The 72089-nt window shown below is 46.0% G+C and overlaps 1 protein-coding gene across 1 annotated transcript; it reads left to right on the top strand.

The window, feature by feature from the left end:
* Positions 1-21712: 21712 nt before the first annotated feature.
* Positions 21713-62140, top strand: LOC144105457 (uncharacterized). The gene is made up of 7 exons (XM_077638581.1): positions 21713-23548; positions 23614-23776; positions 58947-58994; positions 59488-59523; positions 59612-59647; positions 59998-60123; positions 61878-62140. Exons 1-7 carry the CDS (start codon positions 23392-23394, stop codon positions 62098-62100), a joined length of 789 nt encoding a protein of 262 aa, XP_077494707.1. The 5' UTR covers positions 21713-23391; the 3' UTR covers positions 62101-62140.
* Positions 62141-72089: the final 9949 nt, after the last annotated feature.

The raw sequence follows: 72089 nt of genomic DNA, 5'->3' as shown, positions 1-72089 counted from the left end.
GCGATCCGTTCTTACGTTTCTTAGTTTCGTCATAATAAACGGGATCATAGTTAGTTCATGGAAGCAGGAAATGAACGCTGCCTATACCTCCTCTAAGTAATGAAAAATTCAGTAGTTACAAAGATTTACGGATTCGAGGAGTGAAGGTCAAGCCATCGTTGACTTAAAGTTTATTGACAAGCAAAATTTGTATCCTTCGAATGTGCATTACCAGCAACGTTTTCGTAACAACAACACGTCTTCACTTCAAGGTCTCTTGGAGTCGAAAGCGGCTGTGCCAGATTATTCAATCCTGTGGAAAGTTTCGAGAATCTTCATACGCCCGCATTTCATCGGTGCCATAGGGGGTACAAACACCCTTGTTCGGACACCCGATTGCAGGCATGGCAGTTCGAGTGCACAGGACATTAGTTCTTACAAGGCATCTTCCCGCTTTACCGAAAGAAGATTTAAGCACTAATACTGGAGATTTTTTACTCCGTATTGAGAAACAGTTCAATTTTTCTCTGAATACGGGGGATGTAACGCGTGAGAAAATGTAAAGCAGCGTTATACAAAGTAACTTTAGAGATTTTAAAGTGCGTCATAAAAGCGCCCTTGTCTCAATACCTATTGTGCCTGTGATTGAGATGGGCACAATGATGGTTCATGGATTCTTAGTTTTTCAATTGTCAAATTTAGCCAGTAAGAAAATGACATGTAAACAGCGCAGTGGCTCATAAGAAGCGGTCGGCTGTATGAGATACTTAAAAAGTCTCCATTTAGCGCCTTCGTTCTGTCTGGCCACAAAGAGCAACCGTCATTGTATCATGCGTGATTTGTAAAATGGGACAAATTAGCATCCATCATAGCGCAGCATACAGATAGATAAAGAGGAGGAGGCAAAGGCAGGAATGTTAACTAGAAAGGGGTTCGGGTTGGCTACCCTGCACTGGAGAAGAGGAAAATAGGGGACTAAAAGGAGGAAGAGCGAAGAGGTAAAAGGCATAACACACACACACACAACGCTGTCACAATTTGTCACTCAAACCAGTCGCTCTCAAGTAGGCAAAGAGTGCCTTGTATGCCTTGAGGGCAGTCGACTGCTGTGGCTCCGGACCGAAGATCTTTTGCTCGGTTAATGGGCGAGGATCGAGGCGGTCCAGGGCAACAACACAGTGTATGTCTTGCACTCGCAAATGCAGGGCACTCACAGAGAAGATGAGCGATGATCTCCTCACAACCAAAGCTTTCACAGGCAGGGCTGTCGGCCGTCCCCATCCGGAAAGCATAGTGGTTGGTAAAAGCAACACCGACCCATAAACGGCATAACAATGTTGCTTCGCTATGTGCTAAGTTACGTGGAAGACGAAGGCGCAGTCCAGGGTCCAGTGCCTTGAGGCGGAGGTTGCAAAACTCTCCCGTGTTCCACGCTGAAAGTGTGAGCTCCAGCGCCAAAGGGCGAAGCCCACACGCAGCGTCAGGTCTTGATATTGGGATCATCACTGGAAGCCCGTCGTTGTGAGCAAAACGAGCAGCCGCATCGGCCTGGTCATTACCGTTAATACCAAAGTGTCCTGGCATCCATTGAAAAATGATGTCATGACCTTTGTATACGGTGCCATGGTACAGTAGACGGATCTCAGCAACAAGTTGTTCCTGCGACCCGCGTCGTAGCGCAGCTTGCAGGGCTCGAAGGGCGGCTCTAGAGTCGGTGAAAACCGTCCAGTCATGTGGAGGTTCTTGACTGAGGAACTCTACCGCAGCCCGTAAGGCTGCGAGTTCCGCACCAGTTGAAGATGTTGGATAGGTCGTCTTCACTTTTATGAAGATGGATCTGGCCGGTATCACCACCGACCCCGCAAAACTGGTCGAATGAACTGATCCATCTGTGTAAACATGTATGCGGTGACTGTGGTAAGAATGCAGGTGATTCAATGTCAGTTGCTTGAGAGCGGGCAGTGATACACCAGCTTTCTTTGTAATGTCAGGAATAAAGAGGTTAACCCGAGGTTCATGAAGACTCCATAAGGGTGAGCACGGTATTGACGCAGGGGTGTACTGCGATGGAAGATATGCGCGATGGGCTTCAATGACGTTAGCGAATGCAGTAGGCGGCCCAATTATTGAGTGTTGCGAGGTGATGACAGGGAACCCGTGTGAGGTGCCGAATATGTGTTCTCATGGTGTCAGCAGCAATGTATGTAGTAACAGGATGTTCCCGGGCAACAAGAACAGTTGCTGCTGTTGATGCACATTTAGGCAGTCCAAGACAGATACGGAGAGCTTGCGCTTGCACACTTTGAAGAGTCTTGATATTTGTTTTTCTAATGGAACTGAATATCGGAAGACTGCACTGCATGTAGCCCAGAAATAGGGAACGGTACAGTTGTAGCATCGAGCACACTGATGCGCCCCAGGACTTTCCCCCGTGGAAGGAGAGGACGTGGACAATCGAAACTAGTCTCTTTCTCATGTCGTAGATATGTGGACTCTACGAGAGGTTCCTGTCGATGACAACACCAAGGAATCTGTGGCTTCTCTCTTAGGGAATGGCTTCGCCATTGATGCGAATGGTGTAACGTTACATTATTTTGCGTGTGAACGCCACAAGTGAACACTTTTCGGTCGAAATGTTCAGGCCCTGCAAGCGAAGATAAGATGTCAATATCGATGCTGCTTTTTGAAGTCTTGCACGAACTTGAGGACGAGTCACCCCTGATGCCCAAATACAGATGTCGTCTGCATATACCGAGATCTGAGCAGAGTGTGGCAATACGTTAATCAGGCCTATGAGAGCAAGGTTGAAGAGAACTTGGCTAAGCACTCCACCCTGAGGGACTCCGCGCGAATTTCGGTGTAAGGGCGTTAGTCCGTCCGCAGTCAGGACAAGAAACGGCCTCTCTGATAAATAGCTGCTTATACAGCTGAACGTGTGGCCTCCGATCTCAGCAGCTTCCATTGCGTCCAAAATGGCCTGATGCGTTACGTTGTCGTACGCGCCCTTGATATCCAAAAACAATGCCCCGGTCAATCTTTTCAAACTTTTGCTGCGGTGCGCCGATGTTACAAGGTCAATCACGTTGTCGATAGAAGAGCGGCCCGTCGGAACCCAGACATGAAGGTTGAATAAATCTGATATCGCTTCAAGTACCATTCCACGCGTGTGAGCAGCATTCTTTCCATGACTCTGCCGACGCAGCTGACGAGTGCAATTGGAAGGTATGATGAAAGGTCGAGCGGTGATTTCCCCGGCTTTAGAAGTGGAACCAGACGTCTGGTCTTCCAATCATGAGGAACTATGCCAGCAGTCCATGAGTTGTTATAAGTGCCCAAAAGAGCCCGTCGAGCTTCTTGGCCAAGTTTGCCAAGTGCGGAGTACGTGACATCGTCGGGCCCTGGTGATGATGACCTTCTACAACAAGCCAGCGCAGCATCAATTTCTTCCATGGAGAATAGTGCATCCATCCGAGAATCCCGTGAGGGTGGAACATTGTTGCAGCGCAGCGTTGCGCCTGGATTCGGAGGGCCTGTTATTCATGCGCAAGAATCTTCGGCTACCTCGACCACACTGCGCCTTTGGTGGAGCGCTACGGATTTGAACGGGTAGCGCTGTTGAGGGTACGTGCGAAGACCCCGAATTACACTTCAAACGCGTGACAAAGGCTTCCGTGGATCAAGTGTTTAGCAAAATGTCGTCCATCGTTCTGTTTGCAGTGCCTGAATTCTGCGCTGAATCTTCTTCTGTATGCGCCTAGCATCTCTTAGGTCTAGCGCGACTTTGTGCGTCGGTATCGGCGCTCTGCCCTGCGCTGTTGTGATCGCAGTCGCTACAATCTAAGTCAAAATCGGTGTAGTTAGCGGCAGGGTTAAAGGGGCAGGTGGCGTTTTCCACGGCCTCCTTAATTTTTTGTTCAAGACCGGTAGTGAAGCCCTCTGCGCAAGCAGCCTCCATAAGTAATTTAAAAACTGTCCATTCAATGCGCCGCCTACACGTGGCTGGGGAAAATGTGGAATGGCCGGTAATAATCAGGTTGGGATATGGTCGCTGTCATGGGTTTCTACATTCGAAAACCACCGGACGCTGTTGTTAAGGCACTTTGAAACGAAAGTCAAGCCCAAGCAGCTGCTATAAGTCTCCCCTCGTATATAGGTCGGGCTTCCGTCATTCAGGCACTGGAGGTCATGGTCAGAGGCGAAGGACACAAGTTGTCTTCACCTAACGTCCATCCTAACGCCTCCCCACATGGTGTGATGAGCATGGAAGTCACCTATAAAAACCCACGGAGCAGGCGTAGCTGCCATCAAACCTCTTAACCTTCTGGCGTCGAACCGACTTGATGGCGCCAAGTACACCGCCAGTAGCGTAAACGTCAGGTCTCGGCTCTTCACTGTCAGGCAAACATACTGATTGTCTTTGTTCGGAGGAACTGAATGTTGCACATATGTAAGTTCACGTCGAATGTAGACGATGACTTTGCTGGATCTGTTGCACGTGGGTGATAAAAATTCCTCGTAACCGGATATTCGCAAAATTGCCGGGGTCTTCGGTTCACAAATCACAAAAATGGAGGAAGTGATTCTCGTAGACGTATTGCCGTAAATCGGAAATCCGGGACTGGAGCCCACGAGCATTCCATTGGAAAATGAAAGCTTGCTTGACTTTCTTTTGAAAAGACAGGTCCGAAGGAGCCATGATGCCGTCTACTGTAGAGCCGCAAGAACTGGATGTAGCGCGTCCAGCACTTGAAGTGCGCTATTTGCTGCTGGCGTGCGTAGGCTGGAAAGCAGAGCACGCATGGCATTCATTAGTGACGTTAGCATTGCAATCACTTGCATATCTGGGCCATGGCCTTGATCGTGCCTGTCGGCTGGATCAGTCGTAGGCGCTGCACACTGCCCTGAGTGCGCCAACATCCCTGACGCAGTAGGCGTAGAAGGCTTTGGCAGTGGTGGCCAAGTTGCATCTGAGGCAGCAGGTCCAGCCTCACCAAGCGCCGGGCTCCCTTGATTTGGTACGGTGTTTGGTGGAGGCGGACAAGCTGCAGTTGGGTTTGGGGCATTATTGTCAAATGTGACTGCTTTCTTTGACGACCTTCGGCGGCGCGAACGACGTCGTCGCACCTTTGCGGCGGCTTGTTTCTGCGTAGAATGGTCTCGCACCATTTTCTTCAGTACCGCCCGCTCGGTCTTTAGACGGGGGCAGTCTTTCGAGGAAGAGTCATGAGGGCCGTGGCAGTTGGCGCACTTCAAGGAAGTCGCGTGCAAACATCACCGCTGTGTGACTTGGAGCATCGCGGGCACACGATGGAGTTGATGCAGACGCCGCTCACGTGGCCGATCCTCATGCACTTCCTGCATTGAAGTGGCTTAAGCACAAAAGGTCGAACTGGATGACGAAAGTGCCCAACCTTCACGTACGATGGTATGCAGTCACCCTTGAAGGTCAGCTTGATGCATGTAGATCTTCCTAACCGCTGAACTTGAATGATGGAAATTCCGTTGGTTGCCGGCTGTCACGGAAGAGATTTTTTTCGCAACATAGTTGACATAAGTGTCCCAACTCAAAAGGCAAAAGAAATAGACACTGAGAATTTTGTGAGTTTCCACAAGGTCACTATTCTTATCTTGAATGATTAGAGAATTTTATAAAATGAATTTCTTATTTCTGGCTGAAAATATAATAGGTTTCGTCTTCTGGGCGTTTACTTTAATGCGATTTAATTGGAATCAGACAATTTTCCAAGTACATCATTACATGTAACACAAGGTCGTTAGGAATATTGCCAGAAGTAAGCACACACTGTCATCAGCATATATAATGAACTGAACACTTTTGTCAATATGAACTATCTCATTTATGTATAAGCTGAACAGAATCGGGCCTAATACACTTCCCTCTGGTATAACACAAAGTATTAGAAGTAAGCATGACTGTTGGTTGCCAATACAGACACATTGGCTTCTATTGCTGAGATAAAAGTTAAGGAAGGCATGAGATTTTCCACGGATGCCATAGGAAATGATTTCTTTTAAGAAATATGTTATGGTCGAGACAGTCAAAAGCTTTGTTGAAATCAACAAAAAGACCTAGCGTATATGTTTCGTTTCAATGCTCTGTAGTATATTTTGTTTTATTGCAACCAGCGCCGATTCCGTAGATTTGCATTTTCTGAATCCAAACTGGCAATCGCTAGCCGCCCTAGTTTTACCTACGAAATTTATTGGGCGTAATATTGATATTTTCTAGTCCTTCGGAGAAAACAGGTAATATAGAAGTCGGTCGATAATTAGTTGCTTCATTTCTGTTCCCACCTTTAAAAGTTACAGCGACTCTTCCTCGCTTCATGCTTTCAGGAAAGGTAGCCGATTCTATGGCTAGGTTAAATATATAAAACATTACTGGACTCAGAAATTCAATCGCATAATTTATTATCTTTATTTGTTGTCGTAACAATCAAGGGCCTTGCTGTTTTTTAAGCATAGAAATGATCTGTGTACTTCGGTTTCGTCCGTCGGGCGAAGGAAGAAGGTTTCAGGGGCACTGATGCTCATTGCAGGCAATGTTGTTAAGATGTAGCAGTATGATTTGAGACATTGATAAAGTGGTGACTAATATGGTCAGCAAGAGCTTTCCCAATTAGGTCTTCGCCGCTAACTGTTAAAGTTCCTGGAGACAAATCACCCTTACATCTGCCGAGTACATTATTTATTGTTTTCAAAATAATATTTGGTAGTTTTTGACCTATGTTGGAAAAAGATGCTCGCAATTATCTTTCTTTGCCTGCCTAAGCGCAGTATTTAGGGTATTTTTAAAGGTTTTAAATTCTTTAATATTTTCCTCCGTCCGTGTGCGAATAAATTGAAAGTACAGAGGTTTATCTGTTTGATTTGTTTCAGATGCCCGCATGTCACCCAAGGTTTCTTCGCTTTTTTAGAACGTTTTAGTGTTCTAAATGGAGAATGTGCTGTATACACTCTCGTAAATATTTACATGAATTTGGAGTATGCTCCGTCAACTTTAATTTCCTTATACACAGGGCTCCAGTCACATGTAATAATACTGTTTTAAACGACTCGTGCTAGTTGTTCGAGATATGCATGGTGAAAACTGAATGATCCTGCGAGTTTTTGGCTTAAGTTTGTGTTTTTGACATCGGACATAAAATCAGGACAGTGGTCACTGATGTTACTTGTAATAGTGCCAGCTTTGGTAACAATGCATGTGTTCGTGGTACTTAGAAGGTCAAGGGCAGAGCACCTTGAAAATGTAACACGGGTTGGCGAGGTGGTCAGGTTTGTGCAGCCAGAAGCTTGAACCATATCTCTAAGTTCATTTGCATGATTGTTATCTGATAAAACGTTAATATTAAGGTCACCTCTACCAGTTGAACAAAACTTGTCGAATATTCGAATAAGTCATCAAGTTTATTCAGAAACGCATTGATAATTCCTTGGGGAGGACGGTACAAGACGGAAACAACTTCATTATGATGACTCAAAGTGATGAGCTCATAGTCATCGGTTGTTACGCAAATCGGAGATTATTTCGCATGTTAGGCAATCCTTAGCATAGACTGCGACGCTACCACCACGTCCACCTGCATGTCCGACCTACAAGAAATCGATTATAACCAGTAATATCGACTATTTTACTGTCCCTGCGGTACCATGTTTTAGACATGAGTATGTAATGAAATTTAAATAAAAAGTGATCCAGAAAGTGAGATATCTCGTCCGCCTTGTTAGATACAGACAGAGCATTGATATGCAGAATTGATGTTTGCAAGGTGTTTTGCAGTTTAAATTTATAGGGCAGAACAAACTCAAAGTATTCCATGTTTGAGGAGCAAGCTGCAATATCGAAAGCGTTCAGCATATTTTGTCAAGCTCATCCTCATGTCGGATTTGAATGATCGGCGGTGCATCGGCCTTCCGGGCAAGGGTTTTTTTCATTTTGTGTCCACATAGCCTTCCATTTGTGCTCTTTCTTTTTGCTGATAGCCTTTTCGAGAAGCAGTTTAAGCGTTAATTGGGCAAAGATGTTCGTTTATGTATACGGCAGTGGTCTCGTCAAATCCAAGATCAGTATTTTCGGCACATTTAGGCAGCTGCAGCGGCGGCGAGTGCACGCATATTAGCACTCTGTTACTTTGTGCAGCAACCATCGTTTCGCGCGCCAACTTCAAGGCCCGCCTGGGAGGAAACCTGCCTAACAACCAGTCACTCCGAGTCCTGTGCCTGCTGTGTCCTCTTTACGGGCAGGGTGCATCGCGCGTGTGTTTCAACGACCGCTGCTAGCGTCACCAGGCAGCGATTCCCGGCAACCCTACTCGGAAAAGTGACGCCCACCATCGCACACTTCGGCAGCGGCAGCGGCGGCGAGTTCACGCGTATCGACGCGCTGTTACTTTGTGCAGGTTGGTGTTCTTTCTTTCGAGCAATATTCTGATATTCCACAGTCAATTTTGAACAGGCGTTCCCTGCCGAACTGTTGAGTTTTAATTATGTGCTGTGTTCATGCAATTTAGTGTCTGGTGTTTTTTCTCTTTAATTTAAATGACCTGCAGAGTCTGACTAAATACGCGTCAAAACAAAAGAAAGACGTGAAGGCTTACTTTGGAAAATTAAAAGAGGACCTTAAGGAAGAATTTAAGTTGAAGCCTGACGCACGGGAGCGAGATGTGCGCAGTGAAATCAGGGAGCTAAAACTGGACCAACAAAACATCACCAAAAGACGAGTTTGCCTTCAGCACTGTTGAAGAATTAAAATCTGCACTAAAAAATGAAGCTGCAGAAAAGAAAAAAACTATCAATTTAAAATGTGGCCTTGCATGCTAAGTGCCTTAAGGGCGGTTCACATGCAAGCGATTGAGCGAACTGAGCGACCAGCGGCGCGGCGCAGCAATGCTTTTCGCAAGGTTCCGTTTCACACGCGTCGCTCCAGAGCGTTTACTGCCGCTGCGAATCCCAGTGTTGCTGGCGAAGAATACGAGCTCGCGATTGGTTCATGTGGTTTGCAACCATCAACATGGACAATGTTCATGCATTATTTTTCCAAGACTGCTCAAATTTTGTTGAGAAATAAAGAACTCTTGTTTGTTAAATATCAACTCCTTCTTATTTTGATGCCAATAATATAATTTTTTAAGTTCGTACGTGCGTGACAGAAGGACGTGTAGCAAACAAACATTGTCTTTCCCGCACGAATCCTCTTCTCGTCACGTGGCTTTTCGGCCGTGCAGTCATTGGTCAGAGGGCGGAGCTATCGCGCTGTCGCTGCGAAAATTTCCAACCTGTTGGAACCCCTTCGCTCTGGCCGGCCGAGCCGCCGCGACGGGTCGAAACAGGTTTTTCCGTCGCTGCGACAGGATTCGCTGGCATTTTCGCTTGCATGTGAAACACGCTTTAGCCTTGAAAAGAAAAATCGCGATCTTGAAATCCGCCTGGTAAACTCGAAACAGTATTCAAGAAACTTCAACCTCGAGGTAACGTGGAGTAGAAGAGCACAAAGATGAAAGCGTTATCAGCATCATCTCACAAATCGGCTAGCTCATAAATGAAAGCATATCTGAGTTTGACCTAGATGCCTCTCACCGTGTGCCTACGCTAGAGGCTGATAAAAGCCATATCATCATTCAGTTCAAGTCACGCGTGAAGCTCGACGGGGCACTGGTTAAGGCAAGGAAGCTACGACTTAAAAAGGCTTTGCAGTGCTGCGAAAAAACAAATATATATTGATCGATGCATTAAATTAGTTCAAACGTATGTGAAACCTACTGAAGTGAAACAGGCCGCGTACGCTGGCAGATAAACCACGATAGAACACGCTTAACTTTCGTGATTATCGATTTCTGCGTTCAGGATATGCGCGCGCTAATCTTATGATTATATCGGACAATGATCGACGTCACAGCGCAATTAAATTAGCGATCGAACGATTCGGACATACTCAGTGACTTCAATGCAGCAGGCAAATACTGAGCGATAATCGTAACCAGAAATAGCTAGCAGATCATTTTCCCATGATTCTTTAGTTTGATTTCGGAAACGCATTTCAGCGATGCAGACGTTGCCCAGTTGATGTATTTACACACCGTAAAATGTCTCTAACATACCAAGCACGGTCTGAAAGCGTTAGGATATACACTACGGCTACATTGCACGGAACAAATTACGACGCCGCGATGGCTCGGTGGTTATGGCGCTCTGCTGCTGGCCCGAAAGATGCGGGTTCGATCCTGTGCTGCAGCGGTCGAATTTCGATGGGGTAGAAATGCTAGATGCCCGTGTACTGTGCGATGTCAGCGCGCGTTAAAGAACCCCAGGTGGTCGAAATTTCCGGAGCTCTCCAATACGGCGTCCCTCACAGCCTGAGTCGCTTTGGGGCGTTGAACCCCAAGACACCAAAATACGACAAGTGGTTCATCTGAGGATGTCCACTCGTAGCTCATGATCTTCTAGCAGCTTTTTCGGCATCCCAGAGCAAGTTATGATGTCTTATCGGAGGCAGATAATGCGAAAATGGGGTTTGTCAGCTGTCTGCTGCAAGCACTGCACAAGGCAATGTTGCAAGACGACGCCTGTCGGGGTGCCTTTCAGTGCAGCGGCACACTCTCGCGCTGGGCCGCTTGAAAGCTCGCGGACGAGCCACGTCAGTCCGCTACGCGCACTGGCAGTGCGGTAAACATGAGTAGCGGAAGGCAACTGCGAAAAACTTTCGGGGGCACTGGCCATGACTGATAGGAGGGCATGAAGCTCCACGACATCGTCAATTGGTTTGACTGATAAAAAATGCGCTCCTGCACTGCGTTAAACGCTTTAGTGCATCACCTTTCACTTGGGTTTCCTGTTAGTGCGGTTTCATATTGTGAATAAATAAATAAATTTAGTTGTAAGCCAGAGCTCTTGTTATAGCCTTACGTGAACCGCGTTTAGACCTTGCAGTTATTGCCCTAATGTGCGAACCTGCCCACCATAATGCTATTCTTCTTGATAAAACATGACTTTAATGTCGCATCTTCGTGTATTGTTTTGCGCTCTAGCGCACGGCTAGCCTCGCCTAGCCCTTGATGCAAGGTGCCCTGGATCTCGATTTTCCTGGCTGCCTTAAAACTGTCCATTAGTTTAAGCCAGTGCAACATGATGCCACTTTCACCAGCAATCTTCAGCTTGGTATTTATAATTGGTTTGGTTCGATCATTCAAAATCCGCCAGCCGGCCGAGATCAACGCCAGGATGATCGGTATGTGTTTATGCACTTTCGACATTTCTAGTCTTTAAGAAATACAAAGCAAAAAACTTAGTCACAACTGCTTTTTTTATTGTTGGCACTGTTAAACTGCCATCGTGTTTCCTGTATCCATGTTCTTTTCTTGTTATTATTACGATTCCTTATATTTCATGACATGGCTGAGCACCGCGCAGCCGAACACAGGTGATGGTGAGCAAGTCAAGCCGCTTTCAAGCGGCTTTATCTCCCTTTGCGTAAAATATCTACATTGTGTACGTTGTTTAGAATAAAGTATTGTTGTGTTTTGTATATTATTGTATTGTCTTGTATTGTGTGCCTTTATTTTGAAGACACCACGAGTACTGAGGGATTTATCTTTGAAGTGTCGTACTCACATTCCTTGAAAATACAACTGTAATATTCTCTCGGCTTTGTGGTAGCCGTGAAACTTTGGCACCTTTAAGTTCAAGAGGACGAAAGAAAATTCATGAGAGCCATGTACATGTGATATGGTTAAATTTCTGCTGTCTACTTTCAAGCTTCGAATTTGTTCTTTTGCGCCCACAGTCACATGTTATTCTTAGCTGAATTTGAACACAATATACCACGCACCGTTATCGGAGAGTTAGGTTACTGAGAACGGTTAGAAATAACGTCAACAGTCTTCCTTTGTGTGACGCTTGATTTGCTGTCATGGGTCATGCCGACAAAAAAAAAAACTTGTGTTCTTGAATGTGATGCAGCATTTGCCAAAGAACAAGGCTTTTTTTTGCGTTTAGTTACAGTCCAAGAATAATGAAATGCGCGATTTTGCATCTCGCAAGACGTACTGGTGCCATAGATAAATAAGATAACTCACACCGCGTAAGAGAAATACGAATGGATGACAAAACACCTCTAACCCAGTGATCTTGCTAAGCAAATTGCGTTGTGGTAATGGTAAACATACTATGCATAGTTTTCGTCGTCTTCATTAAGAACGAACTCAAATACTCCGCTGCCCGCTCGCTACATCCCCCGGGTCCCGCAACATCCGCAGGAACATAATTATTCTGAACCACTATTAAGCTACAGGGGTTTATACGAAATTTGAGAGTAACGAAGAAAGTATACGCGCAAGCACAAAAATCTAAAGGGGAGCAAGGGGTCATTTTAAGGAAATTGCAATCGAATACTTACATAAATCCCGTGAAATTCAGCTAAATGTTTCCACATTCGTACAATGCGCATTGCACCTCCTGCGGTGAAGTGGCTGATTTATACCATACGATATGGGCGTGCCAGATAAACCCAGCTATACCAAGAATCAACAACCAAACAAGTGAGGACCGGGAGGCGGCGCTGTCCAGCTCACATTCGGACGACCAGCTTTCGCTGGTGAACCGAGCAAGAGTGGCGGTAAAAGCAAGTGGGCTCCTGGAATAGGGCCCACCCAAGCATTCTAGGCATCAAACGTTTTCTCTCTCTCTCTCTCTCTCCATGTGGAGTCAATCATGGTACAGCGTTTAACTCAAGCAATATGCCTTGAAATCTTTTTTTTTATTATTTTGACACACCTTCAGTATCATGACATGATGTGTATAGTTCACTACAGTTAGTTCGAACTTCGCCGCGATAAATAAAACAATGTTGAATTTTTCGAGTACCAAGTGAGAGAAGGTTCATCGAAACTAGGAACTGCAGTGAGTATTCCATCTCTAGAAAGGAAGCATCACACTTTTGTGCCCAGGAATAGTTTTGACGAATGTGGTTGGTGAACGAGGCTAATTCTCTGCCCGAAGTTTACAAAAGATTCTCAATTTCCCTGACAAGTATCAGCTGTAAACTATTGGAACATATCATAAGTAAACATATACTAACTTTCCTCGAGGATAACGCGTTCTTTTATCAGCATCAGCACGGGTTCCGAAGAGGGCTATCTACCATAACACAGCTCATAGAAACGATACATGATTTTAGTTCAGCCATAGATGCCCAAGAACAAATAGATGTCATTTGCGTAGATTTTGCAAAAGCATTTGACAAGGTTCCACACAGTAAATTACTTTTCAAGTTACACAAAGCAGGAATTAGCGAAACCATTCTTAAGTGGATTAAAGCCTATTTGAATAATCGCAGACAGGTTGTGCATGTGGATGATTGTTTTTCTTCTACATTAGAAGTATTTTCTGGCGTTCCTCAAGGGTCGGAGTAAAGATAGGTTCGTTCTTCTTGGTCGTGGTGAGATTTCGTATAACTCGTATACCGGGCTCCACCACCGGGTGCCCCACCGTCCGAGACGAGACGGTATAACAGACGAGATCCGGCAAAACTTGACTGAAGGAAGGAAAACTGAAACTTTATACAGGAATTCACATATTTACAACAGAATAAACGGCAAGCATGATTACATGGAACTGGCTAAGGGAAAATCTTCCCTCCTTGGCATCGCCAAAGATGCAAGGGATCTAAATCTAGCTCAGAACGCCTTTTCCCGGCTCCGGACCTGGTTTTAAAGACCTAGGAGACTGGCCCACCCCTTGCATCACCCAATCACAAACAACTAACACCTGATTGGTTCAAAAACTGTATGGCACGCCTTCCCGCTTCGGCAAGGTTCAAAACCCTTTCCCTAAAATGCCCAACACGAAAAGAACATCAAAATAGCTATACGAACATGGCATTCCGGGAATAGACACTCGAAATGATTGGCCCACCAGGTTTAGGTGGCACGCCCCATGCCTTCACAGTATTGCTCACACTCTCGCCCCCAGAAGAAAAAGCAAAAACAACCTCCCATTGTGCCCGCAGGTGCAATCGTTTTCCTTTGACTCTCGTCCGGCCCGCAGCTGTTCCGCACTTAGTCCTGTCATCGGGCCACAGCGGGGCGCCTCTCGTGCGCATACGCGGCTTAGCTTGCCGCTGTTACGGACGAGGCGCGACAACATTCCGGGCGGGTTCAAGCGACTGGGAGTCGTCTCTCGACAGATGCTTCAAGGAGGCGCCGGCGTGTCCGCGGTGCCACTAATGCACGCGGCGGCGTCAACGAGGGATCCGCATCTGTTGTTTACGGGGGTTAAAATGGACGTCCGCCGCCCGGGACAATTCCCCGAAACCGACGTCCCCATTAGCTCACGGCACGGGACCCCCCCGCGAGACGCAACGACAGTGTGTCGGGTGTCGGCAAGGGCGGCGGGCCGCGGCGCCGCGAGCCATCGGCGGTGGACGCGGCTGTGTTTGTTTAAGGCGAGCAGCTAAATGCTCCCGCCTCGGAAAGAGACCCCGTTTTCCCGTAATGAAACCTTCTGCGCGAGGGCAGCGTCGGCCTTTCGGTCCCCGCGCAGCGTTGTGCAGCGCAGGTGCCTGACCTTCGAAGCCGAGTGGGCCCCCATTAGGGCTGTTCATCACTGCCGCAGAGACAGCAGGAACCATAATGTGCCGGAAGTGGCGAGAGTGTGTTGGGGACGCGTCCTGGCAGCCTACGGACTGGGCGCGTGATCGACCTCACAGTGATTCAACGCAGCTGCCCATTCGATCCCTTCACACGCCCCCCCTAAGATTCTACCAGGGGCCCAAATGGCACCTTGTAGAATTATAACACAACGAGGGATCCCTTTTCGCCTATAAAATCGCTCTGAGGGCGACCTAAGTAGTGGGGATACTACTGCAAACACATCGCAACGCTGCAAACAAATTGCGACACTGCAAACAAATTGCGACACTGCAAACACATTGTGACACTGCAAACACACTGTGACACTGCAAACACATTGCGACACTGCAAACAAATTGCGACACTGCAAACACATTGTGACACTGCAAACACATTGTGACACTGCAAACACATTGCGACACTGCAAACACCCAAACGAGCGGATTACACCGCAGTTCCAGTTACTGCCACAGCACACGTCACTGGGTTTGCTCTTTGGTACACATGTCCTCTCTTCCTTGCCCCCCGGCGTGATCATTGCTGTCTGCCTCCCAGCTGTCGTTCGGCAACCTAGACAGCGCGTCAGCGTTACCGTGAGCGCTCCCTTTCCTGTGTTTTATTGACACATTATATCTCTGTAGGGCAAGTGCCCAACGCGTCAGCTTCGCTCCCTGAGGCGTGGTGAGAGTAAGAAAGGAGAGGGGGTTGTGGTCAGACACCACAGTAACCTGAGCGCCGAACAACCAGAGGTCGAACTTCCCCAGCCCCCAGATGACTGCAAACGCCTCTCTTTCTATGGTTGACCATCGAGCCTGCGTTGGAGAAAATCTGCAACTCGCGAACGCAATTGGCCGCTCGGAGCCATCCGCGGCACACTGGGAGAGACAGGCTCCCGCCGCAACCGCTGAGGCGTCCGTGTACAGCCAAAACGGCTTGCCAGCATCGGGCGTCCCGAGAGCCGCAGCTTCACAGAGTGCCGCCTTGAGTCGCTGAAACGCACTTTCAGCTTCCGCGGGCCACGGAATTTTGTTAGGAATCCTTTTCCCCGTTAGCTCTGTCAGCGGCGCTGCCACCTCCGCATAGTTGGGCACATAGCCCCGGTAATAACCGCACAGCCCGAGCACGCTACGGAGCTCTTTCTTCGTTTTCGGTGCCCTCAGTCCCCTAATGGCTTTCAATTTTTCGGGATCGGGTGCGTGATTTCCCGAGCCCACTATGTGTCCCAAGTAACGGATTGACCCTTTCGCCACCTGACACTTTTCCAGCTTAACTTTCAGGTTCGCCCTCTCTAACGCTGCGAAGACGGCGTGCAAGTGTCGTATGTGGTCAGGCAACGCCTCGCTGAACACGGCGATGTCGTCTAAGTACGCACACGCGTAGGCAGAATGCGGGAGTAAAAGCTCGTTCATGGCTCTTTGAAACGTCTGGGCCGCGTTTTTCAGCCCAAACGGCATTACCGTCCACGCAAACTGCCCCCGATGGCAGACAAAAGCGGTGAGTAGCTGAGCCGACTGTGCCAGGGGCACCTGCCAATACCCTCTTCTAAGGTCGAGGAGCGTAATGTACTTAGCCCTTCCTACGCTCAGAATGAGCTCCTGCTGCAACGACATCGGGTAGGCATCTGCCACTGTCCCCGCATTGAGCTTTTTAAAGTCCACACACATTCTCATCGACCCGTCCTTTTTGGGGACACAGACCACGGGATGGGCGTGGGGGCTTTCGCAGGGAAAAATCAGACCCATCTCAAGTAGCTCATCTACTTGCTTGCCCACTTCGCCTTTTAGGCTTGCGGGTATTCGATAAGGGTAACCTGACCTCGGTGTGAAGCCCTCCTCTAAAACGATCCTGTGTTCTCCTATTTTCGCTACTCCCGGCTTGTCGTCGAATAGGCCTCGGTGTTCGGTGAACACTTTGCGAATGAGGCCGCCTTCCTCCGCCTTCAGATGGGCCGTCATGTCCTTGGGGAGGACCGATACTGTAGCCCGCGTTGACACCGATCGAGGCACGTACTCTACTTCGCCAAACGCCCTGTCCTCATCAAATATCACCCCAACTGTCATTACGCGCTTCTGATACGGCCGTAGTTTGCTGGCGTGTACTAATTTTCGGGCACCTCCTGGCATCTGCACGAAGTACGAGTGTTCGCGATACTTTCCGTCAACGCTGCCCGGCCCTTTCCACTGCGGGAACATTTTTCCAGGACGTTGCTCGTCAAACACCAGCACACTGTCTCCTATCTGAAAAGTTTTGTCCTTCGCCCGCCTGTTGTACTGGGTCGCGTACGCGTTCTGCTGCTTCGAGCTCACTAATTGTGCCACCTCCGCTGCATGCTCTAGGCGCCTCTTCAGCTCCCGCATATACTGTGATGGGGACGGCCCCAGCATAGCTGGTACACTTATCTGTCCCGCCCAGCTGCGCTTTAAAACCACCAGCGGACCGGTTGGTTCTCGCCCGTACAGCATCTGGAACGGGGCGACGCCCGTCGTGTCATGTGGTACCTCGCGGTACGCCCATAACAAGAAGGGCACAAACTTGTCCCATTCCTTTCCTTCCTCCTGGATGATATGATACAGCATGTTCTTAAATGTCCGGTTCCAACGTTCGACCGCGCCGTTACTTTCGGGGTGCCCCGGCGTTGAAAACCTTGGCGAGCAGCCTAGCCTCTTCAGAAACTCTTGTGTGAGTTCGGCCGTAAAGTTTGTCCCGCAGTCTGAGGCGACTACTTCCGGAATTCCCGTCCGGCTGAACACCGTCAGGAGCGCGTCACAGGTGGCCTTCGCACTGAGGGAGCGCAAGCACACCACCTCAGGCCATCGTGTGCACAAATCGATGATGCACAACGCGTACCTGTGACCCCTTCCTGAGGGTGGATCCAATGGACCTATAACGTCGACGTTGACCTGTTCGAACGGGTATCGAGGCCTCGTTAGCGGTTCTATCGGCACTCTGTCCGTCTGGCGACGATCCGCCCTTGTCTGGCACCCATGGCAGCTGTTACAGTATGCCCTTACATCCCCTTCAATACCTGGCCAATAAAACGTGTACTTGATTCGCGCCTTAGTTTTCCTGAATCCAAGGTGACCGCCCCAGTTTGATTCATGGGCTAACCTAAGTACTTCTTGACGTCGGGATTTAGGGAGCACCAGCTGCATTACTGGTTGCCCAAGCAAGTTTTCCTTATGGTAGAGGAGACCGTCTACTTCAGTTATGCCACCTTTCCCAGCCCTGGCGTTTTTCCACACTTCTTGCAATGTGGCGTCATTGCGCTGCTCCTCCCTGAAAACCGCCGAAGCGCTGCTTTCCTCGGTTACACTACAAGCTGTGTCTTCGGCGATTAGTGCGCCGCTCTCGCTTGCCCTGCCGACCACCGCGTGCACTTCCGCGTGGGGAGTTACGCCCTCCTTGACTGGTTTCTCTTCTAGCGGCCCGTGTAACTTGTCCCGTTCCACCCCCACGTGGTCTGCCACCTGACCGTCGTTCGCCTCTACTAGCCCCTTCATATCACACTCCTCCCTCAGTGACTCCCATGCTTCCTCCGAAAGCAAACAGTCCGTTCTCGACGCTAGCTTGTCGGTCAGAGCGCATACCACTGGCACCGCTTCTTTAATCTCGGAGAAAATGCCTGCCCCGCGGTTTAACATCAGGGGAACAACTGCAAGCTTAGCCCGTACCTTTTCACCAAAGGCTGACACCAATTCGATGGACCCATGTGGCTCCACCAGTCCCGGGGGTACTATGCTCTCCCGCACAACCGTGATTTCTGCGCCTGTGTCCAGAATTGCATTAATTTGCCTATTCTGACAAGACAGAGTTATCGGTCTTAGTTCGCTTTGTGCGGCCGCTCGTGCCTGTGTCGCCACCCGTGCAGTAAGGCTTTCCCCTTTAGCGTTAAGCGCTTTCGTGGGTGTTCGTCCCGAGCCATGCGGGCATTCGGCCCTCCTGTGACCCATCGACCCACACGAAAAGCACCCTTTATACTTCTGCTTCGTGTCCGGCCTTTGTATTCCTGTCGCCTCCCGTTTGGGTTGGTACGTATCTCGCTTTCCGTCTCGACCATTTGAGCTCTCCCCCTTTTTCTGCTCGTGCTTTTTCACTGCGCTGTTCTTTCCCTGCGCTTCCTCGAACGTCTGCAGTAATGCCGCCAACGTTGGCGCTTTCTTCCATCCCTCACCCTCCTGCAAAGTTACGTATCGAAGGGCGTCCTCAGACAGGGTGTTCTTTAGTTGGTCCGCCACTAGCAACTCAACAATTCCCTCCAACGTTTTCACCCCCCTTTCCTCCACATAGAAATTGAGATAACTCTGCAGGCGAGTCGCAAACGCCCTCCAGCTCTCATTAGGCAGTTTTTTCGATGTTATGAACCTTCTGCGATATTCTCCCGCTGAGAGCTTAAGCTCTTCTAGCACCACTTTCTTCAGGACTTCGTACTCCTTATGCTGCGAAGGTGTCAAGCGCGTCGACAAGAACCGCACCTTATCCACTATTAGCGGAAATACAATTTGGCCCCACTGTTCCTTCGGGACCGCGTAGGCCTCCAGGGTGTGTTCAATCGACTCGAACCAGACAGGCACTTCTGCCTCCGCCGGGAACTTCGGGAGCACTCCCGACAACCATTTCGAGTACCGACAGAACTCCGCTCGCGAGTCGCTTCTCTCCAACGCCGTGGCGTTCTGCTCCAGGCTTACTCCTTTGTTGCTTGCTTGGAATTTTGCAAGTTCAAGCTGGACCTCGAGAGCTCGACGGTGCTCCTCAGCAGCTCTGGCCTCTTCTTTTTTAATTTCCAGAGCCATCTTGCTAATCTGAGCGTCAGACACAGACGAACTGTCCTCCGAAACAACCGTTTCCTCTCCCTCACTCATCGTGCTCGCTTTCCGCCTGTCCGGGTTTAAGTGTGCGAACCGGGTGTTCATGCACTCCCAGACCGCCTATCCAGACAGCAATGCCCCCGCCAAGGTGAAAGGCAAAGAGGACTCACCCACTGATGAGATGCACCTCGCTGGCGTCCGACTTTCGTCGCTGTCGCTGTCTCTCTGTCGCCGCCCGCTTCCCCACGCAGCTTCTCCCGACCGGCTACCGCCTTGCGCTGCTGGTCCACCCTTGGAGTCTCCGCTGCTGGTTCCCTTGGAAGCTGCCGATTCCTGCCTTCAGCTCTTGCTCCTCCTCAGCCGCCGATGCTTGGCCCGTTGCCGGAACGTCGTCTCTTCCTCCTTTGCTATCTCCTGATAACGAAAGGATCCTGCTCGACTGCGCCAGTAAAGATAGGTTCGTTCTTCTTGGTCGTGGTGAGATTTCGTATAACTCGTATACCGGGCTCCACCACCGGGTGCCCCACCGTCCGAGACGAGACGGTATAACAGACGAGATCCGGCAAAACTTGACTGAAGGAAGGAAAACTGAAACTTTATACAGGAATTCACATATTTACAACAGAATAAACGGCAAGCATGATTACATGGAACTGGCTAAGGGAAAATCTTCCCTCCTTGGCATCGCCAAAGATGCAAGGGATCTAAATCTAGCTCAGAACGCCTTTTCCCGGCTCCGGACCTGGTTTTAAAGACCTAGGAGACTGGCCCACCCCTTGCATCACCCAATCACAAACAACTAACACCTGATTGGTTCAAAAACTGTATGGCACGCCTTCCCGCTTCGGCAAGGTTCAAAACCCTTTCCCTAAAATGCCCAACACGAAAAGAACATCAAAATAGCTATACGAACATGGCATTCCGGGAATAGACACTCGAAATGATTGGCCCACCAGGTTTAGGTGGCACGCCCCATGCCTTCACAGTATTGCTCACACTCTCGCCCCCAGAAGAAAAAGCAAAAACAACCTCCCATTGTGCCCGCAGGTGCAATCGTTTTCCTTTGACTCTCGTCCGGCCCGCAGCTGTTCCGCACTTAGTCCTGTCATCGGGCCACAGCGGGGCGCCTCTCGTGCGCATACGCGGCTTAGCTTGCCGCTGTTACGGACGAGGCGCGACAACATTCCGGGCGGGTTCAAGCGACTGGGAGTCGTCTCTCGACAGATGCTTCAAGGAGGCGCCGGCGTGTCCGCGGTGCCACTAATGCACGCGGCGGCGTCAACGAGGGATCCGCATCTGTTGTTTACGGGGGTTAAAATGGACGTCCGCCGCCCGGGACAATTCCCCGAAACCGACGTCCCCATTAGCTCACGGCACGGGACCCCCCCGCGAGACGCAACGACAGTGTGTCGGGTGTCGGCAAGGGCGGCGGGCCGCGGCGCCGCGAGCCATCGGCGGTGGACGCGGCTGTGTTTGTTTAAGGCGAGCAGCTAAATGCTCCCGCCTCGGAAAGAGACCCCGTTTTCCCGTAATGAAACCTTCTGCGCGAGGGCAGCGTCGGCCTTTCGGTCCCCGCGCAGCGTTGTGCAGCGCAGGTGCCTGACCTTCGAAGCCGAGTGGGCCCCCATTAGGGCTGTTCATCACTGCCGCAGAGACAGCAGGAACCATAATGTGCCGGAAGTGGCGAGAGTGTGTTGGGGACGCGTCCTGGCAGCCTACGGACTGGGCGCGTGATCGACCTCACAGTGATTCAACGCAGCTGCCCATTCGATCCCTTCACAGTCGGTTTTAGCTCCATTACTGTTCCTAATTTATATTAATGATATTAACGAGGTTACCGAGTCTCCCGTAGAATTGAAGCTTTTTGCAGACGACTGTTTAATTTATTCTCGAATAACACAAGCTGCCGACCAAATTAGAATAAACCGTGTCCTTAATTCCTTGCATCTTTGGTGCGAAAAATGGGGCATGGAAATTAATTACACAAAATCAACTTCTACGCATATAACTAATAAGAAGACTTTGCAGTTATTTTCTTATAATGTTGGAAAAAATAATCTAAAAAATGTTGATACCTTCAAGTATTTAGGCGTCACAATTGCACATAATCTGCAGTGGCATAAACATATTAATAATGTGTGCTCGACAGCTTCCCAAAAACTTTACTTTCTGAGGAAGAAATTGGAACATGCAACAAAAGATGTCAAACTGATAGCTTACAAAACATTCATCCGCCCATCCTTGGAGTGCGCTTGTGTCGTCTGGAGCCCGCACCAAAAAGTTCTAAAAGATAAACTGGAACGAATCCAAAGAATGGCTGCTCGATTTATATCGTCAAGATACAGAAGAAGGGACTCAGTGACGGAAATGCTGAACTCATGTGGGCTCGAGTCACTGGAAAATCGAAGGAAAAAATCAAGACTAAAACTTTTCTTTCAAATAATTCAAGGGCACTTCAAGATAAAATCAGATAGATATGTTCAGCCTCCGGGAAGACGGAGTGCGAGAACAAGCCACACTCGATCGATCAAGCCTTACGACTCACGTATTGATGTTTTTCGTTACTCTTTTTTTCCTGATGTCATCGAAATTTGGAATGCTTTGCCTGTTGAAGTTGTCGAACAATCGGAAGTGCACAAGTTCGAACGTTCTATCGATATTTTGTGTCGGGGGCACCCAACTTGATGTTATGAGACATGAATTTTTTTTGTTGTATATTGCATTGTATTCCCTCCCTGTAACGACCCTCAAGCGAGGGTCAACAGTATCAATAAAATAAAATAAAAAAAAACACTAGAAACTCCGAAACGAAAACATAGACGAAAGGAAATTACTAATAAGGCGCTGCACGGGTATCAGCACCAGCTTGCACCAATGCAGAGTGCAGGAAAATATTCAGCGTTTCTATCATATGCTCATTGCAAGAGCGCCAGGACAATTTCGATTATAACAAAGATTATTCAAACCAGAAGATATTCGCTAGCATTAATGAATTGCAGGAGTCAGGGAATGGATGAAAGAAAGTAGAACAATTTCGTTCCTTCGAAGAAATGATAAAGAAAACATGTTACTCCTAACATGAATAAAATATATTCACACGAGAGAACGCAAAAGAGACACTTGGTGGCCTAAAAAGAACTTTTCGTTTGCACTTGCATCGAACTAGTGAAAAACACTGAAATGGCAACTCCGAAGGGAAGTAATTAAGCTTATTCTTCATGTCGCCGTAAGCAAAAGGAACGCCAATAACAAGAAAAAGAATTAGATGAGCGTTTGAATGTTTGGTTTTCGAAAGAGAACAGTAAAATTGCACCACGTCTAAAAGCTAGTACAGTTGGCGACTAGTAAAAAGATGTTTTCCAACTGCTTCGAATTTTGCGTAGAGCTTTTGATAAGCATAACCAAAAAATAGAGCGCAGCTTATTCTAAATTTAACGACTGGGATCTCCGGTATTCGTCTATTACAGCGGCCGCTTCGCGCCCGATTCCGGCCCGAAAACATCTGTTCAAAAGTTCAAAAGAACCGCGCCCAGCTCATGCTTTCCGCGGCTGCTCTCTGTCAGCGAACAGAGGGGAGCAGCGCTCGATCTACCAAGGTCAACGGAACACTCCCCCCCCCCCCCCTCTCCCACTTTTCACCCCCGCTTCGCTCTCCCACATGCTTTGTGTTTGTTTCCTGTAGCCCGCCAGACGAGGGCGGCAGGCGGCGCTCGTGGTGCTCGGTTCTCACCGCTGTTTTCTCCCCCGTCTCGTCTCCGTCACGGAACCGGTTGCCGCCTCGGGAGAGTGTGTCGCCGCCGTCGGATCCTCCTCCTCGCTAAACGGCGCGCCACCGCCATTGCACGTTTCTTCCCCGGCACGGCGTCGGCGTCTGGCAAGCCGCTCCTTTCGAGCCGCACAGAGATACGCAGTCTCGCAAGTCTCGCCTTCACCGTACCCGTTTTGCTCTCGCCGCGGAAGCCATGGTGGCTCTCCCTGAACCTCGTTTCAACGCCCTTGTATTCATAGCGCTTGTGAAGCCGTATCGATTTCTATACGACAATAAGGAGCGAGATTATAAAGACATTGAGATGAAAAAAAGGCACTGGGCAATGATTGGAAGGCAAATGGGCATAACAGGTGAGCTGTGGGACAAGTCTCCTCTGAGAGCAGTGACATACAATGCGTAACGTTTGCTTACGCAGGTAAAGTCGCAGCGAAGAAATTCGCCAACTTGAAAGACCGGTGGAGGCGCCTCAAGAACTTGGTGGAGGCATCAAAGAAACCTGGCGCAGAGGATTTGCCAAACATCACGTGGCGATATTATGACGTACTCGATGACATGTTGTCAAAGGACCGGCAAGGCACGTAAGTGAAATCCATCCTAGCATGAGAGGATAATTTGCATTTCAGCTTCTGCGCTTGATAGATCATCCGCTGCGCATTTCGTTTCTGCTAAACCACTGCTTAGTGCAATTTCTCCTCGTTGGCGTTCCATAACCCCTCTCGCAACGGTGCCTCTCCTCCTCCTGTACCCTCCTCGCCTTCTTTTTCTTTTTTTCCTTCTATTTTCTCTCCTCCTCCTGTACCCTCCTTGCTTTCTTTTCCCCTTTCCTTCTATTTCCTCTTTTCCTCCGCATCCTCGCCTAGTTGTTCTCTTTCACAGCCGTTCCGCTCTTCGCTCCGTTCCTTTCTTTTCTATAACCTCCCGCCTCGTCATTGAGAAAGCATGGTGCAGCGTCTTGAGCGCGCTTATTTTGGAGCATTTCTGCAGCCGCCGCAGAGAAAGCGATTCGGGGACGTATTTTCGCCTTCGGGCTAGGGCATATTTCTGCAGCCGCTGCAGAGAAAGCGATTCGGGGACGTATTTTCGCCTTCGGAACGCGTTCGAATCGTGGTGCAGCGTCTTGTGTGCGCTTATTTTGGAGCGAAAACGCGGCTCTGCGCCCATTTATGCAGCCACGGAGCCCAGTTCATTAACCGCCGCAGAGAAAGCGATTCGGGGACGTATTTTCGCCTTCGGAACGCGTTCGAATCGTGGTGCAGCGTCTTGTGTGCGCTTATTTTGGAGCGAAAACGCGGCTCTGCGCCCATTTAAGCAGCCACAGAGCCCAGTTCATTAACCGCCGCAGAGAAAGCGATTCGGGGACGTATTTTCGCCTTCGGAACGCGTTCGAATCGTGGTGCAGCGTCTTGTGTGCGCTTGTTTTGGAGCGAAAACGCGGCTCTGCGCCCATTTAAGCAGCCACAGAGCCCAGTTCATTAACCGCCGCAGAGAAAGCGATTCGGGGACGTATTTTCGCCTTCGGAACGCGTTCGAATCGTGGTGCAGCGTCTTGTGTGCGCTTGTTTTGGAGCGAAAACGCGGCTCTGCGCCCATTTAAGCAGCCACAGAGCCCAGTTCATTAACCGCCGCAGAGAAAGCGATTCGGGGACGTATTTTCGCCTTCGGAACGCGTTCGAATCGTGGTGCAGCGTCTTGTGTGCGCTTGTTTTGGAGCGAAAACGCGGCTCTGCGCCCATTTAAGCAGCCACAGAGCCCAGTTCATTAACCGCCGCAGAGAAAGCGATTCGGGGACGTATTTTCGCCTTCGGGCTAGGGCATATTTCTGCAGCCGCTGCAGAGAAAGCGATTCGGGGACGTATTTTCGCCTTCGGAACGCGTTCGAATCGTGGTGCAGCGTCTTGTGTGCGCTTATTTTGGAGCGAAAACGCGGCTCTGCGCCCATTTATGCAGCCACGGAGCCCAGTTCATTAACCGCCGCAGAGAAAGCGATTCGGGGACGTATTTTCGCCTTCGGAACGCGTTCTAATCGTGGTGCAGCGTCTTGTGTGCGCTTATTTTGGAGCGAAAACGCGGCTCTGCGCCCATTTAAGCAGCCACAGAGCCCAGTTCATTAACCGCCGCAGAGAAAGCGATTCGGGGACGTATTTTCGCCTTCGGAACGCGTTCGAATCGTGGTGCAGCGTCTTGTGTGCGCTTGTTTTGGAGCGAAAACGCGGCTCTGCGCCCATTTATGCAGCCACAGAGCCCAGTTAATTAACCGCCGCAGAGAAAGCGATTCGGGGACGTATTTTCGCCTTCGGAACGCGTTCGAATCGTGGTGCAGCGTCTTGTGTGCGCTTGTTTTGGAGCGAAAACGCGGCTCTGCGCCCATTTAAGCAGCCACAGAGCCCAGTTCATTAACCGCCGCAGAGAAAGCGATTCGGGGACGTATTTTCGCAGCCGCCGCGGTCGGGTTCGAACCCGGGAACTCCGGATCAGTAGTCGAGCGCACTCACCACTGAGCCACCGTGGCGGGTATCCCCCCCCCTGAAAATTGCTGCTTGTGGTTTGGTTATTTTCGCGTGGAGGGCGCAATTCCGTCATTTAAGTGCGACGCAGCACTGAAAAAAAATCACACTTTCCAATAAATGCACGCCATAAAGAGAACTTGCGAAGAAGCCGCCTTGTGTCCACGATCAAAGGGACGGAGAGCAAAGACCTCAAGTGAATAGCAGGGCCGACTAGTAGTAGCCAAAAACGATGTAAATGCGTGGGAAGGCTTACTTACCACCAGTACGTCGGTGAGTACTGTATATGTGTCAGTATTTGGCAACCTGCTTCGTGTATACTTGCTCGTATTGGAAGCTTCTCACTCATTCATGCACGAACCGGCACTTGACGAACACAGCCCTTCTACACCATCTACCAGAAATTGAGAGGAGGGGGGGAGGTATTCACTATACTCTTTTTAGGCTTGAGAATAGTTACCGAATGTAAAGAAACTGGTCGCCGATGCACTTTCCAATGCGACGGTTATGCAGACGCATATCAGTATATTTCGATTTTCTAGCTCTCTCCGGCATAGCGAGAATGCTCTTTTCAATCCTCTGTATGTTGCCTTCGAAAACACTTAAGAAGCTGCGACTGCAGTACACGAACAGAGGCACGCAAAAAACGGCACCATGTGACGTCACGAACCGACGAGTCAAGCGACGATCATGACGTCGCATAATTAATGGTAATGAATATAATTAGGCAAAACTAAGATTGATCACTATAATTCGTGATGGCATCATATGAGTGTGACGTCATACCAGGTCAAGTGACAGCGATGTAATGTGCCATCAGACCTAGTCACGTGACGACGCTGTAATATGACATCACACCTACTCACGTGACAACGATGCAATTTCTCGTCGTACCAGGCCCCCATCTACCCCCTTCCACCCCCATTTCAAGATCCATATGGATCCCACATTACTACACATGCGCGCATGACGCATTGCAAAGAGTGCCCACAACCCGGTCCGCATTAATGACATTAGGATTGTCCAGCAGGTAAACGCGCCAGTTCTCATGTATGACTTACTGCAAAGATCATGCAACGACACACGCCTTTGACTCTCGAGATGATGGCGATGATGATGATGATGATGATGCTAACAGTGTATCCTTATGAGCGCGGGGAAGTGTGATATACAGCTACCAAATTAAAAGTTGCCAGATAATTGCTTAAATATTGTACATTACCCAGCAACCGAAGACAATTATTGTGCGGGAAAATAGGAATACCTGCAGCTAATAGTTAGGGATGATGATGTTGATGTTCCTGGGAGGTCAAGACCCTCCCTCGTTTCAGCTACTTCCCTCCAGGTTTGGAAATCCTAGGAATTCTCCGATTACTCGGTGATCCCGCGCCATTTTGAAAGAAAGGGCTAGATCACGTCTTCGAACACTGGGTCAACTATTGGTCAAAACAACTGGCCTAGAGGGGACAGCGTGAACCGCTCTCTCTGTCAAGAGCACCATGGCTCAAATTTCACCGCAGCAGAATGTCTTTTCCCGAGCACCCCCCCCCCCCCCCCCCCCCCCATACGCCTGAACAGAATGTTGTGTACCATTTCGTCAACCAGTCTGAGAAAATTGCTTTAAGTCAATCACTTGTCTTCCTTTAGACTGAACTAATCAATGGTACGCCAGCATCCTCGACGTTTTTTTACCTGCGAGCGCCGCCCGTGCATTCTGCTAAGCCGTTTATATTCAACGATGGGTCTCTGCAAAATAGTTGCACGAAAGATAACGAGTAGTGTCTGGTCATCTGCAAGGCTGGCTGCTAACTTAACCGGTCCCATACGAGAAAAGCAAAAAAAGAGGATGATTAGAAACATACAAACAAAAATCGCACACTAAAAACAGAAGCGAACAACAGTGTGCCCCCATTAAACGTCATATTAGAAGGTTTGAAACAGCGACTCAGCAGCACGGCGCGAGCATATAATCAGTTCTATTATACATCTTCATTAAAAAAAGGAAAACGAATCGGCTACCACATCTCTATACGTTCATTATAGTCTTGCATTTTTTCGCCGCTAAAACACCGCTATGCTGGCGCGTTCGCATCGTGTTGCGGTGTTTAGGCATAATAAGCGAATTTCTGAGAAGGAACAAGGAACCGGAGACCAAAAGGGAGGTTATTCGGAAGGATAAAAAAGTGGATAAAAAAAATGGAGCGAACAGCGGAACAGCTGTGAGAGAAAATTACAATTATTACAATTACTGCACCATTTCCTCTCCTCGAAAAGCAATTTTCCAAATAAAAATGCCCCTGTGCTGTGCGGCGTTAAAGAACGGCAAGTGGACTGAACTGAAATGAGCCGTCCACTATAGTATTCATCATAATCTCTGCATCACTCCGGAACGTGTAACTCAACGTTTACATTTCTGTTTTTTTATTCACCCAAGTACAGAAGTACGGTCGATCTCAGTTTTCGGCATACCGCCGAAGCAGACATCGTAAAAGAATGCAGCGCGAAAAAAACAAGGTTATATAAAGTTATATAACCTGCTCAAAAGTTATATAAGCTGCTCATCTTTCTGAATAAATGTGTTGGTAATCAGCGCCCTTTCCTGTCCACTTCTGTTCGTCCTTGTTTTTTTCGCGCTGCATTCTTTTACCATGTTCACTGACCAACAAGCCCAAACAGCCGCTTTAGTTGAAGCAGACATCGTTTGGCGCATTCATAACCGAGCTCATTAGGCAGTGTAAGCTTTATCACCGTATCCACAAGTACAGCACCTTATCGCGGACACTTCTAGACGGCGTGCGCTTTACCAAAATTAGCCGCACGCCACGCGCCCCCGTTTCATTCCGTCCCGATATCGTCCGCACGCGTCTACAGCAGCGGTGAGCCGCACGCAGCCTAGTAGGCGTTGCATAACCCTCCTCGCCCCACCGGCCGCTCCCCCTCTCCATTCGTCCGAGCAGCGGCGCCAAACAGGCGGGACTCGGGTGCGCGGAGGTGCTGAGGGGGAAAAAAGCGCGGGAAAGACCTTCCGCGCGACCGGCCGCCTCGCCATAAAGCCTGTTTCACATGGCGCGCCGGGAACGAAAAATTACGGCCCGGTCGCACTGTCGTTGCGACGATAATCGCAGCCGCCGTTTCACATGCCAACGATTTCTGTCGGTGCCATCGGCACCCTAGCGTCGGTGCGGCCTTTCAGTGCACGAAAATTCTTCGGCTGCAATAAATGTCAAACATCGTGGCAGGCGTTGATTTCGTAATCATGGGTAATAATATTGGGCCGTGATGTATTATTAAGTTCAATAAAGCGTTTTCGAGATTTTCCTCTCAACTATGCTATGCCGTTTTTTACCAGTTTTGTGTGCCTCAGCAAAGGTTCAGTATCGGCTTTTTGGAGCGTGGTTTATTAACCCAACAAGTGTGGCCCTCCTTGAACATCAGTCTTAGATCTAGGAACTGAAGTTCGTCTTTTTCCGGCATTTCGAACGTGAAATTTAGACCCATTGCGTTCTCTTTAAACACTTTCAACACATCAACCGCGCGCCTAGCGTGCCCTCCCTTTTTCATTAGTATTAGAAAGTCATCTACATATCTCCAGATCTTAAAAGCAAGACCGTCAAGATTTTCCTTGATCGCTACGTCTACTTTTGCAAGAAAAATGCTACTGAGTATCGGGGCTACACGAGAACCAATACACACACCCTGTTTTTGCAAGAAAATTGTCCCGCGCCATTCCACAAAAAAGTTGAACACAGGTAAAAAGAAAGCAGTTCTAAAAAGGCTTCTACTGTGATACCGCTGCGACCAGTAAATGCTACTTCATCGTTCTTGAGTGTGTGCATTCCTTCACGGTGGACAAGAGCTTGTCATGAGGTAGGGAATAATACAAATCTTCAACATCAATGCTGAATCCGAAACAGGTTCCTGGGTTGCTATCTTGGAGGTACCGGACAATCGCCTGTGAGTCAGGAACAGCATAGGGGTCGACTACTTCTAAGGTGTTGAGGTTCTTTTGTAGATAGCCGGATACTGCGTGTTGCCAAGTGTGGCGCTCGGACACAATTGTGCGAAAGGGGATATTCGGTTTGTGAGTTTTTGCGGCAAAAAACAATTCAAGACTTGGAGCTGGAGCTTTCTTTACACTAGAAGCAAGCGAGAGGAGGTTACACTCCGTTAGCATTTCGACTGCACGGTCCCTTACTCGTTCACACTTCACCTTAACCTGTTTGAAGTTCTTATCTATTGCCGCTTTTGCTTCCTGCGGGTATGATGTCTCGGGGAGCACAACGAAAAATCCTTCCTTATCCGACACCACAAGGCGCAATTCATTCTCATTGAGGAACGTAACCAAAGGTCGTAGGACCTTGGAGTTCCGTGGCCTACCTACAGCTTTTGTCACTGCGTCGACGCACTCCACTACACAGCGATGGCGGGTCTTCCTCGGTGACGCGGCGGGTAATGTTCTTCACCAGAGCCACCTTTTCCGGCGGAGACAGCACTGGGCCAAGCTTGAGCAATTCCCTGTGCTGCTGCGGAATCTGGGCATCTCCAAGCAGAAGGACGTCCTGGCCGGCGTTTACCACCCGTTTCTTCTTCGGGAGTTGGGGACGTACAGAAGCCCACAGGAACTCGATGGTCTGGTCCGCTGTCTTCGTCCAGTTTCTAAAAGCTCGTGCTTGACGCCGGTAATCACCTTCCTTGCCACAGGCAATACGTAGGCAGTCCTTCAAAAAGCGGGCTTGCCGACACCATTCCGAGCGTAGCATGCGGCAAAATCTTCTCGAGTGTCCCGCGGAAGGAAGTATGGGTCCACACATCCACTGCAGGTCAGCTGGGCAGGTTCCAGTCTTGATGTGCCATGACGCTATACGAGCCTTGCACTCATATACAGCGTACAAAGAGGCCACACGAGCCGGGTTGTAAAGCAAGGTATTAGACCACAAAAAAGAGCCCGATGTACTAGAAATTTGCTGCTATGTTCGCGCTGTATTTTTTCCTCTAAAATTACTATATATTAGAGAAATATATTTGGGGAAAAATGGGAAATTTTAGCCGACAACTGGGAAAAACCAACTGGCCAATGCAGCAACACTGGTATCGGGCATGTTGTAGTATGGACCTCCTTCACCCCGCGACGTCACGAAGATGCGGTGGCGCTGATGTTAGCAGCGACTTTCGCATGGTAGGCAAAACAGGTTCCGCTTGCCCGTGCCTACCGCAGCTGCCGCAGCTACCGGCGGCTGCTTCAAGCCTGTGAACTGCAGAAGCAGCATGTATTGACCAGCTGCGTCACTGCTGGATCCGCGTAGTAGCATAAAAAATATTAAATTAGCCTCGATAGGTTTCTCGCGCATAAATGCCGCATTCGGAAACTGGCTAACAGGCATTGGGCCATGGTAGTAAAGCGCGAAGTCTGGGATTCGATAGGCACTGCCACTCAATGCACTTAATAGCATGCAAGTTACTGCGTTCATTGACCTGAACTTCAGGATAGTAGGCTGATAATTGCTCAAGGAAAAAAAAGACATATGCCGCTGCACACGTACTTATCACCTTGAGCCGGAGTGCACGGGGCGCCGACAGGTTCACTCGCCCCCAAGGAATGCGTTTTTTTGTTAATAGCACACCATGTTTTAATGGCGCGTTTTATGACATTTAATATTTACTTGAAACTGTTTCTTGATATGACGACGTAATTATTTCATTCGAGTAGAAAGAAGTCTAGTAAGTTGTGTCAATCTTGCGCGGTCGCGTTGGTGTGCTTAGAATAGCGTACCTTAAGTATGCTAAACGTCATATGCTTTTTCATTGCATCATGCATGTGTCATGTTTCATGAGGTAGTACATGATCTCGAAGCTTGTTTGGAAAGAAGCAGCCGCAGGCGTGCTACTAACAGACACGTGGCGAGATTGAGAGGGGACGCGGCAATGAAAAGTGTTTTCGTTATTCATGCATGCGATATGTAACTAAACTTGGTGCAAATATCAAATTCCTACGCTAGTTTCAGTAATTCCTTTTATTTATAGCTATACCTGGTGCAGTTCTGGGTAATTATAATTAACACCGTCAAGTCCCCCCAAGGTTCAAATAATTGAGTAGATAGTGCGCAGTTTTTTTATGCCAGCAGGTACATAAAGCCCTGTTCTTTACGATGACGCGATTAGTTCTTTTTCTATATGATCAGTACTTATGCATGCATAGTTACATGAAAACGTTTCTTACAAGAAATAACTAACACAGTACTGCACGTGTAGGGAAAAAAATCGAGATGTTTATTACGCTCCTCGACGTCTCAGGAATAGTTTGCGACAAATGGAATCATTTGATTTTCATGCGAATTACGAAGGTGAGTGATCCAGTCGCAGAAAATGTGAGAGGTCACAAAACGAACCTTAAAGTTTATGGCATCTTCGCTTTCGCTTTGTTCAAAGAAATGCGGCACTGAAATCAAAGAAATTACCTCACAATTTTTGACGACCACACTTCTAAAAAGCGTAATTTATAAATTTGTACTCAATATTTTGCTATAATTTTTCGTCACGAAACTAGACTTCAGGGCTAAGAAAGAAATAATTCTAGAAATCAAAATTTTCACCAAATCGACCAGCTTAACAAGAGGACAAGTCGGCCTGACTGGTGCGTGGTCATGCGGCTAAAAACAGCGCTAAGCGAGACAGAGGAGATCAGGGACACGACGCTGTCCCCACTTTTCGCACAGCGCGACACGTACATATGTCAGCAGACGATGAGCGCACGTCTGCTCCGACGAAACAAGGCCAGCACTTCCCCTCACTATTGTCCCGAAGTAAAATCATTCCGGCTAGTGCAGAGTGTCAAAACTTGTTTTATTCAATGCCTAGCGCATAAATAAACGGCAGGAACGCTTTCTACATGTTTACTACTAACCATATATACAATACAGTGGCAAACTATTTCTCTTTATAGGCCGCACGTGGCCAACGCGAGCTCGTGTACTTCAACAAATTACTAAGTTGGAAGCATCGACCATTGCTATGATTCGCAGAAACTGGAAACGCGCCCACAAGCCTTGAAAACCCGCGCTCAACACCTATCCGCGACGCCACTCCCCGACCTTTTGCCTACCACGAGCTCGCTAGCGACTGCAGCGCCACCTCGTTTGTTTACAAACATGCAGGAGGTCCATAGGGTATGGAGCAGTCCGAGTTTCCGAGCGCAATTTCGAGTTTCCGAGCTCGGGCGCAATTTGATACAGCGATGCACGCGAGGGAGCACCGGTAGTTTGCAGTGTCTCGCATTATGGCGCGCAGAATCGCGTTTTTGCTCGAATTGCGCGCAATACGCGAGTTTCATACAGCCCTGCACACGAGGGAGCACAAATAGTTCGCAGTTTCTTGCGCTATGGCGCGCAGAATCGCTTTTTTGCTCGAAATAACCGCATAGACTACGATTCGACCTTGTTGGCCGCGCGCAGATACGTCCCCAGTCGCTGTCTGTGCAGCGGCGCCGCTTTCTCGGGCCAGGTCAGCAATATGGCGGCCCCGCGCACGCGAACGAACTCGACTGACACCTAATGGCGAGGCGGCCGGTCGCGCGGAAGGTCTTTCCCGCACTTTTTTCCCCCTCAGCACCAATAACCAAACCACAAGCAGCAATTTTCAGGGGGAAAGTTGGCAGTGCCTTAACTTGAATAACCCTGGAATTCAGCGGGAAGCTTCTGCGCGCATGGTTACCCATCACGTGGCTTCACATCACCCCATCGGGTGCTCTTAAGGTCAACCCAAAGGGCACCCCAATGTCAAAGGTCAACTGAAGGTCATGGCTAAAGGTTCGACGCCATAACTGTGCCACATACGTGACCCACCGCTGTCGTTGGTTGAGGTGAAGGTCGTTGTGCTGCCTATCCGAAAACTGCTTTACTTAGCATAATGATGTTTTTCGATTAAAAAAAAAATAAGTGAAATGAATCATGTGACGTTCGTGTCTGAGTAATCTCAAGGGTGATCACAGCAGCATCGCCTTTCCGGAAAACGCGCTGTTGTGGTCAACTAATCACTGGCAGCCGCTCTGTTTGGCGATAAACTTGCACTGTGGTGCGATGTAAGCGCCCCGTCATTTCCACACTTTTCGAACACAGTCATGCAACTGTGCTCCCATTTAAGATTTTGCATCGTTTAAAACAGGACGGCGACGGACGGATTTTTGTTGGGTAAGAACACCCGTGGTGCCGTAAAAAACCTCTCAAAGTTAATTTTCAATTTTGTTCACCCTCAGTGGTCGTAACGCCAACTTCTCTACAGCTCTCAAAAAGCACGCCTCAGCTGCCTTGTTTACTGCAGTACCGAGGCGCGCGCGAGCCGACGGCACGCGAGTCCTCGTTGGCGTTCCATAACCCTCCTCGCTGCTCCGGCCCCCTCCTCCTCTCCCCCCGCCCACTCTTCTTTCCGTTTACACTGCGCCAGCTCTTCCGAGCCTTCGGCGCAGGCCTGCCAACTCTAGGGATTTTCTCCTATATCTAGAGAATTTAAACGTTTAGGGGAAAAATAGATTATTGTTGTAATGTAGGGAAATTTTACTTTCTGTATGGGTCATTTTAATTTTTCCGTGTGAATAGGCTCCTTATTCACCCTTTCTTGACCACCTTGATTTTGAGAGTCTACCAATGCGCCATCTGCACGTGCGGAAAGCATTGATGGGATCGAGGTAGCGGGGTCGGGCAGGGTGGAGGTACGAGGATGACGGGACTCAGGAAGACATTGGGAGACAACAATATATTTATTCTATTTACATGGTGAATCAAATGCACGGACTGTACAGGGATGATGAGGGAAGCGCTGCAGAGAAGAGCTCTAAAGACTCAATGAGGCAGACGGGCGCCCTGAAATAAGGCTTTGCCTCTACAAGCTTCCCTGTTCGCCGCACTGCAGTGGAACAGAGTTTTCTCTCTGATCAACCTGATGAAAACAAAGACTAGGAACAGCTTGGCGACGCAAACCCTGGAAGCTACCCTTCACGCCAAGCGGCTTCTAGGAGGAGCCAACTCTTATGACTTTGCAGTGAAGGAACGCTTAATTGGCCTTCTGAAAAGACATATGTATATGCATGAGTGAAACGCAGTCGGAATGTCAACTGAATTACGTGCCCTATGTTTTAGCGTTTGTTGGTTTGCGCCCACATTTGTGCACAAAGTGGATTTGCCTCGCTCTTTAACTGCAGTCGGTGAGCGTAAGTGTTCACGGCGAGATTTCGCGGGCGTAAGTGTGACCGCAATAGCTTTCTCTACGCGACCTATGTTTTTTTCTCTCGCGTGGTGTATGCTTGGCCCTAATACTTGACTACGGGTAGTTTGTCTTGCGTTATTGCGCGTTGGACCACGATTCGAACGCGTTCCGAAGGCGAAAATACGTCCCCGAATCGCTTTCTCTGCGGCGGTTAATGAACTGGGCTCTGTGGCTGCATAAATGGGCGCAGAGCCGCGTTTTCGCTCCAAAACAAGCGCACACAAGACGCTGCACCACGATTCGAACGCGTTCCGAAGGCGAGAATACGTCCCCGAATCGCTTTCTCTGCAGCGGCTGCAGAAATTTGCCCTAGCCGCTGACGTTATAGAAAAGAAAGGAACGGAGCGAAGAACGGAACGGCTGTGAAAGAGGAGAACAACTAGGCGAGGAGGCGGAGGAAAAGAGAAAATAGAAGGAAAGGAAAAAAAAGAGGGCGAGGAGGGTACAGGAGGAGGAGAGGCGCCGTTGCGAGAGGGGTTATGGAACGCCAACGAGGAAAATGCCGTCGATTATTCTGTAATTTAATTTATTCAGTTATTTGGAGGATATCACAGTACATTACTTATAGCGACAGCAAGCCTGTGGTTTGGTAGACAGTCGCGCAATGTGGATTCATTTGGCTGAGGGTGCCGTCGAGCCGAGAGCGCATCAAAATTAAAAAAAAAGGAGCGCTGCGGAAAGCGAAAAATCGTTACTGCATCGGTACCGCCAGGAATGTAAAACCAATGACTTTCTGATCGATTGGATCGAGTTGATTGACTTCTCGTGGCTGGCACCGACTCCAGATTGCATGAAAGTGTTTTAGAAACGTCTGGCTTAATGATTTTGAACACTAATTACTATCCGATGGAGGTTCAGTTAATGTTCGATGGACGTATAGCAATTTTTTCATTCCCGTGGATCTAATTAAATCAGTGCGTTAGACAAGGAAGTATTAAGAGGGAAAGCGGGACAAAAGGGTTTGCACATAACTATCACATGAGGTCTGGTGTTGTTACTTTTCCAAAAGAATCATTATATAAGCGAAAGTCCTAGCATTCAAGGAGCTGTATTCTAGAAACGATTTTTGAAGCTCAAAATGTTCATCGAGGGAGTAAATGTCATATAAAACGCAGTCTTTAGCATGGGAACGCAACGCATGGCAAATGTTGCGAGGAAAGTCATTTATGAAAATAGAAAAGCAATGGACCGAAACCAGAACTCCATTCTAGAAACGATTTTTGAAGCTCAAAATGTTCATCGAGGGAGTAAATGTCATATAAAACGCAGTCTTTAGCATGGGAACGCAACGCACGGCAAATGTTGCGAGGAAAGTCATTTATGAAAATAGAAAAGCAATGGACCGAAACGAGAACTCCATTCTAGAAACGATTTTTGAAGCTCAAAATGTTCATCGAGGGAGTAAATGTCATATAAAACGCAGTCTTTAGCATGGGAACGCAACGCACGGCAAATGTTGCGAGGAAAGTCATTTATGAAAATAGAAAAGCAATGGACCGAAACCAGAACTCCATTCTAGAAACGATTTTTGAAGCTCAAAATGTTTATCGAGGGAGTAAATGTCATATAAAACGCAGTCTTTAGCATGGGAACGCAACGCACGGCAAATGTTGCGAGGAAAGTCATTTATGAAAATAGAAAAGCAATGGACCGAAACCAGAACTCCATTCTAGAAACGATTTTTGAAGCTCAAAATGTTTATCGAGGGAGTAAATGTCATATAAAACGCAGTCTTTAGCATGGGAACGCAACGCACGGCAAATGTTGCGAGGAATGTCATTTATGAAAATAGAAAAGCAATGGACCGAAACCAGAACTCCATTCTAGAAACGATTTTTGAAGCTCAAAATGTTTATCGAGGGAGTAAATGTCATATAAAACGCAGTCTTTAGCATGGGAACGCAACGCACGACAAATGTTGCGAGGAATGTCATTTATGAAAATAGAAAAGCAATGGACCGAAACCAGAACTCCATTCTAGAAACGATTTTTGAAGCTCAAAATGTTTATCGAGGGAGTAAATGTCATATAAAACGCAGTCTTTAGCATGGGAACGCAACGCACGGCAATTGTTGCGAGAAAAGTCATTTATGAAAATAGAAAAGCAATGGACCGAAACCAGAACTCCATTCTAGAAACGATTTTTGAAGCTCAAAATGTTTATCGAGGGAGTAAATGTCATATAAAACGCAGTCTTTAGCATGGGAACGCAACGCACGGCAAATGTTGCGAGGAAAGTCATTTATGAAAATAGAAAAGCAATGGACCGAAACCAGAACTCCATCCTAGAAACGATTGTTGAAGCTCAAAATGTTTATCGAGGGATTAAATGTCATATAAAACGCAGTCTTTAGCATGGGAACGCAACGCACGGCAAATGTTGCGAGGAAAGTCATTTATGAAAATAGAAAAGCAATGGACCGAAACCAGAACTCCATTCTAGAAACGATTTTTGAAGCTCAAAATGTTCATCGAGGGAGTAAATGTCATATAAAACGCAGTCTTTAGCATGGGAACGCAACGCACGGCAAATGTTGCGAGGAAAGCCATTTATGAAAATAGAAAAGCAATGGACCGAAACCAGAACTCCATTCTAGAAACGATTTTTGAAGCTCAAAATGTTTATCGAGGGAGTAAATGTCATATAAAACGCAGTCTTTAGCATGGGAACGCAACGCACGGCAATTGTTGCGAGGAAAGTCATTTATGAAAATAGAAAAGCAATGGACCGAAACCAGAACTCCATTCTAGAAACGATTTTTGAAGCTCAAAATGTTTATCGAGGGATTAAATGTCATATAAAACGCAGTCTTTAGCATGGGAACGCAACGCACGGCAAATGTTGCGAGGAAAGTCATTTATGAAAATAGAAAAGCAATGGACCGAAACCAGAACTCCATTCTAGAAACGATTTTTGAAGCTCAAAATGTTCATCGAGGGAGTAAATGTCATATAAAACGCAGTCTTTAGCATGGGAACGCAACGCACGGCAAATGTTGCGAGGAAAGCCATTTATGAAAATAGAAAAGCAATGGACCGAAACCAGAACTCCATTCTAGAAACGATTTTTGAAGCTCAAAATGTTTATCGAGGGAGTAAATGTCATATAAAACGCAGTCTTTAGCATGGGAACGCAACGCACGGCAATTGTTGCGAGGAAAGTCATTTATGAAAATAGAAAAGCAATGGACCGAAACCAGAACTCCATTCTAGAAACGATTTTTGAAGCTCAAAATGTTTATCGAGGGAGTAAATGTCATATAAAACGCAGTCTTTAGCATGGGAACGCAACGCACGGCAAATGTTGCGAGGAAAGTCATTTATGAAAATAGAAAAGCAATGGACCGAAACCAGAACTCCATTCTAGAAACGATTTTTGAAGCTCAAAATGTTTATCGAGGGATTAAATGTCATATAAAACGCAGTCTTTAGCATGGGAACGCAACGCACGGCAAATGTTGCGAGGAAAGTCATTTATGAAAATAGAAAAGCAATGGACCGAAACCAGAACTCCATTCTAGAAACGATTTTTGAAGCTCAAAATGTTCATCGAGGGAGTAAATGTCATATAAAACGCAGTCTTTAGCATGGGAACGCAACGCACGGCAAATGTTGCGAGGAAAGCCATTTATGAAAATAGAAAAGCAATGGACCGAAACCAGAACTCCATTCTAGAAACGATTTTTGAAGCTCAAAATGTTTATCGAGGGAGTAAATGTCATATAAAACGCAGTCTTTAGCTTGGGAACGCAACGCACGGCAAATGTTGCGAGGAAAGTCATTTATGAAAATAGAAAAGCAATGGACCGAAACCAGAACTCCATTCTAGAAACGATTTTTGAAGCTCAAAATGTTTATCGAGGGAGTAAATGTCATATAAAACGCAGTCTTTAGCATGGGAACGCAACGCAAGGCAAATGTTGCGAGGAAAGTCATTTATGAAAATAGAAAAGCAATGGACCGAAACCAGAACTCCATTCTAGAAACGATTTTTGAAGCTCAAAATGTTTATCGAGGGAGTAAATGTCATAAAACGCAGTCTTTAGCATGGGAACGCAACGCACGGCAAATGTTGCGAGGAATGTCATTTATGAAAATAGAAAAGCAATGGACCGAAACCAGAACTCCATTCTAGAAACGATTTTTGAAGCTCAAAATGTTTATCGAGGGATTAAATGTCATATAAAACGCAGTCTTTAGCATGGGAACGCAACGCACGGCAAATGTTGCGAGGAAAGTCATTTATGAAAATAGAAAAGCAATGGACCGAAACCAGAACTCCATTCTAGAAACGATTTTTGAAGCTCAAAATGTTCATCGAGGGAGTAAATGTCATATAAAACGCAGTCTTTAGCATGGGAACGCAACGCACGGCAAATGTTGCGAGGAAAGCCATTTATGAAAATAGAAAAGCAATGGACCGAAACCAGAACTCCATTCTAGAAACGATTTTTGAAGCTCAAAATGTTTATCGAGGGAGTAAATGTCATATAAAACGCAGACTTTAGCATGGGAACGCAACGCACGGCAAATGTTGCGAGGAAAGTCATTTATGAAAATAGAAAAGCAATGGACCGAAACCAGAACTCCATTCTAGAAACGATTTTTGAAGCTCAAAATGTTTATCGAGGGAGTAAATGTCATATAAAACGCAGTCTTTAGCATGGGAACGCAACGCAAGGCAAATGTTGCGAGGAAAGTCATTTATGAAAATAGAAAAGCAATGGACCGAAACCAGAACTCCATTCTAGAAACGATTTTTGAAGCTCAAAATGTTTATCGAGGGAGTAAATGTCATATAAAACGCAGTCTTTAGCATGGGAACGCAACGCACGGCAAATGTTGCGAGGAAAGTCATTTATGAAAATAGAAAAGCAATGGACCGAAACCAGAACTCCATTCTAGAAACGATTTTTGAAGCTCAAAATGTTTATTGAGGGAGTAAATGTCATATAAAACGCAGTCTTTAGCATGGGAACGCAACGCAAGGCAAATGTTGCGAGGAAAGTCATTTATGAAAATAGAAAAGCAAGTGACCGAAACCAGAACTCCATTCTAGAAACGATTTTTGAAGCTCAAAATGTTTATCGAGGGATTAAATGTCATATAAAACGCAGTCTTTAGCATGGGAACGCAACGCACGGCAAATGTTGCGAGGAAAGTCATTTATGAAAATAGAAAAGCAATGGACCGAAACCAGAACTCCATTCTAGAAACGATTTTTGAAGCTCAAAATGTTCATCGAGGGAGTAAATGTCATATAAAACGCAGTCTTTAGCATGGGAACGCAACGCACGGCAAATGTTGCGAGGAATGTCATTTATGAAAATAGAAAAGCAATGGAGCGAAACCAGAACACCATTCTAGAAACGATTTTTGAAGCTAAAAATGTTTATCGAGGGAGTAAATGTCATATAAAACGCAGTCTTTAGCATGGGAACGCAACGCACGGCAAATATTGCGACGAAAGTCATTTATGAAAATAGAAAAGCAATTGACCGAAACCAGAACTCCATACTAGAAACAATTTTTGAAGCTCAAAATGTTTATCGAGGGAGTAAATGTCATATAAAACGCAGTCTTTAGCATGGGAACGCAACGCACGGCAAATGTTGCGAGGAAAGTCATTTATGAAAATAGAAAAGCAATGGACCGAAACCAGAACTCCATTCTAGAAACGATTTTTCAAGCTCAAAATGTTTATCGAGGGATTAAATGTCATATAAAACGCAGTCTTTAGCATGGGAACGCAACGCAAGGCAAATGTTGCGAGGAAAGTCATTTATGAAAATAGAAAAGCAATGGACCGAAACCAGAACACCATTCTAGAAACGATTTTTGAAGCTAAAAATGTTTATCGAGGGAGTAAATGTCATATAAAACGCAGTCTTTAGCATGGGAACGCAACGCACGGCAATTGTTGCGAGGAAAGTCATTTATGAAAATAGAAAAGCAATGGACCGAAACCAGAACTCCATTCTAGAAACGATTTTTGAAGCTCAAAATGTTCATCGAGGGAGTAAATGTCATATAAAACGCAGTCTTTAGCATGGGAACGCAACGCACGGCAAATGTTGCGAGGAAAGCCATTTATGAAAATAGAAAAGCAATGGACCGAAACCAGAACTCCATTCTAGAAACGATTTTTGAAGCTCAAAATGTTTATCGAGGGAGTAAATGTCATATAAAACGCAGTCTTTAGCATGGGAACGCAACGCACGGCAAATGTTGCGAGGAAAGTCATTTATGAAAATAGAAAAGCAATAGACCGAAACCAGAACTCCATTCTAGAAACGATTTTTGAAGCTCAAAATGTTTATCGAGGGAGTAAATGTCATATAAAACGCAGTCTTTAGCATGGGAACGCAACGCACGGCAAATGTTGCGAGGAAAGTCATTTATGAAAATAGAAAAGCAATGGACCGAAACCAGAACTCCATTCTAGAAACGATTTTTGAAGCTCAAAATGTTTATCGAGGGATTAAATGTCATATAAAACGCAGTCTTTAGCATGGGAACGCAACGCACGGCAAATGTTGCGAGGAAAGTCATTTATGAAAATAGAAAAGCAATGGACCGAAACCAGAACTCCATTCTAGAAACGATTTTTGAAGCTCAAAATGTTCATCGAGGGAGTAAATGTCATATAAAACGCAGTCTTTAGCATGGGAACGCAACGCACGGCAAATGTTGCGAGGAAAGTTATTTATGAAAATAGAAAAGCAATGGACCGAAACCAGAACTCCATTCTAGAAGCGATTTTTGAAGCTCAAAATGTTTATCGAGGGAGTAAATGTCATATAAAACGCAGTCTTTAGCATGGGAACGCAACGCACGGCAAATGTTGCGAGGAAAGTCATTTATGAAAATAGAAAAGCAATGGACCGAAACCAGAACTCCATTCTAGAAACGATTTTTGAAGCTCAAAATGTTCATCGAGGGAGTAAATGTCATATAAAACGCAGTCTTTAGCATGGGAACGCAACGCACGGCAAATGTTGCGAGGAAAGCCATTTATGAAAATAGAAAAGCAATGGACCGAAACCAGAACTCCATTCTAGAAACGATTTTTGAAGCTCAAAATGTTTATCGAGGGAGTAAATGTCATATAAAACGCAGTCTTTAGCATGGGAACGCAACGCACGGCAAATGTTGCGAGGAAAGTCATTTATGAAAATAGAAAAGCAATGGACCGAAACCAGAACTCCATTCTAGAAACGATTTTTGAAGCTCAAAATGTTTATCGAGGGAGTAAATGTCATATAAAACGCAGTCTTTAGCATGGGAACGCAACGCAAGGCAAATGTTGCGAGGAAAGTCATTTATGAAAATAGAAAAGCAATGGACCGAAACCAGAACTCCATTCTAGAAACGATTTTTGAAGCTCAAAATGTTTATCGAGGGAGTAAATGTCATAAAACGCAGTCTTTAGCATGGGAACGCAACGCACGGCAAATGTTGCGAGGAATGTCATTTATGAAAATAGAAAAGCAATGGACCGAAACCAGAACACCATTCTAGAAACGATTTTTGAAGCTAAAATGTTTGTCGAGGGAGTAAATGTCATATAAAACGCAGTCTTTAGCATGGGAACGCAACGCACGGCAAATGTTGCGAGGAAAGTCATTTATGAAAATAGAAAAGCAATGGACCGAAACCAGAACTCCATACTAGAAACGATTGTTGAAGCTCAAAATGTTTATCGAGGGAGTAAATGTCATATAAAACGCAGGCTTTAGCATGGGAACGCAACGCACGGCAAATGTTGCGAGGAATGTTATTTATGAAAATAGAAAAGCAATGGAGCGAAACCAGAACACCATTCTAGAAACGATTTTTGAAGCTAAAAATGTTTATCGAGGGAGTAAATGTCATATAAAACGCAGTCTTTAGCATGGGAACGCAACGCACGGCAAATGTTGCGAGGAAAGTCATTTATGAAAATAGAAAAGCAATGCACCGAAACCAGAACTCCTTACTAGAAACGATTTTTGAAGCTCAAAATGTTTATCGAGGGAGTAAATGTCATATAAAACGCAGTCTTTAGCATGGGAACGCAACGCACGGCAAATATTGCGACGAAAGTCATTTATGAAAATAGAAAAGCAATTGACCGAAACCAGAACTCCATACTAGAAACGATTTTTGAAGCTCAAAATGTTTATCGAGGGAGTAAATGTCATATAAAACGCAGTCTTTAGCATGGGAACGCAACGCAAGGCAAATGTTGCGAGGAAAGTCATTTATGAAAATAGAAAAGCAATGGACCGAAACCAGAACACCATTCTAGAAACGATTTTTGAAGCTAAAAATGTTTATCGAGGGAGTAAATGTCATATAAAACGCAGTCTTTAGCATGGGAACGCAACGCACGGCAAATGTTGCGAGGAAAGTCATTTATGAAAATAGAAAAGCAATGGACCGAAACCAGAACTCCATACTAGAAACGATTTTTGAAGCTCAAAATGTTTATCGAGGGAGTAAATGTCATATAAAACGCAGTCTTTAGCATGGGAACGCAACGCACGACAAATGTTGCGAGGAATGTCATTTATGAAAATAGAAAAGCAATGGACTGAAACCAGAACTCCATTCTAGAAACGATTTTTGAAGCTCAAAATGTTTATCGAGGGAGTAAATGTCATATAAAACGCAGTCTTTAGCATGGGAACGCAACGCACGGCAAATGTTGCGAGGAAAGTCATTTATGAAAATAGAAAAGCAATGGACCGAAACCAGAACTCCATTCTAGAAACGATTTTTGAAGCTCAAAATGTTTATCGAGGGATTAAATATCATATAAAACGCAGTCTTTAGCATGGGAACGCAACGCACGGCAAATGTTGCGAGGAAAGTCATTTATGAAAATAGAAAAGCAATGGACCGAAACCAGAACTCCATTCTAGAAACGATTTTTGAAGCTCAAAATGTTCATCGAGGGAGTAAATGTCATATAAAACGCAGTCTTTAGCATGGGAACGCAACGCAAGGCAAATGTTGCGAGGAAAGTCATTTATGAAAATAGAAAAGCAATGGACCGAAACCAGAACACCATTCTAGAAACGATTTTTGAAGCTAAAAATGTTTATCGAGGGAGTAAATGTCATATAAAACGCAGTCTTTAGCATGGGAACGCAACGCACGGCAAATGTTGCGAGGAAAGTCATTTATGAAAATAGAAAAGCAATGGACCGAAACCAGAACTCCATACTAGAAACGATCTTTGAAGCTCAAAATGTTTACCGAGGGAGTAAATGTCATATAAAACGCAGTCTTTAGCATGGGAACGCAACGCACGGCAAATGTTGCGAGGAAAGTCATTTATGAAAATAGAAAAGCAATGGACCGAAACCAGAACTCCATACTAGAAACGATTTTTGAAGCTGAAAATGTTTATCGAGGGAGTAAATGTCATATAAAACGCAGTCTTTAGCATGGGAACGCAACGCACGGCAAATGTTGCGAGGAAAGTCATTTATGAAAATAGAAAAGCAATGGACCGAAACCAGAACTCCATACTAGAAACGATTTTTGAAGCTAAAAATGTTTATCGAGGGAGTAAATGTCATATAAAACGCAGTCTTTAGCATGGGAACGCAACGCAAGGCAAATGTTGCGAGGAAAGTCATTTATGAAAATAGAAAAGCAATGGACCGAAACCAGAACACCATTCTAGAAACGATTTTTGAAGCTAAAAATGTTTATCGAGGGAGTAAATGTCATATAAAACGCAGTCTTTAGCATGGGAACGCAACGCACGGCAAATGTTGCGAGGAAAGTCATTTATGAAAATAGAAAAGCAATGGACCGAAACCAGAACTCCATACTAGAAACGATCTTTGAAGCTCAAAATGTTTATCGAGGGAGTAAATGTCATATAAAACGCAGTCTTTAGCATGGGAACGCAACGCACGGCAAATGTTGCGAGGAAAGTCATTTATGAAAATAGAAAAGCAATGGACCGAAACCAGAACTCCATACTAGAAACGACTTTTGAAGCTGAAAATGTTTATCGAGGGAGTAAATGTCATATAAAACGCAGTCTTTAGCATGGGAACGCAACGCACGGCAAATGTTGCGAGGAAAGTCATTTATGAAAATAGAAAAGCAATGGACCGAAACCAGAACTCCATACTAGAAACGATTTTTGAAGCTAAAAATGTTTATCGAGGGAGTAAATGTCATATAAAACGCAGTCTTTAGCATGGGAACGCAACGCACGGCAAATGTTGCGAGGAAAGTCGTTTATGAAAATAGAAAAGCAATGGACCGAAACCTGAACTCCATACTAGAAACGATTTTTGAAGCTCAAAATGTTTATCGAGGGAGTAAATGTCATATAAAACGCAGTCTTTAGCATGGGAACGCAACGCACGGCAAATGTTGCGAGGAAAGTCATTTATGAAAATAGAAAAGCAATGGACCGAAACCAGAACTCCATTCTAGAAACGATTTTTGAAGCTCAAAATGTTTATCGAGGGAGTAAATGTCATATAAAACGCAGTCTTTAGCATGGGAACGCAACGCAAGGCAAATGTTGCGAGGAAAGTCATTTATGAAAATAGAAAAGCAATGGACCGAAACCAGAACACCATTCTAGAAACGATTTTTGAAGCTCAAAATGTTCATCGAGGGAGTAAATGCCATATAGAACGCAGTGTTTAGCATGGGAATGCAATGCACGGCAAATGTTGCGAGGAAAGTCATTTATGAAAATAGAGAAACAACGGACGGAAAGCAGAACTGCATTATAGAAACGATTCTTGAAGCTCAAAATGTTCATCGACGGAATAAATGTAATATAGAACACAGTCTTTAGCATGGGAAGGCAATGCACGGGAAATTTTGCGAGGAAACTCATTAATGAAAATAGAGAAGCAATGGACAGACACCAGAACCGTGTGGTATTCTGGACGTCAATTACACAACACCGAAAGTAGCTCATTAAGTGCGACTATTTGAGAACAGTGTGTACGAAAGCTAGAAATGGACCAAGTAGTCAGGGATGACACTGACTACTGACAGAGATTCGAACACTGAAAGGTGACTGCGGTGTTTCTTTTCCTGCGTACTATTCTGCTTCAAAAGATTGCTGATGTGTTCCAGAGAGCAGTGCAAATTTTGTTGTAGTCTGAAGTTACTTAGGCTGTATTGAAAATTCGGAGAGATAGCAGTCGTTAACCGCATTCAAAATATCACTGTCGTGTTGAGTGTATTGATCATTTTATTGTCAACGAAGTCGCTATCTCATCACACGGCAGAACGGACGACCGAAAATTTCAGCGCGCACGGGAAAGAAATCCTTATTAGAAATTACTTGTAGCCAATGTTCCGCTTCGACTTGAATGAAAAGTCTTTTAATACAGATAAATCGAGTAGAGTTTCAGCTTTCATCCGGTAAATTGATTGTTTTATCAAAGGAAGATATTGTTCTAAATTTAAATTCATAGCATCAGGCACACACTTGAGTGCGCTTGCGCAAGGTCGCACTCGCACATAATGGCTGGCGTTGAAAAATTAGCCCGGGGTCGTGACATCCTTCACTGCCTGCTCAAGGAATTTTACATTTTTATTCGAAATACGGAGGAGATGACACTCGAGAAGCACACGTATCTTCGTCTGGAGTTGTCGCAATCTTCTTCATTCCAAAACAGTGATTGAACGAGATGATTGCATGCGGAGTCGCATATTATATTTCGTATGTTTAGGTGCGAGAAATGTGTATACAAATACTAACCGAGAACAAGTCTTTTCAAAATCTCTCTAGCTACGAGCTGTCAGAGCGGAACTAGACCGCGGTTATGCTACCATTATACAAGATGAATCCCTTTTTTTTTACTGTCAAGGTTGACTGCACATCTACGATGTCGTGTTCCGATTCGTGTTCTATCACCTGTATTTATCACGTGCAACTTCTAATGTGCCTACCCCTCCTCCTTCTTAATCTTAGGAGCGGCTTTGGGCTCGCTGATTAATAAAAACGTTGTTTTTATACGGCACACAGTGCGCGAAATGACGGCGCCCTTACCGGTATCTGGAATGCTAAAAGCTTCTCTAGAACTTCCACATCGGGCGGTAGAGTCTAACTCTGCTTACGTATCCAGATGCTAATCGACTTATGGCCCTATTTTCTGCGTTAATTCCACGCATTGTTTTCCTTGTATACTGGATGTATACATAAAAAAATTCTGCTAAGATTTAGCGAGTTCATTTTTTTAGATGAGGATGTGGAATGAAAATATAAATAACAATATACATTTGTATCTTGATTTTTACTGCTGGAGATGAGCGCTGTGCAAGCTGCAACGAAAAATTACTTTTGCTGCTGAAACCGCAAAAAAAAAGCTGTTTTTCAAAGCAAAAGAAAATCATTAGCACTGGCTAAAAGAAAAAGCAATACTACTCTACCGTCAGATTTCTTGGATTCAGCTGGGCTATGAAAAACAACAGCACTAATCCGCATGGACGCCACCCAATATATGGATTGAAAAGCAACAGTTGTCCCTTAAATTTTATATTGGACTGAAGGAAGCCATACAGTTAGTTCTCGAACGCAGAATACGTGCGGCTGAGTTCTTACAGGCGGGCGCAAAATCTGATGCACAAGGCCGGAATGGGTAAAATTTCAACATCTGAATGCCAGGAATTGTCGAAGTCCTCCCGAGGTATCCTGGAAGCACGTTCATATGGTAATATTTCAGGAAGTATATAAGGGTGTTAAAATGTTCCTCTGCGAAAAGGGAGGGCCACGTGCTACCGAGCGCGCCATTTCTGTCATAATAGTGAAATCGCAAATGAAAATTCACTCTGGGTGTCCGTGCTCCATTTGGCTGGAATCGGGCTGCTTTGACCGCTGCTTTCTATAATTTGTCCTGGACAGGCTCTAATGAATGCTCTAGTTCCGTTTGGTGTAGAAGCGGGGTAACAGCATCCAACCCTGGAACTCTGCAGCCGTATAATCTCCCAACACCCGTTCTTTAATTTATAACGTTCGCTCGATAGCATAAAAACGTTCACATCTGCGCCATTACGGATATTAAATTTTCCTGAAGCCGCCGCGGTGGCTCACTGGCTATGGTACTCGGCTACTGACCCGAAAGACACGGGTTCGATCCCGGCCGCGGCGGTCGAATTTCGATTGAGGCGAAATTCTAGAGGCCCGTGTACTGTGCGATATCAGTGCACGTTAAAGAACCCCAGGGGGTAGAAATTTCCGGAGCCCTTCACTACGGCGTCCCTTATAGCCTGAGTCGCTTTGAGACGTTAAACCTACATAAACCAAACCAAACCAAATTTTCCTGAATTAAGGAAATCACTGCTAGGTGCAGCACACTCGTGGAAAAAGGTGCGAATTCGCTTCGTACCCAATTTCATGCAAAGCACATTAAAACGCTAAGAGCATCGGAAGTTCAGCCGAGCGACAGCTACCACAATCTTTTTGCTGCTTTCAAGCCTGTTCTGGCCAAGAAGGCGGTCCCAAAGAAAAGTTGCAAGCGCCGCGAAGACTGATTTATCGTCAAACCTCTCTTCTTTGGAGTGGAAGGACATGATTGCTTTAACCCTTATCAGCTGCTTTGTTCGTAGGCGCGTTTGTTTCCTCCTCGCCGGTAAACGCCGCCAACAGCTGAGTGGCATTCTTCGCTTCCGCTCACAAAATTACGCTAGACTCGATGGCGTCACGCGCTCCTCGTGGTGAATGGGGTGGAGCAGTGCTGTGCGGTAATCGCACTGAAAGGCATACGAGCAACTGGGAAGTTTTGGCCGGGAAGTGTGGAATTTTTGGTAGCTTCCCTGCTCGTGAAGGCGTTCTACACGTGAGCCTTGCAGCGGCGGTGCTACATATGATATGCGCTGCGTGAATCGTTCGCGAGTGGGCCACGTACCGCTAGCTACCTTTACGTGGTGCGAGGCCGTGTACTGGTTATCAAGTGCCTATTTAGTAAGTGGAGCAGTGAAATGAATATGTTCAGACATGTTATATTCTGTTCTAAATTTACTTCTGCATCTGGTGCCATGCGCTCAGTGACTTTTGTTAAATCTATTGCGCTGGTCAGTGCAACGCGGGAAGAGTTGCAGACTTCAATAAACGGCCGCAAAAATAGTGTAAGTACGCCCTGTAGGCTGCTACGTGGTCGAACGTAAAGGACCGTTGCAATGCACATGCATGGAGTCTGCTGCTTGCACTCTTTCTGTGAACATGATGGGAATGTGATCTGAAAAAACCGGTATATAAGCCTACTGTGAAAAAATCACGCAAAAGTAATCAAAACATCTTTTCTCTGGCGGGAATGGTTGGAGCGATTTTAGCAACACATATGTGCACATGTTGTGGAAATAAGCATTCTGCGTGTCTTCTTCGCTGTGCCGACTCTAGAAAGTTCACGACGCCGTTTCCGCGGTGTTTCACCTCGTATGCCTTGGCACTGAAAGGCACCTTGTTAGCCGACGGCTGGCAAGGCACGGAGGAGAGTCAGGGGGACACAACTCCCCTCCCCCTCGTGACGAGCACCGGGCAGGCCTCTCTGCCTGCGCGGTGCTACGAAGCGCAGTACTACAAAGAAACCACGAAGTACGCCTGCAGCGTACGCCGCCACGTAGAGCGGCCCGGGCGGAGGACCAGTTAGCCCCCTCTTCGGGAGCCCGCCGACGCCGGCTGTTATCTATAGCTGTGGTTTCTCCAGGCGACTCCTGCCCAACTATCATCCCTCCGTGCTGGCGTTCCGTGAGGGTGTCCCTCCTGACTCTGAACATCGGCCTGTTGAAGAGGACGCGGCTTACACGCCAGATGCTCGCGCGGGACACCTTTCATAATAACTGAGCTTCGGGTGGTCAAAGTAAATAAGTGCAAAGGAAAAATTCTTCAGAACACGCATTTCGACAGCGCGCAAGAAAAAGTCGTGCTGTTTGGAGAAAGAACGCAAGAAACTGAGGGTCGAGAGAACACTATTCAAGTCTGTCTGACTCCTCTGTTCGTTGTAGTCCTCCATCCTTTGGTCTTTTCTCTGCACCGCCTATTTCACTGCTCAAACACGTAAACAATTTGAATATATATAAAAATAACTTCCCTGTCTACTCGTCATTAGTGGTGCGAACAAAGCACTGCGTACATGAGCCACAGCAACGGGTACCAGATCCACTGAGGCCGCCAGTCGACGCTTCAGAGTCCAACCCGGAGCATGCACAAATGATTGGTATCCTTCGCAACGTAATAGCGGGTGTGGACACGCGCAGGGAGATGAAGCCTGCGCCTGGAAGTTGTCTTCTCCATACTACTACGGAACGAGCAACTGCCCGCTCACTGGAGGTGACTGTTGCAGATCGTGCAGCTTCAAAACCGTCATCGCCTGCAACGGAAGGGTGTCAAAGCAAATTATAAAACACACAAAGGGCACAGATCTGCTGCGTGCTAGTTTCTCTGCTGCCAGTAAGACTCTGGAGTATGACATGCACTTAAGTGCTGTCTTATTATCAATTCGTTTTTGACTGTGGCGGTGGCACTTCGCACATAGCTAATAGTTAAAATGTATCGAATCTCCTCTTAGGAACCTTTTTGCACTTTTATTTTATCCCTGTTCAAGGTACTCGCTGGAATCGATCTGCCGATCTATTGATCTTAATAATAATAATAACCTTTCATTTCCTGCTTTGCTAAAATCCAAAGTGCCTGTTACCTAAAATCAAATAATTACGTCATGCAGTGCGGTTAAACGTGTTTACATAAGGTGTCATCACCATCATCAGCACTGCGTTGTCCTCAGTTTAATTTGAATCCATTTCGTCAGCCCCCACGTTTCTGCCCCATGGGTGAAGACCGGTAAGATACAACTATTATATACTTTTCTCGTGCGAGATATTGGTAAACTGGCATTCGTGATATGAGAGCACATGGCAAATGCGCTTCACCCACGTGATCCGGATCGGCAGTCACTACCTGCCCCAAGTAGACATACTCCCTTACCACTTGCAGCACCTTGCTACAAATGCGTCCCAAATGGCTAAAAGTTTTGCGTACGAAGAAACGTATCGGCTTTGGAGTTTGCCAACACATCAGTACCAATTTCTTCACTCCATCGACCCACATCTTAGATCAAGATTCTCACCCAGAATTCCTCGACAACTCGAAACACTTTATCACCGACTTCGTCTGAATGCTGCATATACAAACGGCCTGCGATACCGTTTTGGACAAATGAACAGTCCGCATTGTGACAACTGTGCTTCGATAGAAACTGTGGAACATATCCTGCTTGAGTGCCCTGCGTATGCTAACGAGTGTGCGTACTATGAACATTGCATGCAGAGGCTCTGCCCAGTGCCCCTAACAATGGACAAAGTTTTAGGCCCCTTAGCCTGCTTCAGGCAACAGAGACTTGCAATGAACTTTCTTTTTACATATTTAAAAGACATTGGACATCTCGATAAGCTCTAAATTCACTTGCAGGTTACCTTCATGCATTCTTCTTGCAGGGAACTTCGTCAGCCCATTCGTCGGACTATGCACTCCATCATTCCATAGGTTACATCAATACTCGCCACTGCATCCTTAGTACCCATTTCATGGCTGCATTTTATCTTCGTTTTTTTTTCCACCTCTTCCACGCTGCTCTCCTTCAGTCTTTATCTCCCAAATTCCCCTCCCTACGCAGAGTAGCATGCCAGCGATATTGAAACGCCGGCTAAATTCTCTGTTTCTTCATTAAAGAGTCTCTCTCTCTCTCTACAAATCGAAAACTGCTGTTCTCTTAAGAGTAAGTTGAACAAAACTCTGATTTCCTGCACATTAGTTTTATACTCACCGTTCTCCTCTGGCTCTCTAAGCCATTGTACACGCTTTGCAATTCATCCCCTGAGTGACTTAGCAAGATAATGTTATCAGCTAATCGCAAGTTATCGCCAACTGTTCGCAATCCAGGCCTTTGAGTACCTCTTGTAAACTGGCAGTGCATAGCATTGGCGAGGTCGTGTCTCCCTGTCTGATACCCAGCTTTATTGGAATTTTACTGCTGGCTTTATGCAGGACAGTGGCGTCTTTTTTGAGTGCACGGAGCATAAATGTCTGACCGTATTATTTGTCTCTTTCCTGACAGAAATACGTCATGATTGTTATAGGTTATGCTATCGCTCGAGAAACAAACGACATCAAGCATTATGCGTCCTGCATGCACTGAGCTAGACTTGTTCTGGAATAGAAGAGACATCTGGGCTTGTTGGTACGGTGACATAATGAATAAACAGCGCTAACGAAGAGGACAAAGAGTAAACAGGACGAGCGCTGACTCGCAACTAGCGTTTACTGAGGAAAACAGAATATGTCCACGCCAAGCAGAACCAAAACCACACAATCATCAAAAAAAAAACCATGTCATGACAGCCCCCGACACATGCCCTGTTCAAGGAATCTGGCCGCATCATCTTTTAAAGCAAAGGAAGGGCCACTGACACATTCTTCTCCTAATCGCGTGATATGTCTGGCCTCAATGATTTTCCGGTTGATCTTCGCTGTATGGCATCTAAAATAACTGCCTGTGAAAGACACGGATGGCAGCCTTTTTCATCCCGTACAATGCGTAAACAGGACAGCTCTCGTCTTGTTTGCTCTTCGTCCTCGCCTTTAGCGCTGTTTATTCATTATATTACTACATCTGAGTGTGGCGTCGTTGTAATTGTGTTGATCTGGGGTTGGTTACACTGGTCACGTTTCAGTTATCTGTTCGTCGTGAACGTGGATGGAAGCCGTAAGACGACTCTAGAGGACAAAAGCGACGCACAAATGGCTCATTGAGGCGCTTAGGAAAATGATGGAAAGAGGCGTTTCCTTGAGAGGCTTCTCCTTGAAATAGATCCTTGCTTTGCATTCCTATAATTTCTTTCCGCTTCGGTCATGTTTCTTTCGCTAGCAGCATTCATTCCGTAAAACGTTCAGAATTATTTTTACCGTCTCGGCTTAAAATTTGAAATGATATTATTTTGGCTGCCTTACACTGCGGTAATTGACCGATCTTTAGAAAGGAATAGCTCAGGGAACGGTCCCAGGAAAGTAGTTCCTGGTTATGAAACACACTGATCCCGCTCTCGGCAACTGCTGACTACCTGTTAACACCACTTAATAGTGCGCTGTTCATTAAACCTATAATTTAGGGTTTTAAAGAATGCTTATTTTGTGATGCTTGGCACTGTGCGTAAACAAAGAAAAAAGAAAACTGCGACTATAATTTCTCGCCATTCTTTCCGGTTCATTTTTTCTTTGTTTTACCATTGGTCTCTTAATGGTTTGGTTATTTAGGGGGTGACTAGCGTTGGCGGATAGTTAGCAACTGTGACGTTACAAGTGAAAAGCAGCAGATGTTAAAAGGGAAAAAAAGAAGTATGAAGTGTATTTTGCTAACTGTACTAGAAGTTATGTTATAAGCGTTTTATTTATTTCACACGAAGATAGGATGTAGTAATCCAGTAAAAATATTAGCGTATTGTCGCAGATACTGCGCTTTAGTGATATAAATGAGGGCACTACTTTTTTCATGAATAATGTTTCAAATTCGAAGAGGAGAAAAGGTGACAATCACTGATTGTGAAAGTGTGTGTTCGAACTTGATGAATTTACGGGTCGCATTTCGATGGAGGCGAAATTCTAGAGGCCATTGTAGTGTGCGGTGCCAGTGCACGTTAAAGAACCTGAGGTGGTCTAAATTTCCGGAGCTCTTCACTACGGCGTCTCCCAAAGATTGAGTCGCTTTGGGATGTTGAACCCCATAAACGGTAAACCAAATACTGGCGGGCAGGTTGGGATCTTCGAATTGAAATATACTGATATCCTTGGATATGCCCGGCTGCCTTATATAAACAGTAAATTTTAGGTGAAATAAAGTCTAAGTAGGTTACTTTTTCACTTGTAATTATTTATGAAGCCTTTTTCCGGTTACTGGTGCCTGTAGTATTTTAATTTGGACACGAGAAGATGACAAAAGCAGAGCTTCTACTATAATCATAGCGGCGCTTTCATCAATATCTCCTATGACGGCATTGCTTAGCAGCTACGAGATATCCGTATCATATCCCTATGACATCTTCTTTAAGCTCAGATTGTCTTCAAAGCAATATTGCCTTTGAACTATTTCTGTATACTAGTTATGCACCTAGCAAGTAAAGAAACGTGGTTTCCAGAAAAAAACCAGTAGACTGGCTCGTTTACCGATGACACTAAGCCGCGCTATGGAAGCCCAAAATCGCTGTCCAGGTTCAGGCCATGAGGATACAGGAGCAACAGCATCGAGCCGCTAAAAACCGCCGTTCATCGTGAAAATTTTAACCCCGGGTATAAGGCGAACGAATGTTTTGAGTTAAACACTGATTCGTGTTGATGTGGGCTCAGTGGTTTTAGCGTTGGGGTTGCTAAGCCGTACGCCCCAAGACGAAATCACGGCCGCGGCGGCGGCATTTCGACTGAGGCAACATGGAAATCGCGCATGCGCTGTTCGGCGCCTCTGCTTTTTGACAGCTTTAGATGCTGCAGTGGGAATGATGCGCCAATTGTCTAATCCTGCCGCATTTCATTTAACTACCTACATTTTCAAGAAATGCGAGTGTTTTTTTGTATTATTGAAATTGCTGCAGATGCCCAACCAAGACGCCATTCAGGCAATAGAGAGCGAATGCGGTGCAGTGAACAATGTGGTCCTGCGTTGCTCTTTAGACCCCTTACACCTACATGTGCAACGACGGCCCCGCCAATATTCTTCTGGAATGAACGCGGCCAATGAATATTGGGTAACGAAAAATCCTCAAGACAACTCTGTAGTCTTGATTTTTTTTTGTTTTATGGTGGTTTAACGTCCCAAAGCGACTCAGGCTATGAGAGACGCCGTAGTGAATGGCTCAGGAAATTGTATAGGGTGTATAGGGTTAGTGTATCGGTGGTTTCAGTGAACACTTTAAGAAAAACCCGAAAATAGCGTGGGCAATTTGCAAAGAAAACTATTCAGGAAGAAACCAGCAGCCGCGATGGATCGTAGTTGTATAAAAATCGATAATAATTACGAACATAATAACTAAACTTTACTACTTAACCTTTAAATTAACGCAGTCTCTCGATAACTACCCGTCAGCTGAGCATACAGTGCGCACGTGTATAAATGTGTCCCCGCCGGTGTAACTGAAAGGCAGCCTATTTAATGTATTATCAGCGTCAAATGAAATGAAACTCAAATCCAACATACAACCTTCGAAATATCAGCTGTTGGGGAAGAAGTAGAGGCCGGCTCAAATAACACTTCCACGCTGCTGTTTTCGCGCCATCGATGTAAATATCAGCTGCTCTGCTATTCAGTCTCTCTTAGGAAACATCTTCTTTTCATGCTGTTCCCGTTTCAACAGCGTTGTTCGAATTTCATTTCAGGTTTATAATGCGAGCATAAGGTCGACTGGATTTCGCGTCGTTGGTTCGCCTTGAATGGTCAGTCCACTCTGGCTATTGTTGCCATTTACGAGTTTGTAGCCACGGAAAAAAGATGCAATATCAGCGTTTGAAACGCAGAAAGGAGTCGTTCGATGAGACCTTTCACGTAAGGAAATTAGTTGCATATTTCCGCTTATAACTGGCACAGAGTGCATGACGTCACAGGAACTTGTGCGCAAACATAAAGCCCTCTGAGGAAGTCTCGCAATGCCTATGGAGCCTAATTTTAGTCTTCGTTGTTGCACCATGGTATGCTCTTTCTTTTGATTTATTGCTCTAAAAAAATAGCGCGCAATTTCCGACGTTTACGTGTTTTCTTGCTCCAAGCGACAAAAGTAAGTGCAAGCCGCTGAAAGGGTCCAAATGGCCCGAGCGGTCGGAAGTGGGTACCGTGACCATCGCAATATGTCTCCAGTGGGTGTTGCCTTTACAGTGTGCTGCGGTTGAAAAAACGCTGTGCTTGCTATGACCAATAACCACTTGACTGTGCAAATCTAAAATATATTTGCAAATGTTAACTTGATAATCCGCATTGTTTCTAAAACTGCTTACGTCCGCGGCGCAGACAGTTTTGTCCAGAATATATTTTAGTTTTACTGCAATCTTTGTTAATTGCTCGCTGGCACACCCTGTAGATTCACAGTCGTTGCAGCTCATAGCTCCGTTTCATGAACCTGTGTCGGGCTTGTTTTAGCAGCGCCACCAAAATCCAAGCTTTCCCCCCTTTTTTTTTCCTGCAGTACAGCTATGTCAGTTCCGACTTTCACGATAGAAATCCGGTTCGATTAAATTCGAGTGCAAAGAAAATCGAACCGCTTCCAATAAAGGGGTATTACCCGTGCGTTAGGATACACAGACCACGAGTACGCCCGATCTTAATAACATGTCGTTGCAAAACTTGTTCCTCCACGCCAGCTTTAATTGTCACTATAATGCGAAGAAATCATCCGCACTGACCCACTTCGCCACAAGCACTTCAATCAGTGAAGCGCGGGAACGAGGAGACCATGAATGAAGGCAAATGAGTGAAGATGCGACAGAGGTCGCGAGATTTGTGAGGCCTATCACATTGACAGAGAAGGTGATAACTGTGTAAGCACTAGTTCACTTACCTTGACCAAAAAAGAAAAAATGTACCTAAAGAACAGTTTGCCACACCTTGATTAGATTGTCTATGTATTGTTAACCCAGTGTGCGCATGCACCACCGAATTGCTTATATGTTCCTTTATGTTCAGTAAACAACTCAGTTGATGTTTAGCGCTCGTCCTGTCTACTTCTTTGTCTGTGTCTCTGTTATATGCGCTAGTCTTTTAATTCATGATGAAACACCAACTAGCCCAGCTTTCCGCTTTGATTGCGACAGAGCGCTTCGTCGCGAGATGCGGGGCCATGTTGGACTGCAGGAAATTATCTGGGCTATTCTGTGAAATGGTGATGGCGTGGTTGCGTCTCCGCTGCACTATCATAATTCCAAGGAAACACAGTGCCTGGGCTCATCCGGAACCATCGCTGTGCGCAGCGTCCACTTATTTCATTGCGGCTTTCTCTCACCAAATTTCTTCAGCAAAAGCGTTTTTGAGGGCGTTAATATCGGGACGCGAAGCGCATAATCACACGGGGATTTTTAAACACCGTAGGCGTAGCATTAAACTCAAAGAAAGGGATTAACCCTCAGCATATATATGAAGGAAACAACTGAATCTGCATTGCTCAACACGCTCTGCGAATTTTGCGTGCAAAATTTGGTGACAGATTAAGATTACGAAAGTTGCCTCATTTTTCTCTTTAAGTAAGCAAATTAGATGCATTAAAGATGGCGGGACGATTACGCCTGTCATTGATGCGTTCATCGGGTGGAGCTCTCATATGATATTGCGATTTATTCTTTTCCCATTTGTCAATTTACTTGACATTGCGCCCTCCTCACCTTAGCGAGGCATGCTCAGACTGACGTCACCATCAGGGGCTCACGTAGGCAGCAGGGAAGGGTATGCGCAGAACGGATTTGACGTCACGGCGGGATCACGTGACCGGCGCGGACACGTGGAGTGGTCTCTTGTGTGAGTTCAGGGTGCTGGTCACGTAATGACCAATGCCGTCAGGCTTGTCGCTTGACCAGCCGTGCTGCTCCTCCAACGCCCACGGATACAGCGGCAATGATTTGCTTTTAGCTGCACTGTCGTAATATGCCGACCTCGCCTGGACAAAAGTACTTCCAAGCCTGCACCAATTAAATACTTGTGCCTCAGGTTTTCATTTTGTAAACCACGGCACAGGTTAGCTAAAATGTGTTTTAATTTTGCATTTTACTTTGTTTCGCGGTAAGGGCTCGTAACTACACCACAACGCCTTCAGCCATAGTCCACCAGAAGCTTCGGAAAGTTAAACGCCGCATACCATACGACACTACATTATACAGCGTGTTCAAACTTGGACTTTCTGGATTAAAAATATACAAACAGCACTGCACGAAAGCGGATTTTGTCCAAGTAATATGCGGCCAAACGGCCGCAAACTCTGAGGATGAGTATCATTGTAATATCAGTAATTGACTAAATGCAGCAAATAACTTTTTATACAGTGCAGTTAGAACGCTTTTTTGTATTGAAAGCTTAGAGGTAGCGGTATTTTAGGACTTGTTTCGTGCAAGTTTAGTAATGGGCCTGTGTCTTGGGATATGCATGTCTAAAATTTCAGCCCAATCCGTCTAATTGCGCATGTCAGACCGCGGCACTCGGCATGAAGCTCCCCCCTTAGTGAAGGCAGCTGTTGCGTATGACGCTCCGTCTCACAAGAAAGTGGAGTCACAGGCGACCGCAATTACTTCTCGCTCTTAGCCAGCAGTCAGTATCCTTGGGCTTGAGTGCGTGCGAAGCATAAAGCGGTACCTCGTCTTATCACCCAATGTAATAGCAATCGCTTAAGGAAACGGGGCTTGCCTAACTACACCTGCACAGTCATTCTTCGGTTTCCTTCGCGAAAGGCAAAAAGTAATCACCGTCGCCTGTCAGTCCACATTCTTGTCAGGCGGAATGCCATAGGCATCAACTGTTTCACACCAGGCAGGAGCTTCATGCTGAGTACTGCTCTCTGGCATGCGTAATTTTAGACGTGCATGTCTAGGACACAGGCGCGTGACCAAAATTGTAGAAAACAGAGTAGTCACTAAATGCCTCTAAGTTATCAATATCAACAAGCATTGTAACCGCCGTTTATGAAAAGGTAATTACCCAGTCTTGTTAATTACTTATATTACGAAGACGATTATTCTTGCAGTTTGCGCCTGCCTGGCAGCATGACAAATTTACAAAAACAACTTTTCTGTGCGGCTCTTTATATTTGGTTTCAAAAACCACGAAATCTAACTTTGAACGCCGTGCAGTATAAAATCTCATGGCATAGCCTTATGTGGTCACAGCGGATGTTATCGTGCCTAGCTACCATTTCTAGCCCCGTCTCCCGTGACACTTGCTCAAGGCGCTCATTCTCTTCTACATGCCTAACATTGCACACTGCTGTCACTTGTTCATTTCAGATCCAGCGAGAATATAATGGTGCACCTGGATTCATCCAATGACGACAGGCAAGTTTATTCATTTTGCTCGAGCTCAGACGAGTAACTTGGCCCTGGTTTTAAGATATCATTAGGTAGCCGAATTCGTTGAGTCGTTCATTGAATTTTCGCTAAAATCATTGCAACAGTTTCGACCATTTTTTCAGTGGAGCACATTTTCACGTATAACGTTGCAGCCTGAAAGAAGAGTAAGACAGCTGACTACATCAAGTGGCTATATGTGAGCACGAGTACACTTCCAAAGAGCACATTATTCTCTGAACGTTATTGCGCTTGAAGTATTATTCGATATATTATTCGATTCATGCTTTGCACAGTGAGCGGTCCTAACATCGAACAAATTTTAACGAAAACCAATAAATGCTAATGCTGAATAACAAACATATGTTTCTCATGTTTATCAACCTCACTAAATATATGTAACATGTGGGGCTGCAATCGGGATTTTTGAGCGCATCGGAAAGTGTTGTCAAAATAACAGCTTGTTTATTTCATTGTGTAGAATTTGCCACCAGGAACCGGATGATGACCACGAAATGTATGTGCACCTAATGTTGAACCACTCACGCTCTTCTGTACCATGCGTAATAATCACTGACTGGATTGTTGTTTATTTCATTGTGTAGAATTTGCCACCAGGAACCGGATGATGACCACGAAAGGTATGTGCACCTAATGTTGAACCACTCACGCTCTTCTGTACCATGCGTAATAATCTCTGACTGGATTGCTGTCGGTGTGTTCCAACCGACGCTGATAGTGCTTCTCGGCGCAGCGATTATGATGAGCAGATTTATAACATCGCTTCACTTCGAGAGATACAGGCACATTTACTAGTTCTGTAGCGTAAAAAAATATATTCGCTGTCTGCGCTCTTGATTGGAACGATTATGGCATTCAATGCATTTCGTTCAACTGGTCTAACTATACTCTTCACCACATTATTACCGAAAAAATGAAGTCATATGCAAAGCTCTTGTGCAGTCTGCGAGGTCGATGCTTGATTTTTCAGCTACGTACTTGAAGATGGCGATGACGAAGAACCTGAAGAAGTCCCTCCAGAGCCGGTCAACCACAAGAGAAAACGGGCGCGTAGAAACAGCACTTCCAGCGCACAGAATTCGCAGCGTTTTCTGGAGTGAGTACTATAAACGAAGGGCTAGTTTCTCACAGAATTACACATCCCAAAGTCCTTTCCATAAATTTGTATGTGCTGCATCGGAAGTGTAAATGTTATGTACATAGAAACCAAGAAATCCTGTTCTCAACTTTTACGGCCGAATTTTTAAGGCAGTGCGAGTGTTGGCAACGCGCCTCGACTACGCGCCTCCACTCCGTGTAGTCGACGAAGCAGCTGCTCTTCCACTGGAAGGACGATTAGGAATAAAGAACGACACTCGGCGTTTCCTGCAACGAGGAGCTTCTCGAAAAACCTTCCTGCAATCGCCCTCCCTCGCGGTAACGTGAAAGGCGCATGGGGACGAAATGAATGCGAGTACTTGGCCGTAACACAGCACGTCAATGGTAATTGCTTGCGTATTTTGTCATGCTATGCCATCCGAAGAGCCTTCACCAAAACCTCAGAGTTTACAACCTAGTAAAACATCGTTTGCGAAAGACCGAAAGAAAACAGTTATTCCCCGAACAACTGGCCTGAATGTCCGAAGGAGCAGTTAAAAAACAGCAGCAAACGCGTGGCGTCTGGGTTCCTTCGCCGCCACTGATATAGCGTTATTGGGAATCTGCGTACAATTTCTCTCGCCCGTGGCGGCGATTGGTGACAAGTGGCCTGCTTCTAGGCAGTGCATGATCCTGAAGTAGTGAAATGGACTCCCAAGGAGGCAACAGTGTTTGCTGCCGTTTGGAAGCCAGCTGGAAGCCGTAATTGTAGATGAGCTTCAAAAGCCATTCTATTCTCTTCCGGCGATCGCGAATGTCCCTTCGGCAGTACTAGCGAACCCACCCTCTTCTTCGGCAACGCCAGGACACATTTGGTGGCGCCGGGAAAGCTGTTGATATCTACAGCAGGGATGCTTGCACTGCACAACAGCGCCTACGAAGCCTTGAACTCCCGCTATGCAATACACCTTTCCCTACAAATGCAGCGCCGCCTGCAAAACTTCACAACTGGGGAGAAGAGCGGCGCGCTCTGCAACGGGGCACTCGGCGGGCTGCGAGATGTATCTCGGCTTACCGGTGACTCGTAGTTTGCCCGCGCTCTATAAGCGTGGTGCGATGAACCGCTACAACATTGGAGGCATCAATCAACTGAGTAGATTATTCGTGCTCGGCGTCAGCGGCAGGCACGCACGTCAGAAGGGTAGCCGCGGTCGTGTTGGCCGAACTAGGACTTCCCAGAAGTTCTGGATCGAATTAACTGAGGGCGTCGCTCAGCCGACTCCTCGGCACAGGGTTTTGTGCATCCGCATAGTGTGCGCCATCGTGAAAAGCTTCGTTCACGGGTCGAACGAAATCCACACAGCCAACAAATGATGCGACGTCATCCTTGTTTACAAACTGGAGGTCTAGGAGCTTTCAAGGTGGTGTCGTTGCTACCTCGAGTATCTTTATAGAGGAGCGATTCGAGTATAGGTTGGTGTCTTAAACCCAAAACAGGCCTCGAGGGCCGCTGGGAGTGTAAGGTAGAGTCGATGCGTGTTTATGAAATCGAGAGTTAGCGCGTAATGTCTTTCATTAACCAAACTTCCAGACATCTCATCCTCAATGATAAAGTAAGGAAGCAAACCTGAGCCAGTATTCGGGGTGGGCGCATTCGAATCCATTCATAGTTTTTTTTTTCTCGATTGATACAGCGAGTACATTCGCCTAGCACAGCAACGGAACATTTCGCTTTATAGAAGGGATAAAGGAGTTATTTTATATTCCTTTCAGGACAAAGCCTGAAGCTCCTTCCAATGATGATATTGACAAGGTGGCCGGAGCCTTGTTGGATGTCATCAAAGTGGTGGCACAGCGAGAGCGGCCTCATCGGTGCGACATGTTTTTCAATTTCATGGCAGAGACGGCTAAATGTCTTTCAGCAAAGGAACAAGATCTGCTAATGAGAAAATGCCATATGGCTTTGTATGAGATACAGTATGGAGAAGATGCGTGAATAAAGATCCGCGGTAAGTAAATTGTGAACAGCCGAAAAACTTTCAGTATTATCTCTCTTATGGCACATAATTGCGCACGTGGACAATGGGTGAAGAAGCTGGATTGCTCGCAATACTGCGTTCCGAATAGGTAGACACGCAAGCAATGCCTACGCGATGCAGACGTCTGCAACTTGCAGGCCGATTGGCAGGCCGTGCACAAGGCATGCGACGGCACCAACCTGGGTCGACAACTGGGTGTCGTCACGGTGTGACAGGTTCTCAGCCCGGAGTTGCCGTCGTAGCCGGTGACTAGCTGCTAACTTCGACGACCGCGTTCTTGGCCACATCGGCTCCCGGGGGAAACCATGTTTTTTGAGTGGTTCTGGGATGCTTCGTGTTTATGTACCCCTTTACAATTAAAAAAGCGGTAAAAAAATCGGCTGCACTTCATAACTTCATATATCCACACTCCAGGCCATCGCCTGAGTAAATACTTCACGTGTATTTTAAATTTTAGTTGACGCTCACGCCATTTCATGACTAAGTGGCCTACAGTTCGAGAGTTGTGAAACCAGCGTCCTACTTAAAAATAGAACTATTTAATGTTATACAAACATCGACAAAGCGAGCCAATTAATAAAATGCCCTCAAGTTACCAATTGCCTACATGCAAACTTATAATCCTGAAATTTCAGTCTTTTGGAAAAGCCGGATCAGCTGATACGTATCAAATACTTCTGACTGGATTCAATTCAACCAATCACGTTCTTTTTCAAGGTACCAGCTGAGTGAATGGCTGATAGGCCAATTATGCAGGAAAAAGAAGAAAAAATGTCTAACTTGGCAGATATCTGGTACTTACAGTCGTATACCATCAACCTCTGCATTTTCGATGGAACAACAGACCATATCTCCGGACATTTAGTGCCAGTTCTCTTCTTATAACATGTTAGCTTTTAATTAATACGGCTTTAGAAAAAGGCTTCTGTTCAAAAAGAGTATTTCCTCACCAGTGAGCTTTCAGTACGAAGAAAAACGTGCGGACTGGTCGCATATAGTCTTTTATTTTTAAAGCATTTAGCCGTATGGCTGGTCATAGCTTATTTTCTAACGTTTCCGGTCTCCGCTTACATTTGTTTGCGTTCTCTTTTGGCACCATAGCATTTTACTATTTGCCATTTTATTGTTGCAAATAAGGCTTCTTCACTGGAGTATTCAGCTGGCTCGACATGGCGAGGTTAGCTGCTGGAAAGGAATGAGAAGAAAATAAGGGGGAAGAAACAAATTTTTCTTGGTACGAACAAAATTTGATGGAAACGTGGTCAAAACAACGGGTGTCGCAAGAATAAAATAGCGTTCAGTGAGTAGTCTTGTCACGAAGTATTAACAAAAGGGATCGAACGGCAAAAAAAATGGATTTGATACACATTATGCTGCCGTGGAACAGCATTCGTCGGCAGTCTTCCGGGTGCTAGAGGGTATTTTTGGTTTACCCTTCTTGACCCTTCTTATTCCCTTGCACTACATGAAAGCTGAATCGATTTGAGGTATTATTTGTCATCCCTCAGCGGGGCTGAGTGTGAGCATTCCAGTCTATCTCGATTTATGTGCATGACAAAATGGAGAGTAATGTAAGTTTCTAAATTTGAACTTAAGCTCTGTCTTTTTTTTTTCCTTCACCGGAGGACACCCGTCACCGGTTTGCAGCGCTGATTTTTTCGTATTTTCCGATAAATATTGAACAGAAGTCCGGAGGGGTATTGCTTGTGTTTCTGAATGCACAGTAAGTACTGAACGGATGCAGAACTTAGAACACAAAAGGTGTTCATTTTGCTCTTCGCGACATTACAGCTCTCTTTCTTCTCGGCTGCTACTTTTGGCGTTGGATTGTTCCCGCTCTACATACTTGACTTGAAAATGAAGCATCAGAAGCCCAACCAGGCCCGGTTTAGTACGCGAACGACCCCGGCTTGGGCCCGCGATATCATGAACGAGACGAGCTCGTGTCGCTTACATTAAAACCCAAGGCTGGCCCAGACCCAGTGGAGTAACGTATTTTCCGGCTCAATTGGGCCTCAGGGGAGAAGCATTCCGTGCTTTTGGTTGGGACTGAGGTTTTTTAAAAACTATTGTGCGAAGGTGCCAGCATCACAGGTGATCTAAAGAGTGCTCCGAAAAATTGTCTACATTTTTTTTTCTAATACGCCTGAATTGGGAATGTATCTGATATTTTTGGAGGTCCTGCAACTCCTGCCTGTCGGTGTCTTTATTTCAGTAGCGCTTTTAAGATCGCCATCTCAATGTGGCAATGGAATAGAGCTTTTCAAAGTTCAGCACTGATGTAAGTAGCATCCTATGAGCGTAAAAAGCACTTAGAGAACACCTAGAAAAAAAAAGGGAGAATCGAAGCCACTGAAAGAAGAGCCATGTGGTTGAGCCGCATTTGCCTACTTCAGACTGCTGTGGGCGCAAAATTCAGCGGCTTCATCTCTACGCCTGCAAAGCAGAATTCTCTTCATCAAGGCCTGTTATAGGCATGACTTCCCGTCCACTGAGGCTGACCGCCTTTCTGCTCCTCGTATTCCGCTCACCCACGATAATGCCGCACGCATCAGCCGCGCGCAGAAATACACCCCGGCGGCGCACGCACACCCCTTCGTCGGGCGTCGATAGCATCGTCACATTTCATGTACAGTAATCTTTGTTTTTCGCCAAGCCGGCAAAGTGGAAACACTACCGGGAGTCGGTGGTATAGAGGTTAGTTTCGGCTGACAGCACAGTTATCAAACGCGTCATTGTCGATCAGCTGAAAGATTTGCTGCGCCATTCGCGCAATGTTTTAGGTGTTGGTTTTCAAGCGCGATTTCTGCCGTTAATGCCAAAACTTGATGACGAAGTTAAAACGCGCCTGGAACAACCGATTTCCGTGAAAAAAATAGAGGACGCAATAGACGCTGTGCCAGCTGGTAAGGCACCTGGCCCTGATGGCTTGTGGGCAGCTTTTTATAGAACTTTCAAAACAATGATAGCTCATGTTCTGCTCAAGGTTATCACCGAATCTTGTGAGCAAAATCGTGTACTACTCTCCTTTACAGCTTCGCACATTGTTCTCATCCCTAAAACTGAGGCACCAGAAAAACGCCTGCTAGTGGGGTCTTATCGCCCGATAAGCCTCACTAACGTCGACTACGAGATATTCATGAAGGTTCTGGCCAATAGACTGCAGAGTGTGATAGCAATGCTGGTTGGCCCATATCAGACCTGCGGTATAAAGGGTCGAACCATCGCCAGGAACATACACGTAATGCGAAGTCTGCTGGAATGCTCTGACGTACTTCCTGAGCGAGTTGCGATGATGCATTCCGATCTCGCAAAAGCGTTTGGCCGTGTTTCGGATGATGTGCTGTTCGCAATATTAGACCATTTCAACGTAGGAAGCGCAATAACACGCGGCGTCAAAATGGCGTATGCCAATTGTACAACACGGATCACTGTAAACGGAGACCTGTTTGGTAGCCTGCAAGGGCGCTCATCTGTGAGAGAGGGATGGCCGCTCTTGTACTTTATTCGCTGCTTTTCTCGAGCCGTTTTGCACAGCCATTCAAACTAACGAGCGCATAATGGGCTTTAGGCTGCAGTCATCGCATGAGAAAATTTCGGCTTATGCCGATGACGTTGCTATTTTTTGTTCCGATAGAGACAGCATTTGTGAGGTAACAAATATGCTCCATAAATTTTGTCAGTGCACGGGGTCGCTGATAGACTGGGAAAAAATCGATGGTTTTTGGTATGGCAGTTGGGAAACAGCACCAGACCATTACTGTAGAATACCCTGGTCTACCATACTGACAACGTACCTTGGTGTACCTCTTGACTTTTACCGGGACCTTAATCCGTACTTGGAGGACTAAAACTCAAGGGCGAAGGAAAAGGCTGACGTGTGGCAGGGGAGACAAATGTTTGTTTTCTTGCGCATCACTGTCTGCAAAATATTTCTCATTGGAAAGATATGGTATGTGATGAATGTGCTTAGTGCCTCACGAGTTACCTTTAGCAAAATTCACCGTCTTTTGCCGTTTTTATTTGGCGTTCGACTTGGGAGAGAACAAGTCGAAAAAACTGGTTTCTGGCTCTGAAAAAAGGTGAGCTAGGTTTTTGCGACAAGTTGTCTCACGAGTCATGTTTCACCGTGACCAAAATGATGTGTTCCTTCGCACAGTAGTGCAAGTTCGACTAGGTAGACATCTGTCAGATTTTGTTGTATCCTCATGTCAAAATATGATTGGTGCTCTGAGAGGGTACATGCGTGAAGTGGTGCTCGCGTATAGGATGCTGCATGTTCGATTCTCTGCTGAATACTTGAGTAATGTTACGCGGAATGAATTGTACTCGCATTTAGTGGACGTAATGTTTCCTGTACCGATTTACCGTTTGCCACAGCGTAGATGCCCAGGAGGAGATGTGCTCAAGAGTGTTAAGAAGATGCCAGTACTGCCATCAGACAAATCCTTTTTCTTTAAACTGCATACTAGCACATTATCAGTCATAACATGGAAGGAAGATAAAGGTCTATTCGTCCCTGACCGGCAACCAAGGGGACAAGGCAGACGCTTTCAGTGGTTAGGAGCCGCCAGCAATAATTGCTCAGTCCCGATGGTCTTCTCTGACCGACACCAAACTTTTTGGCGGACAAGCGTGCTGGCGATAAGGCAGCCCCGTGGCACGGTCAGGTGCCTGGACCGGATGACTCCGGTGCCAACGACGGCGTCTATCAATGTGCTAGATGGTGGGAGGGGTAACACCATGCTCTTGGCCTCTTCACTCTTTGCGAAAATGGCTTCTGTAACCCCGTTGAAAGTAGCCACACTCAATGTTAGGGCTTGGCAGGAAAGAAAAAGCAAAGCCAAGCGTACCGGCTTTTAATGGAGCACGATATCGACCTACTGGCCGTGCAGGAGACAAAAGTAGACGGGGAACATGTGACCGGGAGCATGATGCGACGTTTCACGTCTAAATTCTACGCTGTAGTAAGCCATGCGATTGATATATCCGCTGGCAGCGTCCTTTTTGTAAAGATGTTGCCGTGTTTTGTCGTGCACGATAATTCCTCGTGCCCTTCAGGTCGGTGTGTCGCTGTCGATTTTACATTGAATAACGCTGATTGGCGGGTTGTCTGTGGTATGCCCCAAAGATTGCGGACGAAAGGGTCGCGTTTTTTCAAAGTGTCGAACAGCACCTTTGTTTCGAGAAAAAGCTTATTATCACGGGCGACTTCAACTGCGTCCTGAACGGCTGCGATAAGATTAGTGCAAGGGTGCTCAGGGACGCAAGTACGAAGTTACTGTCGCGATCATAGACAAATGGAACCTTCAGGATACGGCGGAGGGTTTGCAAGGCGCGTGATACCTAACATTTGTTCGACCACAGCTTGAGTACGTTCCTCCATTTGGTCTCCTTATTAGAACACGGTCACCACATTTGAAACCATTCAAAATAGGGCAGTCCGATTCATGTCTAAAAATTATAACGACGATTCAAGCGTCACTCAGATTAAAATCGATCTTTGCAATCTTTAGGCATACGCCGTGACATCGCTTTGCCAACATTATTTCACAAGTACGTGCACTCCAATAGATCATGCTCATTTCACCTAGATGTCCCGTCTCGCACATCCAAAAGATTGCACAATCATCTCAGTTTTACACGCATCTATGGTGACACATTAGCTTTCAATTCATTAGCACTTCCATGAGCCATCAGATTATGAAATAACCTCCCAGACAACATCGCCTCGCTGTCTAATCCCGATATTTTCCATCACCAACTCATTGCACATTTCACTGAAGCCATCTTGACATGTTGATGCAATCTCTTTTACGTTTTCCGTTACACATTTCGTTTACTTTTTTCTCTCTTTTTGTTTTAATTTGTTTCCAAATTTTGTTGATACTAGTAAACGCGCCATGTGCTTTTTAATTTTATTTTTTGAGTTATGTACCTTGGGTCCCTTTTTTGGATTTATTTCGGTGTTCCTATGCCAACTTTACCTTTACTTATCATGCGTTCCTATTTCTGTGTTCCTATGTCAACTTTTCTGTATTTTATTGAAGTGTATAAAATTTTTTACTGATCATGTATAGTGCCTTGTTTCCTTGTTTTTGTTTGTCCCCTTTTAAATTTGTTCTTTGTTTTGCCGCCCCCCTTACACAATGCCCTACGGGCCTGTAAGGTATTTGAAATAAATAAACCCGCAGCTGCTGTCGCGGACACCGGAAAATGGTTGACCCGGACGACGCCTAACCCCTTGGGTGAAAAACTGGACATTTACCTTCGTGCACCGCCTGACTGTTCTGTTTTCTTCCTTCGTCCTGCAGGTAGGATTGGTAAGGTCGCGACATCAGGGTGAGGGATAGATACTGCGTGGCTAACAGAAAATCTCCCTGGCAGAAAAAGACTGATTTTAACTGCCTGAAATACAAGGATTTCGATTTGGAGCCAAAATTTGGCACTCGAAGGAATTCCGAAGACGGAAAATATGACTATAACTACAGCCAAGTGCGCCGTCTGCAATATTCGAGCTTAAAAACCTTCCAAGGAGTGGCTCAGTGAATTGCAGAGAAGCGAACGAGTACCGAAATACGTTACACCACCATGTCGGTCGCAATCTGATAACACTTTACATTCTCACTGTGTTCTTTTCTCTCTGGTCAGGAATACTGGGTCATAGAGGTGTTTTTTTCTGATCACCATTCGGCTTGCCCGATCAAAACTTTCGCTAATTTTGCACGATTTTTTTACTACGTATCGACATGTGCTTTGAAACATTCAGTGTCGTCATGTAAAGCGTATGGTAGTGAAGTGCAAGCATCAGCATCCTAAAGCTTTCAAAAGTGATTCCTTCATTTGTGAATTAAGCGACCCGAAATAAGCGCCATATTGATTCTGGTGGGATTCGTTTTCGTCTTTTTTTTGGTGAAGATGTTTTTGACTAGCGTTTGCGAAATTAGCGTGCCTGTATCGCTATACAATTTCTGGCTTTTATAAATAGGCTTTCTGCAAAGCACGGCAGCTCGCATAGAGCAACACACGACTATACTGCTGCTTATTTTTGGAAACGCTGAATTATCAATACTATGCGACATGAATGACAACGATGTCCCCTATGCCCGTAACACAACATAATACAATGTGTGGAAGGGAATTTTGTAGCGATGGCTACATTACGGTAACATTTCGAGCTTTCAGCGCGGCGGCACCGACACCCTGTGGCTGCGCCGCCATGCTGTCACGTGGTTGGTCACGTGGTGCGGAGCAGCTGCCGGCGGCGCGGCGCCATGACTGATTACGTGGTTCGTCACGTGGTTGGTCACGTGACTAAGTTGCACTCAGCCAGCTGTAGCTATCGCGTCACTCCACTTTTAACCAGGGCTAAACCACTGCCAATTTTGTTAATTTGAATTCCTCATCAGCGATTATTTCGGAGGCCTTAAATTTATTTGAGTGTCCATAATGAAAGCTCACTGTATGCTTTTAGAACTTCCAGTTACAGCCTGTCCCTGGTTCCTTTAGATTGCATTTTTTTGTGTGTGTGATTTCCAGTCACTCGATGTGCAATACATCTTCACTGCGCCTCAAACAGAGCCTATCACGCAACGTGAGCTAAGAGTGTAAGATGTGTAATATAAAAGAACTGAGCCTGATTAAACCAGAAGCGGATTTAGATAGCGTATCGTGTGAGTCTGCAATACGTAGCCGTTCATGCCCATTTAAACAAACTTCGAACATCCATTAATACGCATGCATGCACGCCCATGTATGTGCGTTACGTGTTTGCCAAAGGTAACCCTTAGACAGGGTTTATTGCTTGATGATATGGAGGAGCACTTGTAGCACACCTTTATCTCTAGTAGTAAGTGGTTTTTATTAAAGTAATATTAAAAAGGAAGGAAAAGATTTTTGCTAGCCTCGGCATCTGCCATCGATACTGAAGCACCTGATCTGGGGCAGCGGAAGTAAAAGATAGCAGGCAGAATGGAGAAATGAAATGAAAGAGGGGAGGGGAGAGAAAGAGAGGATAAAGTGCGTGGTTGCACGTTTATCTCTAAATCTATGTATGCTAGTGGCACCTACTGATCTTACTTTCTCATATCTTTTGGCCTCTAGGAGTGCTATAAGAGCTCCATTATACGGCTGGGAAGCAAAACCCTTTGCCTGGCTACATTTGGCAAAGAAAAGTTGTACTGTGGATGTCTGTGTAAATCTACTGTTATTTTTATGCAAATATTTGAATACGTCTGCATGTAATGACGTGTATGCTACACCTTACCTCGATATAATTCCCTAAATCACGATGAAAGTCGGGAGGACTGTGATAACAAGACAGCCTGCGATCCATGGCATGAGGAGTAGCGCAGACGAAGACGATGGACAACGAACAGATAAACACACCACCTTCATCTTGGTTCGCGCTACACCTCATTCAATAGATCACCCATACCGACTTTCGCAAGTTTCCACCCCTGTAAGATAGACCGTATCTGATGTGCTGATAATGACTGGTCAGGGTGGTGGACAAAATGCAAGTTGAACTAACTTTACAAGGAACATACTTAGGTGGTTTTCAGTTACAGTAAATACATTTAGAGAAAAAACTTTCCGTGGTCTTACTGCGATGCTCATTGGTTTAATTGCTTCATTACCATTAGATTGCGTTTCGAAAGCAATAGCTGCACAATATTCGTGTTATTTTATGTTTGTTTAAAAATCTACCCTTCCTTTCTCTCAAGAATTGTACCATATCACCGAGCAAGTAATTTAATGCTTTACTTCAGAAGGCACTAGTGGTTAATTGTATAGAAAATGTGTCACTAGCTTTCATGTAGACGCATTGTTCGGGCTGTTTCAATTGATGTCGTTAGGGAAAACTAGTGTTGACCACTGGTCTGCACAGAATATATATGCATGATGTTCATAAACTGGTAATACTCAATGTTTTAGTTAAATCGTTTTGAGCGTCAGTGCAAGGACTTAAACGCAAAAAAACTGCATCCGAGTATCAATTCTGCTGCTGCCTAGGAGGAAGTAAGGCAACCAGAGGCTTGAAAGGTTTCCTCTCGCGGACAATTTGACGCCTAATATTATGGTGCACAATTTGACGCCTAATATTATGGTGCACTTGATGAAACGCACTAATTCGCTTAAAAACTTCATTCGCAATGCTTTGAGAGGAACGCGAAGCTTACTGAGGATGTATGTATTCTTGCTTCTAGAGCTCAATCCCATAATCCACAACACTGACCAGGTAACAGAATAACGACACTTATATTAGATGGCCGGCCGAGTAGTAAACACACTTTCTGCTTTTGAGCGAGAGATTTTGAATTGCAGTAGGGCTTTTTTCATTTTCCAGGATTGTAGCGGAGTAGAACACTATCGTAGGTTGAACACAAGAAGAAAGTAAGTGCTGTCATGAACTTTCACCATACATACAAAGATTCAAGTTTTCGTTCAATTCCCAGTAGTCTCCACCAATTTGAAAAGTGCTCGACGCTAGTGCGAAACTATTCCAGATGAGCATTCCTGTCAATTTTCTTTTGAGATTGTTAAAGAAGCTTTCTGTCAATGTCCTGCACATAAAAATTTAGATTTAGCGCGCCAGAAGGCGAGGACAGTGAAGAAATAGAGAAGGTACAGTTTTCGTTGCATGACTCATCATGCGGCAAAAAAAGTCGCAGGGAACAGGAGGAATATGGAAGAGCACGAACCACCGCGGCAATCCTGCCCGAACGTGTGTTTCCATTGCGTAAGTAGCTAGGCAATTCCCAGCAGCAAAGGAAGGCTAAAGCTTCCAGACATGGATGATAGATACGCTATGTCATTTTACAGCTGTCATATGCTTTTTTACGTAAGGCAGAACGAACTAGCCCCACTTTATGTTCAAATTTATATTATCCCCATGATCGTGGGCAATATGAAAGCAAGTAGATGGAATCATGCTCAACATTAA

The sequence above is a fragment of the Amblyomma americanum genome, chromosome 9 (assembly GCF_052857255.1).
Source record: "Amblyomma americanum isolate KBUSLIRL-KWMA chromosome 9, ASM5285725v1, whole genome shotgun sequence".
Classification (NCBI taxonomy): Eukaryota; Metazoa; Arthropoda; class Arachnida; order Ixodida; family Ixodidae; genus Amblyomma; species Amblyomma americanum.
Note: the sequence above shows the minus strand (reverse complement) of the source record. Positions and strands in the feature narration are given on the sequence as shown.

Coding starts and splice junctions, on each gene's coding strand:
- LOC144105457 (XM_077638581.1), top strand. CDS start 23,392: ATGGTGGCTCTCCCTGAACCTCGTTTCAACGCCCTTGTATTCATAGCG. Junction 23,549..23,613: donor AAGGCAAATGGGCATAACAG/GTGAGCTGTGGG, acceptor TTGCTTACGCAG/GTAAAGTCGCAGCGAAGAAA. Junction 59,524..59,611: donor CCGGATGATGACCACGAAAT/GTATGTGCACCT, acceptor TTCATTGTGTAG/AATTTGCCACCAGGAACCGG.